The sequence below is a fragment of the Humulus lupulus genome, chromosome 2 (genome assembly GCF_963169125.1).
Source record: "Humulus lupulus chromosome 2, drHumLupu1.1, whole genome shotgun sequence".
NCBI classification, from domain to species: domain Eukaryota; kingdom Viridiplantae; phylum Streptophyta; class Magnoliopsida; order Rosales; family Cannabaceae; genus Humulus; species Humulus lupulus.
In genome coordinates, this window is record NC_084794.1 from 65,354,154 (window position 1) to 65,426,242 (window position 72,089).

General features: G+C 37.5%; 2 protein-coding genes across 5 annotated transcripts; both read right to left on the minus strand.

The window, feature by feature from the left end:
* Window positions 1-1,252: 1,252 nt before the first annotated feature.
* Window positions 1,253-7,251, minus strand: LOC133817949 (uncharacterized). The gene is made up of 3 exons (XM_062250604.1): window positions 3,076-7,251; window positions 1,596-2,980; window positions 1,253-1,508 (listed from the first exon to the last, which is right to left on the minus strand). The coding sequence occupies exons 1-2, from the start codon at window positions 3,811-3,813 to the stop codon at window positions 2,564-2,566; spliced, it is 1,155 nt and encodes a 384-aa protein (XP_062106588.1). The 5' UTR covers window positions 3,814-7,251; the 3' UTR covers window positions 1,253-1,508; window positions 1,596-2,563.
* Window positions 7,252-14,740: 7,489 nt separating this feature from the next.
* Window positions 14,741-30,313, minus strand: LOC133817951 (uncharacterized). Of its 4 annotated transcripts, none has more exons than XR_009885741.1 (2): window positions 29,064-30,288; window positions 14,741-14,959 (listed from the first exon to the last, which is right to left on the minus strand). XR_009885741.1 is itself a non-coding variant. In XM_062250605.1 (2 exons), exon 2 carries the CDS (start codon window positions 20,137-20,139, stop codon window positions 19,579-19,581), a length of 561 nt encoding a protein of 186 aa, XP_062106589.1. In that variant the 5' UTR covers window positions 20,140-21,511; window positions 29,064-30,313; the 3' UTR covers window positions 19,047-19,578. The 4 variants fall into 4 exon arrangements, 1 of the variants encoding a protein (XP_062106589.1); XM_062250605.1 differs by lacking the exon at window positions 14,741-14,959 and adding an exon at window positions 19,047-21,511 and having other exon boundaries at window positions 29,064-30,313; XR_009885742.1 differs by lacking the exon at window positions 14,741-14,959 and adding an exon at window positions 21,293-21,511 and having other exon boundaries at window positions 29,064-30,289.
* Between the last annotated feature and the right edge of the window lie 41,776 nt (window positions 30,314-72,089).

Here is a 72,089-nt window from a genome sequence, read left to right on the forward strand (position 1 = left end):
CCAGTACTGTCGTCCTGTAATTTGTGTGGATGGCACATTCTTGAAGAATAAGTATGGTGGCCACATGCTCTGTACTGTTGCGTTGGATGCAAACAACTAGTTGTTTCCAATTGCATTTGCATTGGTGGACAGTGAGAACCATAACTCTTGGACTTATTTCATGAGAAAATTGAAGGAAGCCATAGGGGACGTTGAGAACCTTGCTTTTGTATCGGACAGGCATAAAAGCATTAATCATGCTTTGGAGCTTGTGTTCCCAGATGCGTATCACGGTGCATGTTACCATCATATCTGTATGAATGTTGTGTCAAAATTCAAAACTGACCACGTGCAAGACATCATGGAGTGTGTAGCGTACGCATTTCGAAGAATGGAATTTCACAAGTTCTTTGACAAGATTAAGGTAATTGATCCACCCATTGCTCAATATCTAGAGGGAATTGGCTTTGAAAGGTGGAGTAGCGCTTATTTTCCTGGTAACCGATACAATATCATGACGAGTAACTACGCATAAAGCTTTAACAATAAAACTAAGGAGGCAAGGAGCTTTCCAGTCGCCACTTTTCTTGAATTCATAAGATTCACTCTTCAGTCTTGGTTTGCAGATAGACATGAAAGAGCTGCAAAAGCAACAACTGTGTTATCAGATGGAAAAGGATTTGAAGCAAATAGGTGATAAAGCAATTTTTTTGGATGTCCAAGTCCTTGGTCATCACGAATTTCTTGTGGTCGATGGTAATGGTGATGGTGAGGTGAACTTGGCCACAAAATCATGCTCTTGTGGCATGTTCCAAACCATTGGGATACCCTGTGTACATGCTTTTGCTGCAGCCAGAAAAAGAAGCATAAATATTTACTCATTGTGTTCCCCTTACTATAGAATCGAGGCATTGAAGGACACTTACAAAGATACTATTTACTCTGTTGGGAACGAGGATGAATGGGTAATCCCTGATCACATCAGAGATACGATTGTCGGCATCCCCATTGAGAAAACCCCTGTAGGAAAGCCCAGGAAGCAGAAAGTGGGTAGGCGAAAGACAAATCGCTATGCTTCACGCGGGGAAAATATTATCAAGCCACGTAAGTGTAGCAGATGTGGTGGTAGTGGGCACAATAGGAAGTCATGTAAGGTTAGGATTTAAAATATTGTTATGTAATTATTTAATTGATTTTGCTGCATTTATTATATGGAGTACTTCTTCTAATACTTCGTTGGTTTGGATGTCGAGGCAGACACATTATGTGAATTTAGTACTTTTTTATTTAATAACTTTTTCAAAAAATATTGTTTGATAAAAAATAATATACAAAACAACTATATGATATACTATACAAGATATGTATGAAGAAAATGTAAAGAGCATCACGGGGACAAATTCTGATAGAATAGGTCCACACACCACTTGGTCTTGAAATGCTGGATGTTCTCATCGATAACGGTATCGAGTTGTAGCATGGCAACCAAATGCTCAATATGTTTGATGGCTTACATACCACAATCCCCACTGCATATAATCGATTTTGTGTCAATAGAAGATAAAAATAACTTTAATTTTCATATTTCAAAATACACTAATTAAATAGGGGAATACCTTGTCTTAGTCTGAGGACACTCCTCCGGAGGAATACGACAATATGAAAAAGGCTTTGCGTTCTGCTCAGGAGATACCTGGAGGTCCTCATGGTTGTCAAACATGCCAGAACACCATAACAACGAAGGCAACAATAAGCACCAAGGCTTGATCGCTTCCTCCATCAGAGTGGGACTGAGCACGCTATGGTTGGAATCATAAATGTTGATGCACCACGTTGGAATGGAGACTTCAATGGTGATCCAATGTGCGGCTTTCTCGACGTGCAAGGAAAAATATACTTCACTCACATTTTTCCATGATACAAGGAATTGATTATCATCGCTCTTCAACATTTTCAGCACATCGTCGTCCTATGTATACTTAGTGCTGGTCTCTATGAAATGATTCCAACGACCTAGGCACGCCTGGGGGAAGGTGGTGTTCATGATCGCAGAATCCTGCCGAAATCCAGCATGATAAAAGTGGCGTCGGTGGCGTAGCATGTGCAAAGCGGCATCAATATGTTGAAAAAACATGAAAATTCGTTATTACCATCAATATATTTTAAGATTGAATTGAAAACATGAATGTAATTTACATACCGAATCCCAAAGCCAAGTCTGGACTGTGTGCAACTGCAAGAACCATGCCACACCGTGCGTCCCAGTATAGACGTTTCAGTCTCTCTTGTTGTCGATCTTCCCGATGATCCACTTATGGAAGCTCTTCTCCTGCTGTGGGTCACACTTCCTCAATGGTTCAGCAACTAGCCCCTGTTTATCTTGTTTGATCTTCTTCGTTGGGTCGGTGAAATCATCAAAATGCTTGGGACTGCGTTTCTTCCTGACAACTTCAAGGCCAGCTGCCTCCTCAGGTTGCAGTACTCGTACACTGGGACTTTCAGCATCACTGGCAACTATAGATGTCTGGGCTTGTGGAGTGGAGGGTTGATCACTGCGCTCGTAGTCTGCAGGCAAGATATCAGATTATGTATCTGATTTTACGTCGGTGGATTGACCTGAGACCACTGAAAGTAGCTGTGCCAACTGAGCCATGATCGTAGTCTGATTCTGTAGTAAGGTTGCCTGGCCCTCCTCAACCCTCTTGAGCCTTTGCATCAATTGCTCATAATCAGGCTGGGCAACCTGACTAGATGAAGCTGCATAGGCCTGTGAAGTGCCCTCCTCAACCCTCGGGACATCCTCGTAAAAAATGGAGGCTTCCTTTGCAACTTTTGCCAGCTTCTCTGCCTCCTTCTCAGGTACTACTACTTCCTCCGCTGCAGTCCCAGCCTCCCCCACAGTTGATTCCAACTCAGGGAATAACCTGGAATCAACTTCTAGGAGGCTATTGTAGTAGACTACCTCACCGGGACGTGGCTTCAGCATGGAAAATACCACTAACTGCATGGTTGAATAACATCTTTCAGGAAAACTTTAATAAAATAAATTGTTAATAAATTAATTTGTGACATTTAACAAGATAAAATGGAACTTACTCGACGGTTGGCGAATATAGGAACCAACTGAGCTGTCGAAATAGTGATATAAGTCTTCGTAGCCCAGCTAAGCATCCTCGGTATCTGGTTCTCACTGTTCTCACTGAATTTACTCCCGAGAGATGGCATGTCCTCAAAGGCCCAATAAAGAGGCACATGTGCATAGCCATAGAAACTATTCTTCGCCTCCTTCTGTTTTTTGCTTGACCCCTCTTTCTTCTTCTCCTCGTAGTGTTTCAATTGCTTCTTCATGTCTTTCTGAACTCCTCTGCTAACCTTCTTAAATGAAAACTTCCCCCATGGATACTTGAAAAAGTAATCAAGATCCTCAACCATCCTCAGGGAATCTCCCCATATCGTCGTTGTCTTCTCTGGGGCATTCAGTACCCCGTCTATCAAATAGCACAAACCCAGCTTAAATGCATCTTCTGGGTTTGTGGAGGCCTTTAAAGCATCTTCCAACTGACCAAAACTAACCTTCAAATCACCATTAAAATATTCATGGATGATCCGATCACTTGAAAGATGCTCTTTCAACTCATCTGGGGATGGTGATTTCCCAAAATTTAGCCTGGTAACTAGGGCAAACTCTGCAATACCAAATCTACATAGAGTGTTGCCCATGTAGAACTGACCCTCTTCAGGCTTCTTGCTTTCTACCTTATGCAACATTACCTGATGCAGCAGAACCCCATAAAAACTAAACGGCTTCACCTTAAAGAACTGTCCCAACGGCATGCTTGTGCCCTTTCAATAAGACCATGCCTCCGAAACTGCTCTATAAAGGTATCCAAGTAGGCACTACCCCTATAATTGACACGGTCAGGAAAGTGCTTCTCCAACAACACAATAAGGTCAGACATCTGAAAAAAAAAACAAAAAAAAATGTTAAAAATGTAAAACAATCTGGTCACTATCGAGGTAATTACTATCGAGGCCTATCAAGTCCCATCGAGGCAGCTACTATCGAGGCCTATCGAAACCTATCGAGACCTATCGAGGTAGGTGCTAAAAATCCCAAAGCATGATATCATCGGGTTACTATCGAGTCCTATCGAGGCCTATCAAGGTGGGTTCTAAAAATCCCAAAGAATCATAGCATCGAGTTACTATCGAGTCTTATTGAGGCCTATCGAGGTAGGTCCTAAAAATCCCAAAGCAAGATATCATCTGGTTACTATCGAGTCCTATCGAGGCCTATCGAGGTAGGTGCTAAAAATCCCCAAGCCCCGTATCATCGAGTCCTATCGAGGCCTACCGAGGTAGGTCCTAAAAATCCCAAAGCCCCGTATCATCGAGTCCTATCGAGGAAAAGGCTGCATAAGCCATTTGGCCAATAGCATCGAGTCCTATCGAGGCCTATCGAGGTATATGCTAAAATTTCTATAAGCCTAAAATTTCATCGAGTCCTATTGAGTCCCATCGAGGCCTATCGAGGCACAGTCAAATCCAGACCCTAGCATATACTATCAAGTCCTATCGATTTCAATCGAGGTGCATAAAAAATCTCAAAAAAAGACCCAGATTTCTTCATTCCCCAGCCCCGATCTATGAACAAAAATCAACAAAAAAAAAACCAAGCACATACACATATTGCAGATTAAAAACGAAATCCCTCACCTTCGCTTTCTTTGGGGTTGTTTCCTAAAACTTTGGTCGGCTTGCTCGACGTTTTCTCCTTCCCCTTCTCCGATCGTCAACTCTGACCCTTTGGGAGCCCTTGTTCGTGGTCGTGGAAGACAATGGTTGGGTTCTACGGATTCAATCGGGTTTAAGTGTTACAAATTTTGCTTGCTTCGGGACTTTGGGAGAGAATACAGAGAGTCTATGAGAAAAAATGCCAGGGTTATTGTAATGCCCCGAATCCTCCGATGTGGTTTAATGGCAGGATTAGTAGGCCGGGAGGGCCATAACTGTTTAATTATGCCATTAAATGAATATATGCATGCTTATATGAATTATATTATAATATGATGTTATATGCATGCATGTGGGTCCACATTTGAGTATTATGATATTTTGATAATTTGGCCCGTTAAGGGTATATTTGTATATTTGGGGTGCATATTGTGATTTGTGAATGAGATTCCATTATTATGGAGATATATTCGAGCTATTCGGCATGTTGAAATTCTGGAAGTTTTGACTATAATGTCCCCGGGGAGGTTTTTGGGACCCCGAGCCCTAGGTTTTATTTGAGGTTACTTACGTTAGAAAACCTCTCGTTCTTTCCCGTTAGTTCATTTTTACTGTTTGAAGCCTTTCTGAAGAAATCTCGAGTTCTAGGAGTCTGAATACAGTGAGGATCGAGGCATAGAGATCCTAGGAAAGATTAGAAGCTTCTTGACCAAAGGATTTGACGAGAAACAACCCAATCGAAGGTAATCTAAGTTTAAGTTTTGAGTTTTTAGAGTTTCTAAGCTTTGAATTGGATTTTGTGAACCGTTGAGTTTTTGGTTTGATTGAACATTGGGTTTTGATGGTTTTGGACCATTGGGAAGCTTGGGAACTTTGATTTGATGGTTTGGTAATGTTTAGGCATCATTTTGGAGGCTTTGGGATGTTGAAGAACGAGTTTGGGCGTGTTCTGGGTTGGGCGCCGCGGCCCTGTTCTTGGGGTGTCGCGGCCCTAGCTCGAAGAAGCAGGTGGGGGAAATTTCCTTTGCTGGGAGCCGCGCCCCTTGATGTTGGGCGCCACGGCCCTTGCTTCAGTGGTGGCTGGGGGCCGCGGCCCAAGGTGCCAGGGCCGCAGCCCTTGAGCAGGGTTGAGCCCGTTTGTGTGTTTTGACCCTGGGAACATAGTTTTAGGCCTCGGGATTGTTCCTACTACTTGGATTAGTTTGGATTGATGTCCCGGAGGCTAGATTTTGGTTTGGGAAACTATGTTGATCATTTTTTTGATGATGTCTCGTGTTTGGTTATGACTAGGTGACCGCTGAAAGACTAAAAGTTGATCGTTCTCAAGGGTCGTTCCTTTATTCATTCTAGCTCGAATCTGAGGTAAGAAAACTGCACCCTATGTATATATGACATGTGTGATTGTTATTGAGGCATGTTGATTGATAAATGTGGACATGGATTGCATATTAAATGCTAGTGAATATTGTTTACTTGTATATGGCACTGACTAGTCAGGGACACTGACCTAAGAGTCAGAAACGGCATAAGCATCCTGAACGCAGGGCCGAATGAAGATTAGATCTAATCAATATCAACATTGAATGGCTCTAAGGCATTAATGCTGGACTGACCCTAAGGTCAATGAAACTTATAAGCGCTTGGCTAGTCTAAGACTAATTACTCAGAGCCAGGGCCTAAGGCCCAGGTGACCGCTTGTCACATGGCTAGGGAACGATGTTCTAGGGTTATGACTCTATGGTCATGAGGAAGGTTATGTTGGTGACCAGTCACCATGCACCTATCCTGTTTAAGCTAATGAAAGGTTCACTTACCTATTAAGCCCCGGTGGCCCTATCGTCACTAGGCTGAAGGGAGCTATTCCCAATTTAGTGACTTTTGTGACTGTCGCCTATCTGTTTTGGACTGATAGTCCTGAATGATTATTATGATCATTGTTGATATTATATTATGCTATATTGTGTTTTCTTGCTAGGCCTCGGCTCATGGGTGCTATGTGGTGCAGGAAAAGGGAAAGAAAAGCTCACCCAACCTTGAGTGGAGAGCTTAGTGGTGATGTGTACATATGCGGCCGCTTGACCACCATGGCCAAGGAGTTTTTAGAGGAACTAGGGGGTTTACCCTATTTTGCCGCTTAGGTCGGCGGGTTGTAAATTTGAAATAGTAGTGACCATTTTGAGTTGTAAATAACTTGTAAATGTTTTGATAAGCTCATGAGCAGTTATATACTTAATAAAATATATCCTTTCCTTTTTTATTTGTTTTCCACCTTAACCTGTTAGTAACACTTAGAGCACGTTTTTAACCAAAGGACTCGGCTAGCGGATCAAATTTCGGGTTCATCGTTCACCGTAACTATTTTGGGGTAACCAGGGCGTTACAATTATTTTGGGTAGTAAGGTCATTAGTAGCACCAAAATGAGAGTCATATAGTGATAGGGTATTTTTTAAATGTAGTGTCACTTAATGCATTAAAAGTCAAATTTCCCTTAGTAAACATAAATATAGATAACAAGATGAAGAAATAGAGATGAAAGAAAATAAATCACTAAAATATATAACCTTTAAGCACATGGTGAATCAAAAATACCAAATAAAGTCATAGTGCATATAGGATCATCCTAACCTTCCTAAGAAGGTTAGCCTATTATGCTAGACATTCTCATGAAATTCTAGAGCGAAAATATGAGAAATGAGACTAAAATTTGGTAGAGTTTTGCTACCTATAAATTACATAGAAATTGTGAAGGAAGAGTCCCTATTTATAGAGGGAGAAAATGACTAAAAAGAAATTAAACAACAAAATGGGGTTTGCAAAATAAATCTGAAATATTAATAATAAAATATGATTTTGAAAAATCAAATCTTATTATAAATATTAACCAAGTTATTTTGGTGTATGGTCAAAATGCTCTTTTTCAAAAACACCAAAAAAGATGAGCTTTAAAGCTCAAAATGGCAATGTGCATGGGCCAAGGTGCATGAAAGGTTGGGCCAAAGGTGGCTGGTTGGGAGCTTGTCCATTGACCCAGCCGACCAATGAGGGCACGCCACGTCAACAGGGGATGCTGAGTAAACTGGGGTCACGGGTCAACTATTGGAGATGGGCCTTTGGGCTGGCAGTGAGGTTGAAAGAGGCTTGGCTGAAGGGAGCTTGGCTGCTGGATTGCTTGGGGGAGCTGGGCCTTCGTTGGGCCTGTTGGAGGGAAGCTAGGTCTGCTGGAGTGTTTGGTGAGGCGTGAGGCTGCTGGGCGTTCAGATTGGAGGGTCACGTTGAAGGAAGCAAGAAGGCTAACGTGGGTCAAAGGCTGGGTAAAAGGTGGGTCAAAGATGGGTCAAAGGCTGCTGGGACGCATGGCAGGCGAGGAGCGCGACAAGTGGCACGCTGGAGAGAAGGGAAAGCTGGGGGCCTAGGGTGCTTTGGGCCGAATTTCTGTGCTTCAATTTTTGCAAAAATGCCAACTTTTCCTCCTTTCTTCAACTTTATTTATTTATTTCTTCTTTCTTTTCTTTATGAAAAAATGCATCTTTAATTCCTACAAAATAATAATAAATTAAATCATAATCAAACATTTTCATTTATAAAATAAATTATATTAATTCAATGAAAATATTAATTAAACTTAATTTATTTTGGCCATTAAAAATCACTAAATATGCATTTTTCACTACTAATCAGTGGCCAGGGTCGGGCTTTGAGCGGCCGAGGCTGGAGGGACCACCTCAGGTCTTTAGAGTACTTTAGAGGGACGCCCTCCTCTCTGAGACGCCCTTTGGCGTTTATTTGCCTTGGCCACCGAGGGACGATTAAGCACGTTGTCAAGGTCGGAGTCCATGTCGCCTGCCAAAACACACAAGTTACAATTTAGTGATCGAGCCTAAGCCACTAAAAGAAGCAAGACTAAGGATAAAAGAAACCTAACTGGTACTCTCTACCAAGCTTGAGCTCGGCGACCAAGAAATTCCCCTACCTTCTGAGGACGTTGGGAGAGTCCCTTCTCTATACGAAGGAGATAGCCTCGAAAGGTCTCTATATATGTTGGTCCCGTATTGAACGACAACCTCATCCCAGACCTCGTTCAAACTATACATAGTTTGATACTGACCTAACCAGCTATCAAACCTATGCACTCTATGATCTACCCATGACCACACATGAAAATTATCCCTAGGATCCATGAAGAGGATCGGTACATCAGGTTTGTGCTTAAGTAAAAAGAAGGACCACATGGAGGAGCTAAGCACTACTTTACCTCTACCACCCGAGCTCGGCGAAGCTTCGTCTTGGGCTTCATTTCCCGAGGCAGGCCGGTAGTGTCGGCGAGCTGCAGGGGACGGGCCCACAAGCTTGAAGACCTCCTAGGGGGAAGTCTGTCAGTGGGAAGTGGCACGTGTTCCCACCTATAATATTTACGATAGGCCGAGTCATCCGTCTGGCCTTCCTCCAGGAGGCCGCAGGCTCAAAGCCGATCTTCGTGGAGAAGATAAGATAGAGACCACCGACCATAATGCAGTTGAAGCAGGGCTACCTTATGTTCCACCATTGATTCAAAGAGGGTGGGATGGTGGTAATTGGCTGTAGAAACAGCTACATATTAGTTCGAGCTTTATTATTTAGTGAAAAGGAAAAGGGGATAAGTGTGAAGGTACTTACTGATGCGCTGGAAGGAGCGAGGCCATCAGTCCAGAAGATGGCAAGCTTAAAGTTCGGAGGATGATTTGGTATGTCCTCAAAAAGTTTCTTCTCCTTTGGATAGCTCGATAAGTAATAAAGCCATCCCTTCCTCGAGCTTGAGAGGGGTTGCTTTTGAGGCAAAAGAGATATAAAATCTCTTGAGGTGAGGGTCCTTCCCACTTCAACTCATGATATAACGACTTGAGGGCAGAGAGAACCCTGTAGGAATTAGTCTGGAGTTGGAAGGGAGCGAGTCCAGCAAAATCCAGAAAATCCTTGAAGTAGGATTTCAGGGGTAGCAGAGCCCCTGCCCTCATGTGCTCGTGACTCCAAGCAGCGAGCTTAATTTTACTGTTTGGATTTCCATCTCCCGGGGCGAAGCAGCTCCGCTCGCTCGGAGTTGTAGGCTGACACATCAAGGTGCCAGAAAGCCTCAGGCCATGATAAGCTAGCGGCTTGGATATCTGGCTTGTGGATGTGGCTGAGCTCCAATAATGCTTGGCCTCAAAGAAACCCTTTGCGAGGTAGGGATGGAAACAACTTGAGAGGTGGAAGGGCGGTTTGAAGGATCCTCCATCAATGAGAATGAAAGGGCACCAGGCTTGAAGGCAATGGTGACTTTGAGTTTAGGATCAAGTAGGACAGGTCTGATCTCGGGGTTCGGATCTGGGTAAATTGCGACCCGGAGTATTTTCCTCTTTCTCTCCTCGACCTTGTCAATCTAGCGTTGAAAATGATCTCGGATGTCTTCTTGTTCGCACCTTTCTCGATGCTCGTGTATCAAGCATTGGTTCTGAGTGCAGGGTGATTCCAGGCTGGGAGTTGATGGGGAATAAGGGATAGCGAGCTCTGACCCCCACCGATTCTCAGAGTTCCGCGACATCTAACAAGAAAGAAAAGGGTGAGGGCCAGGCATGTAGGAAATCACAAAAAATGTAGTTTTGGTTATTCGAGCTCGAAATTTTGAGATCACGAATTTACCTTAATCAAGACTAAAGTCTCGAAAAGGTAAGATGAATTCGAAGTTGAACCCCAAACTATTGTAAATGTCGGGCTTCGAGCGTGTACTCACGCGAGAGAGTGGGGAAGTGGATATCAGTTTTAAGGATCCTGAATTTTCAGGGATAAAGCTAACGGTTACCCAAAAAAGGTGATATTTTTGGGATTTGTGCAGTTAAAACCCTAAATCAAAACCCTTATTTATTGGCTTACACGAAACACTACCCTTAATCTGAAAAATCCTATTTTTGTATTTTTTGCACTAAATCTGGGTTTGAGAACCATGATTTCAAAAACTTTGAATAAAAAATTTGTATAATACCAAATAAACCACTTTGCAAAAGCTAGAAATAGAAACTAGTAAACACATTCATACAGCAGAAAAGCACGTAACGCGTAAATAACAGAGCAAGGATGAAGAACTTGAACTTACACAAAGTTGTTCGTGGGAATAATGAAATCGTCGATTGTAATGATGGTAGCAAGTAGGACTTCACAGAATCAAGTGAGTTGGAGGTATTTTGTTTCCGTGGTTTGGAAAACATACAACGAAAATTCAAGTTTTTTCTCTATTCTTCCTCTGGTGCAAGTTTTTGCTAAAGAGAGTGAAAGTAAAATGAGGAAGACGAAGTGGGCATATTTATAGACCCCAAGGGATGTCAAGGGTCAGACTAATCTGGGTCGTTGGTTTGATTTGGAGTCTGATCCAATTGTTGGGGTATAAATATGGTAATGGCGGCAAAAAGGAGATACGAAAAGACGTGGGCAGATGTAAAAGGTACTCAAGTACTCTGACTGCGCAATCCTTGGCTGACACGTGTCCACACTTGAGTGTCGTATAGGTGGCCCGATTTTCGTAATTAGTAGTTCAAAAGTTTCCTTCTCATAGGATTTGAACTAATACTTTTGAGGGGGAAAATGTTACACCCAAATTTTGAGAATAGAAATTTTGATCTTGAAAGTCAGGCTCGTAAAGTGTAAGCTCGAAATATGCAAACTGGCCATGAGATCAGCAATAATGAGAATAGAGTTTGACAGTCTCATTCAATATTAAAACGACGGCGTTGTAGGTGGTAAGCTCAGAACTACATGATCTTGAAGGTTCGAGCCAAGCTTGAAGTTACAATGACATGGGTTCAACACTTGTTTAAATTTCCTGGTCTGTTTGTATTAGCATCAGTCAAGAAGGTTTGAGCCTGAATATTGCAAGCTCGGAGGAGATGACCTCGATAAAGATACTTAATCAGACCGAGGGAAGCCGAGCTGGTAAGATCGTGATGATTTGCTGATCTCGAAGATATGTAAGTCGAACGTGTGAGGTCGATGGCCAAGTGTGGACGCGGTTACTATTTAAAAATCCCTATATCTAAGGGATTTGTTGTAATCTATTAGTGAATCCCGAATATCATGGGATTTAAACGTGTATTATATATTTATATGCATTTAATTATATTTATTTTGAGATTTGAATCATAACTCCCCGAAATGTGAGGGGAGATATTCTGTAAACCAGTTTATAAATAGATTGGAGAAATTCATTTGTAGACACACTGAAATTGGCACTGGGAATACTCTGCCGAATCGCTCCCTAAAAAAACTTTGAGAGAATTTTCTAGTTGAATAACATCGACCCGTGGACTAGGCAGATTTTAACAGCTGAACCACGTAAAAAATCACATGTTTCCTTTTTTATTTTTCTAATTTTTTGTTTAGTGCTCTTTATTTCTAAGTTGACGAAAAACGGCATCAACAACTACATATATAATAATTGTATTAATATAAATTCAAATTCAAATGTTATAAAATATTATTTTTATAATAATATATAATACAAAACTACTAGATATTTAATAATTATATTAAAATAAATTTAAATGTTATAAATATTATTATGATAATAATATACAATCCGATTTTTTTACTAATTATATTAATATGAATTCAAATATTATAAATTATTATTATAATAATATTTAATACAAGACTTGATATTTAATACTTATATTAATATAAATTTAAATATTATAAATATCATTATAATAATATATAATACATAATCTTAATTTTTATTAAAAAAATTACCATCTATGTTTAAAAAAGTTATCATATTATATATATTTAAAAAAAAATTATAAACAATGGTTTGATTTAATTTTTCATTTAATATATTTATGTTATTCTTTTATATATTACACATATAATATATAATTTTTTATTGTCACTGTCAAATTAAAAAATTAGAACAAACATAAACTTAAACAAAAATTAATAAATTAATTAATTAAAATAGGATATTTTAAAAATATTTTATGATAATTTAATTAATTAAATCATATTTATTTAAAAATAATAAAGACATAAATATCATTTTTTTATCTTATAAATTTGTGTGATAGTTTATTTTTTATCAAGTGATTGAAACTCTTTTTCTTCATCAAATTCATCAAAGGATATTGTGAGATACATTAAAAACTAAAAATAGTTAATGTATGTATACTACTATCTACATTATAAGTTTTCTTATTTTATTTCAATTATTAATTTTTTTAAAATAGTATTGTATTTTATATATATATATGTCATGTAGTCATGTAAATATATATATATATGTTAATGTTGTGTTTAGATGTTATATATATGTATAGATTATTAATATAAATATTTATATATACTATAAAACTATAAATAATTAATCAATTTTATTAAAATTATAGATAATATTTACAACTTTAAAACTAATTACACCAACATTGTTCATATATATATATATATATCCGTGTGGGATGGCATGGAATGACTTGGGCATTTGTGTTGTGTTTTCCGTAGCTTGCTCATGCTTTCAGTATCCCATGCATATTGCATAAACAAATTTGGAGGTTTTACACTACCATGTTACCTTTGACCAATGAAAGAAATAAAAAATAGCCCACACATTTGTTTTCCAAGATCAATAGCCCTTTGATATATATATATATGTATTTATATATATATATTTATATAAATATAATGGTCAGGTCAGGCCACCGTTTAGTTGGGCTTGTCGGTAAAGATGTGTTATGTTGACTTGGCACAGCATTAGGTATATCGTATCGGCGTCAACCCCATTTGTTAAGGTACGAAGCCTTCCCTTCACTACTATTACTATGTCTAAGTAAATATTAATTTATGATACTTCAAGTACACTTGACTCTTTTCCAACTCTCTTAGAAATATTGCTCTCCTTATTTAATACAATAAAGAAAATTAATTTTTTTTTACAATTGTAGTAGCCAAAAATTAAATTCAAGCCCATAGATCAGCTTTTTACCAATACCTCCAAATAGCCCAAAATTGGATTCAAGCTCTTTTATCCAATTTTGGGCCATGGCGCATTAAATGAACTTAAATTAAAGTTGAAAGAAAGTCATATAATATGTTGTTCGTATTTTCTCGATACGACAACATGATCTTAGTTACTGGTGTCGTTTAGTCTTTCTCGGGATGTAAATCACAGGAAGTTGAGGTGTCGTTTCATTACGGCCAGAGAACTTACTCAGGGGTTCATTCATAATCAATTCCCAAGGATCCCCGGAAAGGAAGTAGTCTTGCTATCGAATCTGTCAACCTGGCATAAGTCCTCGAGACGTGGTCTGCCCGTTAATCTTTGAGGACATCCCTTCACGGAACTGCAAGGATCATATTGCCAGTTTCGTATGACTGACAAAGAGGATGTCTCACAACACCGCATAATCATGGGAATACATGCAACTATCCCTTGACACTATCAAGGTGTACCTTTCTAATAAGACCAGGTGTCAGTTAACCTTATAGTGGGCCCTTTGGCAAGTAAATAGGGCCCAAGAGCCTAACTTATGGGAAAATGAGCTTAATTTACATGTAACATAATCCCATTAGTAGAATATTATTGTTGTTATCCCTATTTTTGACCCGCGACACATGGTGTGATCCAATGGGACTGTGGGGCCCTCTTAAGAGGTCTGAGCCCATCTTGAACCGGGTGAACGGGGAAGGAGGAAACCCTAGATAGCCCAAGCACCATCGAGCCCAACAACACTCAATGGGCACGAGCATAACGAAGGAATCGGGACTAAGATGCAGGCCCGACTCATCTTCTCGGCCCTGACCAACCTATATCTTCCGGGATGCCAATTGAGGTAGCAGACTAACTGGTCGATGGAGACGGACCTTATCAAGGATCCATGGGAGATACTCAGTGTAACGCCCCAACTCCGGGGACCGTTACGGTGTGCCTTGTAAACAGTGCTAAACTCGCTAATCGAGTCATTTGGCCGAAACGTGATCTAAGTATGATTAGCGGTTTAGGGTTTTAAACACTTTGGTTATGATGTAACGTTTCATTAGAACGTTTAGTATATACTCTGGGATCCCAAAAATATAAATTTCAGAGTTTATTACAGAAAATATTTACAACAGGCCGTTCTATGCAGCAAAACAGGGTTCAACCCTAGTTCCACTTTAAACCTCGGCCGTGGTGGTCGAGCAGCTGCATATGTACACGTCATCACCTAAGCTCTCCAACTCAAGGGTGGTCCAGCTTCCTCTTGCCTTTACCTGCACCACATAGCACCCGTGAGCCGAAGCCCGGCAAGAAAACATAACACTTTTCATAAACATTATCAAATGATTATCATTATAATCATACTGAACATAAAGCTTTCAAACAAATGAATAACACATAATTTTAGCGGGAGAGTGGCTGTTAAGTAAGCCACTAGCCTCCAAGCTCTCTTTTCTAGCGGGAGAGTGGCTGCTGGGTAAGCCACTAGCCTCCAGGCTCTGTTTTGTAGCGGGAGAGTGGCTGTTAAGTGAGCCACTAGCCTCCAAGCTCTGTTTTCTTTCATCGACCCTCAGGGTCGGTCAGGCATTAATGCTCCTTGAGTCATTCAATGCTAGAAGTCGATTAGATCTAATCTTTGTTGGCTTGCGTGATTCACGCTAAGGCCGTTCTGACAAGTAAGTCAGTGCTTCCTGACCTGTGTCCAGTATCACTGCCGAACCTGACAAGTAAGTCACAGCTTCACAGCTGATACTAACACTTTTGTCGATTCTGTATTCAACCCATGTCCATACACAAGTAAGCAATGCTATCAACATGTATCATATGCCAGTTACTCAGGAATAGGGCATTCAGCATGCTTACTAAACAGTTTCTAGCATAGTCATGATCATGCACAAACTCAGAGACTCAAGCTCTGACCAATCTCATATTCATCATTCATGGCATGCCCTAATCACATGTTTCTCGTGCATCACATGCATCACACTAAATCATCCAGCATGCCTCAATCATAATCATATGCAAATGGGCAAGATCGCCAAGCATTCATTATGCTATCAATGTTTACATTTAAACATCCAACATGCATCAATCATAGCCATGCATGTCACACACGGGGTGCAGTTTTCTTACCTCGGGTTCGAGCGAGAATTAATAAAAGAAACGACCTTTGAGAACGATCAGCTTTTAATCCTTTAGCGGTCACCTAGTCATAACCAAACATATGGGATGCCATTAATAAAATGAATAATAAAATGTTCCCAAACCAAAACCTAACCTCCGGGACCTCAAATACCACTCAACCAGGTGGTAGGTTCAACCCCGAGGCCTAAGGCTTGAATCCCCAAGCTAAAAACCCCATTCTGGCAAAAATGACCTTAAGGGCCGCGACCCTCCTTGGCCATGCCGCGGCCCGCCCCTCAGACAGAGGCGCCCAAACCCAGTTTGCACCAAGGGCCACGGCTCTCCCTAGCCATGCCGCGGTGCAACCCCCAGTTCAGCCAAAACCCCTGTTTTTCTTCCCCTACGATTTCTCTTGGAACCAATCCATCAAACCCAATTTAAACACCACTCAAACCTCTAATTCAATCCTTAAACTTGTTCTATATTACACCCTTAGCAAAACCCATGACAAACCCCAACTTAAACTTCCATCAATTCCAACAACCCTCCATAAAAACACAAGCTGAAAACTAGTATCAAAACAGGGTATGCACCAGAAATTAATGATAGAACCTTACCTCCAACACGATTTGAATCCTTCCCAATGGCTGTACCCAAGCTAAACCTCCCCAAGCTTGACTCCCTAGCTTGCTTCCTCAAAATAGGTTCTCAAAACTCAAAGAAAAGGGTGAAGGAAGACTTGTACGGGAAGGAAGGGAGAAGGATGAAGATAAACTCTGTTTTGGTTCTGTTTTTCCACAGCCTTCTAACTGATACTTATCCCTTGCCAAAAGACCTAAGTGCCCCTAGGTCACTTAAAAGCTTCAAAACACTTCCAAGGGTAAGATCGTCATTTCAAACCAATACTGTTAATTATAATTAACGTTCTCCAACTCCCGCTATTCTCAATATTCCCAAATACCAATAAATCATATCCCATTACCCTTTAATTCTCGGTAATGCTCTAATAATTAAATTCACCCCGAGACTCACCCCGAGCCCCGAACTTAAACCCGTTATGACTAGACCGAACACTTACATCTCACGATCGTCTCATGTCGAAAAGCTCGAACCAATCCACATACAATGTGGTAAAATTATATCTAATCTCAACCATGCACCCAAATTATACAATTACGCCCAAAGTGGCCAAATTTCCAAAATTCCCTTGCATTTAAAATATAAGCCCATATGCATGCATTCACCATCATATAATAATATAATTCACATAAACATGCATATAAGTATTAAATATCATAATAAATCAATTAAGGCCCTCCCGACCTCCTAATCAAGGTCCTTAACCTTATTAGGAAATTTGGGGCATTACAACTATCCCCTCCTTACAGAAATTTCGTCCTCGAAATTTATCTGAACAGCCCGGAATAAGAATTCCGCACAACCAATTCCAGTTTCCCAGGTCATTCTCTTGACCTCACTGTTTCTGCAACATACCTTAAATCAAGGTATACCTGGTTCCTCAGAGCCTCACAACTCAACTCATGAGTTCTTTCAACCCATGTCCACTGCATGGAAGTACACAACACAGTGTACAGCTATCAAAACCAAAACTATAGTCCAACAAACGATAATCTGATCAGTCCTATCTAGGACTCAAACTGTCATACCAATCTAGGCTCAACTTGCCTTTACTCATCACCTCTTTCCATGGTGATTCTTTAGGAAGAACACAACTTCCTACCTGGAATTCCATGTTCCTGCTTTTCAATTTAGTATCACTTTCCATTTAATCTGAGAAATGAGCATTCCTGCTCCAACCTCTAATAACCTCTATGGTCCCCTGAACCATCTCATGATCCAGATGTAACATCTCACCCATCACATCACATTCCAATGTACAGGTGATGAACATGTTCTACCATACCTTATCTCATAAGGTACCCTTTCAACATTGGACAGTTCTCCCTTTGATTATGTTCACCTCGAGAACAATGATCTATACAAAAGTCTATCTAAATATTCATCGCCTTCTATCAACCTTCCATAACCTGGAAGTAACATTGGAGTCTTCATCTGACAAGACAGACCTTGAGTTCACGAAGGCTCTCTATCCTTCTCACAAGGAGACTCAAATATAGATCAGCTGTACTATTCACCTGTCCTTTCTCATATAATAAACTCTCTTGGACTGCTAGTCCACAATGACTTAATGCTAAATCATTTCGATCCGTCAACCTGGGAATCCCACCGCGAAACCCATCGTGATGCTCACATATTCCCACTATGAAATACCCAAAGTCTGAAATGGCCTTGCTGTTCCCTGATACACTGTCTCGACCTGCTAACAGGTAAGGGCTTTACACATGCCTTAATATATGTCCCATCATCTCAGGCCATCACTATAAAATTTCCATATTATGTTACCCTTCCACAATGCCTGAATGAAATGAATTAAAGAATAGCATGAGATTCATCCAGAATCTCTCAGTTAATCTCGATGCCCATCGGATCCCGAGTCCGATCTCTATATTACCATAAAATCATGTCTGTCATTGTACAACCTTTAGCTAATCCAGCTAAAGCTTTCCATTCAATCTTGCCCGTCTGTGGCTCACTTAACCATCTTTCCTTTCTATCTTTCTTGAGATAATAACCTCAACAATGAACTGGCCACTTGGCCCTCCAGAAACTCTACCCAGTCCTGACCAGATTCTTTATTCAACATGTTGCATAGGCAATCATTTTTCTCTATCACTAGGATGTCTTAATTATCCCCTAACTGATCCTGGTCTATGAAGACCCAGCACTTTCCTTCCCAAGGCACCTAAAATATCTTTACTATTCATGGACACTCCTGTCCCCAAGACACTTTTCACTCTTGGCAATTCTCTACAGAGAAAACACCACTATTCCATCGTCCAAGACGATCACAAATCCCATTTCAAACAAATCCTTGAATGCTCCATTCATCTGGTTCACAAACACTTAGTATCAACCCAATTCCCAAGGTATACTCAGCACCCTCAGTGCTCTAATCTGATACTAGCTCAATCCTTTACATAATTTTCTCACCCTGATCTCTAACTGGTCCTAACCAGATCCAAGATCCACCTTAAAGGATTCCATCTTACTCAGCAACTAACTCTTTAATTCTTACAACCCCACTGAGCCACTCGAAACTGTATTTACATCTGATTCCATTTCTGGTACTAAACCAATCACCATTCCATTCCATTCCATTCCATTCCATTCCATTCCATTTCTAATCTTCCTTTAATAAAAAGAAGGCCTGTCAGATCACCTGAAAATACATTTAAAAACCCACAGACTAATCCAGTCTGTACTGATCTCACTAACACAATCTAAGTGGTATCCACCACACTGGCTAAGAGTTCCATGCACCTCCCTGCACAAACTCCAGCCCTCACATCCGATATCATAAACATATCGAATTCATGCGTAATGCCAATTGTCACAAGACTTTTCGCTATCAAGCTCAAGAATTACCATACTTTCCTTGCCATTCAAGACTGTTCTTTAATTACTTAACCAATCCAAACCCTGGATCAAACCAAAGCCTGTCACAACCAGCTTTACCAAAATCCCCGATGAATCCTTTCCAAAACCCAACTCAACTCTTAAGTTACCAATACCGTATTACTTTTCCCATCACAACATAACCATGCGATCAATATACACCATCTATATACCCTTGTCTATACACATACCAACAAAAGAAAAACATGGCGCCAAAGCCAAACAGCATAATTCACATATCAGAACTAGAAAACTGACCTGCCACTCCTGAGGAGCTAGTCTCAGTCCCAGACTCTATCTGCTCTGGAGTAAACATTCGAGCTGGAGTCAAGCTGTCTATCCTCATCTGCTCAAGCTCCTTTAACCTTGAGCAATCCTTCTTGAGATGTCCAACCATGTCACATAGGAAACATGCTTTTGCTCGGCATTCTCCCAGATGCCGCCTCTTGCACCGGTTGCATACTATTTCAGTCTTCCAGCTTTTCTTCTTGCTTGCTCCACTAAGTGGAGGTACCACTATCTGAGCTCCATGCTCTCCAGCACTCTGCTGCCCAACTACCATACTCTCAACAGCAAGAGCCTTCTCTACCACCTGAGCATAGGTAGAGACTTCATACACTGGGGCAACTCTAATGCCCTGAGCTATTCCAGGATTCAATCCCTGAATAAACCTTTTCTTCCGTTCCATATCTGTGGGTACCATGTCTAAGGAAAACTTGGCCAACTCATCAAATTCAGTAGCATATTCAGTCATTGATGCATTGCCCTGAACAAGATTCAGAAACTCATTCATCTTAGCAGTCTTAGCTACATCACAATAATACTTCTCATTAAACAGCTGCCTAAATTCTTTCTAGTCCATCACAGCTGTATCTCGTATCTGGGATACTACCTCCCACCATGTCCGGGCATCATCCCGCAGTACACATGTAGCACAGATCACTCTATCATGACCTACCAGTACCATACTATCAAGAATGGAGCTGATCATGCCCATCCATTTCTCAGCTCTGAACGGATCTAGGCCTCCCTCAAAGATTGGAGGATAAAACCTCATGAATCTTCCACAAAGAAATTCCCATCTATTCTCAACCCTAGGCTGAGCTGAAACTGATGTCACCTCTAGCATAGCAAAGGAAGAGGTACTCCCCAACAGACTCCGTTGTTGTTTCAAGTACCTGATCTCTTCCTCCTGCCTCTGCAATCTTAATTGCAAATCTGTAAGCGTCTGCTGAATATTCAAAGATGCAGACGAAGAACTGATACCCTGGCTGTACCTCCCAGCCCCTATATAACTATCATCAGGCCTCATAATCTGCCTTGAATATAAACCTGTTGATTCAATATGCAGTCAATAACTTGATCCATTAGTCACAATAACCATATCAAGGGCTTTTCCCACGGGATAAATCTTACCACACCACAATCATAAACCACTTGTAGTGCTGCAAACATGCCCATGGCATTCATACATACTCATAACCCCTGCTCTTCCAATACTCAACCATGCCTCAAGCCCCAGCATGTAAATAACATAATTATATATTCATGGAGCAGGCAATCAAATAATCATGTTCATAAACATTTCCATGGAGCATATAATCATATAGTCAAGAGCCAGGCTCTATCAGAATCTCATGCTCCCTAATACAAAGTACAGGTAAAGCATTCACATTTTATTCAAACAGCTATACACATAGCTACAGAAATATTTACCATTCCTTGAGTGAAGCTATCTTCAGTGATGAGTGTACATGCCCAGCTTGTCTTCAGGAACCATAAACCTTGGCTCGCTCTGATACCAAGTTGTAACGCCCCAACTCCTGGGACCGTTACGGTGTGCCTTGTAAACAGTGCTAAACTCGCTAATCGAGTCATTTAGCCAAAACGTGATCTAAGTATGATTAGCGGTTTAGGGTTTTAAACACTTTGGTTATGATGTAACGTTTCATTAGAACGTTTAGTATATACTCTGGGATCCCAAAAATATAAATTTCAGAGTTTATTACAGAAAATATTTACAACAGGCCGTTCTAAGCGGCAAAACAGGGTTCAACCTTAGTTCCACTTTAAACCTCGGCCGTGGCGGTCGAGCAGCTGCATATGTACACGTCATCACCTAAGCTCTCCAACTCAAGGGTGGTCCAACTTCCTCTTGCCTTTACCTGCACCACATAGCACCCGTGAGCCGAAGCCCGGCAAGAAAACATAACACTTTTCATAAACATTATCAAATGATTATCATTATAATCATACTGAACATAAAGCTTTCAAACAAATGAATAACACATAATTTTAGCGGGAGAGTGGCTGTTAAGTAAGCCACTAGCCTCCAAGCTCTCTTTTCTAGCGGGAGAGTGGCTGCTGGGTAAGCCACTAGCCTCCAGGCTCTGTTTTGTAGCGGGAGAGTGGCTGTTAAGTGAGCCACTAGCCTCCAAGCTCTGTTTTCTTTCATCGACCCTCAGGGTCGGTCAGGCATTAATGCTCCTTGAGTCATTCAATGCTAGAAGTCGATTAGATCTAATCTTTGTTGGCTTGCGTGATTCACGCTAAGGCCGTTCTGACAAGTAAGTCAGTGCTTCCTGACCTGTGTCCAGTATCACTGCCGAACCTGACAAGTAAGTCACAGCTTCACAGCTGATACTAACACTTTTGTCGATTCTGTATTCAACCCATGTCCATACACAAGTAAGCAATGCTATCAACATGTATCATATGCCAGTTACTCAGGAATAGGGCATTCAGCATGCTTACTAAACAGTTTCTAGCATAGTCATGATCATGCACAAACTCAGAGACTCAAGCTCTGACCAATCTCATATTCATCATTCATGGCATGCCCTAATCACATGTTTCTCGTGCATCACATGCATCACACTAAATCATCCAGCATGCCTCAATCATAATCATATGCAAATGGGCAAGATCGCCAAGCATTCATTATGCTATCAATGTTTACATTTAAACATCCAACATGCATCAATCATAGCCATGCATGTCACACACGGGGTGCAGTTTTCTTACCTCGGGTTCGAGCGAGAATTAATAAAAGAAACGACCTTTGAGAACGATCAGCTTTTAATCCTTTAGCGGTCACTTAGTCATAACCAAACATATGGGATGCCATTAATAAAATGAATAATAAAATGTTCCCAAACCAAAACCTAACCTCCGGGACCTCAAATACTACTCAACCAGGTGGTAGGTTCAACCCCGAGGCCTAAGGCTTGAATCCCCAAGCTAAAAACCCCATTCTGGCAAAAATGACCTTAAGGGCCGCGACCCTCCTTGGCCATGCCGCGGCCCGCCTCTCAGACAGAGGCGCCCAAACCCAGTTTGCACCAAGGGCCGTGGCTCTCCCTAGCCATGCCGCGGCGCAACCCCCCAGTTCAGCCAAAACCCCTGTTTTTCTTCCCCTACGATTTCTCTTGGAACCAATCCATCAAACCCAATTTAAACACCACTCAAACCTCTAATTCAATCCTTAAACTTGTTCTATATTACACCCTTAGCAAAACCCATGACAAACCCCAACTTAAACTTCCATCAATTCCACAACCCTCCATAAAAACACAAGCTGAAAACTAGTATCAAAACAGGGTATGCACCAGAAATTAATGATAGAACCTTACCTCCAACACGATTTGAATCCTTCCCAATGGCTGTACCCAAGCTAAACCTCCCCAAGCTTGACTCCCTAGCTTGCTTCCTCAAAATAGGCTCTCAAAACTCAAAGAAAAGGGTGAAGGAAGACTTGTACGGGAAGGAAGGGAGAAGGATGAAGATAAACTCTGTTTTGGTTCTGTTTTTCCACAGCCTTCTAACTGATACTTATCCCTTGCCAAAAGACCTAAGTGCCCCTAGGTCACTTAAAAGCTTCAAAACACTTCCAAGGGTAAGATCGTCATTTCAAACCAATACCGTTAATTATAATTAACATTCTCCAACTCCCGCTATTCTCAATATTCCCAAATACCAATAAATCATATCCCATTACCCTTTAATTCCCGGTAATGCTCTAATCATTAAATTCACCCCGAGCTCCGAACTTAAACCCGTTATGACTAGACCGAACATTTACATCTCACGATCGTCTCATGTCGAAAAGCTCGAACCAATCCACATACAATGTGGTAAAATTATATTTAATCTCAACCATGCACCCAAATTATACAATTACGCCCACAGTGGCCAAATTACCAAAATGCCATTGCATTTAAAATATAAGCCCATATGCATGCATTCACAATCATATAATAATATAATTCACATAAACATGCATATAAGCATTAAATATCATAATAAATCAATTAAGGCCCTCCCGGCCTCCTAATCAAGGTCCTTAACCTTATTAGGAAATTTGGGGCATTACACTCAGTGTCACGATGTCCATCTTGGCAAATGAACCCGAGTCCTGGTGAACGAACCAGAACTCCGGTAAGTGAACCGGGACATTAGTAAACGAATCCGGATCAGACTTTCGAATAGGGCAAGCCTAACTTTCCCTGATGTTGACCTGTTCCCATTAAATCTGGCAGTTGTTCTCCTTAACTAACCCGCAGAAGTGGGTACGCATAGAACGTACACTGTTCCTAGGAAACAGTACTACCACTACTCTGATAGATCCTGTCCCCAGGATCCCCTTAGAAACCCACGCGGACCAATCCGTGCTAACGTGCAATGGGCAGCTGTAAGGCTTGGTCATGCCTAATCTGGCCCAATGGGCCCAGATTAACTACATCTTACTATGTAACATTCTTTGTATTATGGCTCCATTAGCGAGCAAAATGTAATTACATCCCTATTGGGCCCGGATTAGTCCGGCCCAAGCTCAATGTGCTTGATTGGCTATAAATAGGGCCAGTTGTGCACTGTAGCAGGGATCCCAACATTTCTCTTGTAAGCAAATACTCTCCTAAAACTTGTAGAAAACTCCATTGTTAAAAACTCTCTACAAGCCTAATACTATTGACTCGTGGACTAAGACTAATTAACACCCCAACCACGTAAAATCTGTGACTGTTCACTATATTTCTTTCTTTTTAGCTCTTACTTCTTGATATATTTCTAGTTTTCAAAAAACTCGGTAAACAATTGTAATTAGCTCTAATTAATGAGCTTAAACCCCCTTAGTTGCTTATAAATAGGGTGTGTGTATCACTTGTAAAGGAATCCCAACTTTAGTACTTGTAAAAATGCTGCCTAAATTCCTGAAGAACTTGAGCTTTGCAAGTTCTCCACCTTCAATACAATTGATTTGTAGACTAGGACTAATTAATAGCCTAAACCACGTAAACACTTGTTGTGATTCTTATTTTCCTTAAGCTTTTATATTTATTTGTGGTTGACGAAAAATCAAATCAAAATAATTTATTGCATTTTAAACAATTAAGATTAAGAATTCACAATTTAATTGCGTGAAAAACTATAGCTTATTTCTTAACTTATATATTTATATGGGAATATTTAAGCTATATATTCAAAAACTTACAAAAAAAAAAAAAAACCATAAAAATATTAACAAATTAAAATTCTCATATAAATAATTAAATGGCGGCCCAGGCAGAGTTGACCCAAAAATTTATGTAGGTCAAATCCCAAGCTGAATGTTTGGGCAATCTTTAGCTATCTACCACAAGAAGCAGTCTTCCTTCAAAAATACCACTTTATTAGCCTCTTTACCAAATATTGGATGACGACACTCTAAAGGCCTATAAATATATTATTCTTAGGCTACTATGTGAGGCATCGAACACAAAGTTCTCACAAGCTAGATCACTTTATTCTATTTGCTCTCTAATTTCATTCTCTCAATACTCACATTCTGACCACCTAAACTAGTCTCTAGCCACCACTCTTCGACAATGATAGGTGGTATTTTATTTATCGTCTTTTGCTTTTTACCTATCTTGAATCACCTTCAGAGTCTCTGAGTTGCTTTGCCTAAATACTTGTCAGAGATGGTCAGAGATGGAGATTGGAAGCTGAGGTGGAGAGGATATTTTAAAAGAAAATTAGCAACGTTGCCTTCATATTTTTTTTTTCCTTCTGTCTTTTGATTGGTTAAGTTTGGCTGATGTGACAATTTAAGCAATCTCCCATTGGAGATGCTCTTATATGATATCTTTTTTCTTTATTCTACAAGTTGTCAATGTCCTCAAACGATCATCTCAATAATGGCAAATTTCGGCATCTATGTGCATGCTTTTCATTTCGAGAGCTACACTTATTATTATTGTCTAATTTAAACATATCATAGTAACCAATTAAATTAGTATTTTATTTTATAATATATATATATTTATATATAGGGAGCCGCAAGCAATGGTATGCTCATTTTTTTTAACACACTAGTATGTTTTTTTTTTTTTTAAATTTTTGGTACATAGATTAGTTGTAATCCAATTTTTTTTTTTATATTGCAGCATATATTGTATTTATTTAAGAAATTATGTAAAATTTTCAAGAAATTCTAGATAATTTAAGATACCAAAAATAAAGTTTCAAATAGTTTATTTTACATATGTATAAAAAAAATCAGGCACGCGTACAAAAGACTATTTGAATATTAATTTTAACATCCTAAATAACTACAATATACACCACCATATATAAAAATTTGGGTTGCAACTGATTTATATATTAAAAATAAAAGAAAACGCAACGGTGCGTAATAAAAAAGCATACCACAGCCACTCATATGTAGACAATTATGTAATTATTTATTATTGATAGAAAACTCTTTAGTAATATTGTAACTAGTAGGCTAAAATATTGTTATTTTGTACATAGTAACAAAAAAAAAAAAAAACTATAGCAATTGCCTCTAGATAGTTATATATCTCTTCTATATATAAAAAAAATGTGTATTTAACAATTTTTCTTAATTTTAACAATTTTTTTTAATCTTAATAAAATATTCTAAATATTTAATATAATATACTTTTAAAATCAATTAAAAATAAATATTTATTAATTATATTATTATAAATTTAAATATTATAAAATATCATTATTATAATAATATTTAATACAAAACTACATATTTAATAATTATATTAATATAAATTAAAATTTAATAAAAATCATTATTATAATAATATATAATACAATATTTAATAATTTTATTAATATAAAGTCAAATATTATAAAATATTATTATAATAATAATATATAATCTTAATTTTTATAAAATTTCCATAGAATATATATTTAATAATTGTATTAATATAAATTTAAATATTATAAAATATCATTATTATAATAATATTTAATACACGCTAAATATTTAAAAATTATATTAATATAAATTTAAATATTATAAAATATCATTATAATAATATATAATACATAATCTTAATTTTTATTAAAAAATTATCATTTATATTTAAAAATAAATAAACATGATAAATATATTATATATAAGTGTTGTGTACAAATAGCATGACTGTGTAACTATACAAGAAATTAAATTAATATTTTTCTTCTATTACGAATAAACAAGCTTCTTCTCCAATTACCAATGTGTAATTTGAATTATGTCATGAATGTTTTGTACCTTAAATATGATAGTTTGTGATTTAAAAAGTTATTATATATTATTTTTTAAAAAACTATAAACAATATTTTGGTTTAATTTTTCTTTTAATATGTTTATATTATTCTTTTATATATAATATTGTTTATTTATATGAAATTTATATAACAATTATAAAAACTTAATAAAAATAATTAATAAATTTCTAAATAAAATAAAGTAAACGTGCATTGCACATTGCTTGCATCTACAATGAACGTATGTCCCTCACATAAAAATTGAATGCAGTATTATTAATAAATTAATATATATTAACCATTAGATTAAGATCAATAGTCTATTTTTATAATTGTTAATTAATATTTATATAAATAAATTTTGATTTTTTCAAATTTTTGGAAGGGTTATGTGATGAAAAACGTTTATTTATTATGAAAATATAATATTGTAAACTTTTCATTTTTCAAATGGATGTCAATTTCTAAATATAGCTAGTGTCTCTCATTGGTTGGAAACAACATTAATTATTGCAAAAAAAAAACTAAATTCGAAATTAATGTAAAAAAAAATATTTAGTGACTTGCTATACCAAGTCACTAAGTGTGGGATTATATAAATTTTAAAAGCTGTTACCAAAAAAATTGTTAAATTTGGATAAATAAAGAAATTTCATTTCATTTATTAAGGAAAATACTATTTTAGTCTTTTGTATTTTAGTTAAAAATAAAAAGAAAAATTGACCATTTATTTTAGAAAATTTCAAAGATAATTAACTTTCTTTATTATAAAATATACCAAAATTAACTATCTACTTAATTTTATTTCTATACTAGTTTAGTTTGACTTGATAATTTTTTGCACTAATAAGTATCATTTTCATAGTTTTTTTTACTGAGTTGGAAATTCTTTAAATATATAGTGTTGCATATAGTTGACTTTAAAGTGAATTTCTAATTTTATATTTTCTTATGTTCTCATTGTTTGGAACAATACTTTTAATTTGATATTTTGAATGAAATAATTTTGGTATAAAACTTACTAATTTTGTAAATGTTTCATTCAAATTTAAAAACTTCTTCAATAGTAATAAAAGTAATAAAATGTTATAGGAGTTGGACTTGTGTAGAGGTGACAAAATGGGTCACACATAGAGCTGTAAATACTGGCTGGACTTTCTATTATGGTACGAAACTGGCACGAGCACGACATGATACAAAAAAATATGAGCTTGGGCCAGGCACAACACGAATTGAAAATTGGCACGGCACGACACAACATGGGCCTGAGCATGGCACGGCACGACCAGCCTGAAGGTACAACATGAAAGCACGAACAAACTAGCCCGAAAGCACGACACGATAAAAAACATGATATTTTGACATTAATAATGATAATAAATTTTTATTTGTCAATTATCTATAAATTAAAATGATAATAAAAGTCTATTATTTTTCTCAGTTTTATATTTTTATAATTATATTAATTTATTTTAAGATTTGTGAGTTAAAATTTTTAGTATTTATTATTAGGTATTCAAATTATAATAATTATCTTTGATATAATTTTGTGCAAAATATTGTTAAAAAATATATAAAAATATCTAAAACTATAATTTAAACAAAGAAATGTTTGGATTTGTGGTAAGTCTATTGATTGTTAAAGAGGAGGTGGAATGTTCAATTCCTTATCTTCACATTTTTTGGCAATAATAAAATAGGCCTAAAAGTGGGCCAAAATAAGAAAAGTGTGCCGGCCCGAGCACGACATGACATGGGTCATAAATGTGTTAAATGTTTCATAAATAAGTTGTAAACGTGTTAAATATGTCATAAACAGATCAATGCGTTAATAAGTTGACCCGAATTAAACACGTTTATTTTATAAATGAGACACGTGACGTGTTGTGTCAACCTATTTATAAACTGATCATGTTTGAGTTTTAGTTTTCAACAAGATTAAGAAATGAAAATGGATCGGGTTAAGATAAAACATTTCCTTGTAATACATCATCCTCGACATAATAAGAACACACCCCATGAACATAAAATGCTACCCCTTGAGATAAAAAGTCATTACTCATCTATACTACCTATTCTCTTGATTACAAAACAGAACAAAAGCAAAATCAATATATATGTATGAGATTGTATATCTATATATATTGAGATAGAGTATCTTACATGTAACTTGGTAGCTCTTTGGTTTATCCAATGTTTGTAGCGAGGAAGAGGTCCTTAAGGGAAGCTCAAACAAGCCCAATCTGATCACAAAACCCATTTGAATGCTCTGTCAACAGATCAAACTCGCAGCTTTTGAGAAAAATACAATAAGTAATTGTGTCAACCACAAGAATGAGTGAATATATATAAGCTATTAAAATTCCCTCAAAAGCCATGGAAAGACTTGTTCTATCTCTATCACTATAAGCTCTCACAAGCCTAAAACAGAACAAGGCGTCTACAGAAGCAAGGCCAAGATTGGTAAACAAAGCCAATACTAGAGCCATGGAATTCCTTCCATTTCTCAGCAACCGATTAGCTTTGTATATGGCTTTGTAACCATGACAGTTCTCCATTCCTGCCACTACCAAAGTGAAGTTGGACTGAATGATTATGTGGGTTAAAAAGGCGTAAAATATAAGCCTACCAACTGTTTGGAAAATTGTCTGAAAGAATCCAAAAGTGGGAAAGGAACAAAAGGCGATCAAGAAGAGGAGAAAGATTCCTGTTATGCTGATTAAGATGATGAGAACCATGTTATAGAGATGGGTTTTCAGTAGAGGCTTGTAAAGGGTCAAGCATGAGGAAAAGGGCGGTGGTTTGTGGTGATTGAGAGTTTGAATTATTGAAGCTTTTGCCATGAGAAGAAATGAAAGAGTAAAGGGTATGATGAAGATCGAGGAAAAGAAGCTTTGAGAGAAATTTTGATTGAGAAACAAAGTGAATCTTGATGATGAGCCAGAATATCTTTGACTTAGATTATGGAGGAGCGATATTGGTATCTGATAAGAGGTGAAAAGGGGTCGTGAGAGAAGAACTATGGCCGAGAAAGGAAGCATGAGGAGCACTGTCGTGGTGCTGAAATACTGAATATGTTTCAGAAAAGTGAAGATTGATATCCTCACGATCTTCACAATCGTTTCCATTAGAGCAGATTGGAGTTCTTCCACCATGTTGGAAATTCTAAGCTGGGAAATATACATAGAGTTTTGTATGGCAATATTGGTATCTTCACCTATAGTTCATCAAGATTTCTTGAATGGACATATTAGATGCCTATTTTCCCTTCTCCGTCCAACTACCAGAAACTAACACAAGTTAACTATATAACTTTTTTTTTAGTTTATCTTGGACAAAATAACACTCTTCGAGAAGAGAATGGATAGAATTTTGTTTTTCTTGGAGTGACGCAATCAATTAAAAAAAATCCGACTTTGATGGCTGTGAATATGCCTCCCCTAATATAATTTAATCCAAGTGAAGTGATGTGTTGTTAAACAAATTTTAATGGGTAATACATGGATATCCATATAGACATTATAAATACATTATCATATATTAGTTGAACCACGTATATGCATTGTAACAATCAAAGTAGTCTACAAAAGAAGTCATAAAAAAATATTAAGTAGGGCCTAGAAAAGGTTAAGAAGATGTATGAAGATCATGCATGTCACCACAAAAGAAGTCATACTTGTATTTGTAGATATTATGAGATAAGGGAAATGTGAAACTCTTCCTCCTACATGATTGTGATCGACTATTCTATCTACTATACATGTTTTATCATTTCAATATTATTATCTAAGATTTTGTAAAATAATCCTCAGTTTAACACTAAGCCATAGCAAAAAACTGTTCATTTCAGTAGAAAATGTATCTGCTTATATGTGTTAGAGCACTTATAATGGTTTACTTATCCTGCCTTTTGAAATTCATCAACAATTAATATACCATACATAATTTTATTTATTATTTCTTCATATTATAGTTTTTAATATTTTTTACAAAAATCTGATGGAGGACTTTCCTTTATCCTCGAAGAAAAAATATTTCAGAATAAGAACACTCTTTTGAAGTGCTCTTAGGCAGTATAATTCTTTTAAATTTTTATAGTCTTATTTGCGTGACAGATCCTCAACTATGTATAATTTGACAAATTAGTCTTTGAATTTTTTTTTAAACTAGTTCCCAAACCTTGATTTTTTTGGCTGCGTTAGTCATTTATCATTAATCACTAATGATTGGGAGACCAATTTACCAAAAAAAAAAAATTTGGGACTAATTTACTAATAAAATTAATTAAACTTTTAGAATAATAATTATGGCCCATTTTTTTTCTTCTTTTTTTTCTTTCTGTTTAAGGGTGTGTCTTTTTTCTTCTAAATAAATAGGGTGCCATATAATTTATTATTTTCATCCATTTTGTTAAAAAGAAATATACATTAAACTAGAATTACTTACTAAAATTAACTATAGTACCATTCGACTTATTTTATTCAAAAGAGAATCACTTTCTAATTGCTCATTAAAAGCTTTGACTAAAATTATAGTGATTCAAAATGTTTCCATATGATGATGATTTTCAATAAATTAATTTTTTAAAATACTTTTTTTAATTTTTAACATAAATATCATTATCATTAATATAAGTATCTTATTTATATTTACTTTATAAAATTGTACATTTTTGTACACCTAGTTTGAATTTTTATCCTTATTGTTAGTTATTAAACAATAAAATTATACTCCTTAACACCCATTCTTAAAATATTTAATAAAGAAAAAAGTAAAATTATTTTTATATTATATTTAAAAAAAAACTTTTGGCAACTATATTTTTGGCCATAAATATTAAATATCTTAACACATAAGTCCATATGAAGATTTTTTTATGTATTATCTTTTTACAACTATATAAATTTTGAACAATATCTCAACACATAAGTCAAAATAATTTTTTTTGGTAAGTTGGTCCTCAAACTTTTATTTTGGCAAATTGGTCCCCTAATTTTGATTTTCTTGGCTATATTAATTCCTCCACCATTAGTGATTAATGGTGGATAACTTTCATTGCCGAGAAATTTAAGTTAGGAGACCAATTTGCCACTAAAAATGTTTGAGGACCAACTTGTCAAACTGTGTAACACACAAATAAGTCTTAATTATATATTTATATATATATATATATGTATATATTTTTCTTACTTGAACAATATTAATTTGATGTTATTGTTACTTGTTACAAGAATTTTGCTAATAGAGAAACTTGTTATATCATATTTACCTCGTGAGAACTTGTCCGCCTGTCTTAAATAAAAACCGTACTCAATACAAGGATCATTCTCCAGTGAAAATATTGCGAGCATGCCAACATATAACAGTCTGAAATGGTTGAGCACTCAAGCACAATTAATATAGACGTTTCATTAGTCTTTGTAATTATAAAAGGCTCTGATACCATATAAGAATATATCAAATAAGAGAAAAACAAAGAACTAAAGCAATGAAATTATGATTGAAATGAAAAATGAACAGCTCAACCTAAAAGTGTTGAGACCTCAGTCTTATATAGCAATCAAGATAGATGAAGCTCAAAGAGCTGTTACTACCGAATCAGTTACAATACTCTTAATACAGCTAACTTAGTAACAAAATTCTATTAGACAACATATAAAACAGATCACTACCTATCGTGACTATCATGATGTCTAATAGTAACCACTGTAATTAAGAATTTCTAACTGTCATCATAATGACCAACAATTTGTACTGTACACCTACATGCAAATCATACATGTAGGTGAACTTAAACATTGCATGGGAGCTAAAATAGTAATAAAACAAAGAGAGTACTCTTTTTAAAGTAAAGGTAAACTTAAATCTCGAATTGAACCGATATACATTTTTCTATTAATTTTCTATGTTTGACTTACTTTTTATAATTCTTACAATATTCACACGAGTTGTTGGTTGACCAAAAGTCGTTGACAACATCCATTAAAAGTGCTCGTAAGCAGTGTTAATACATTTAAAAAAACTGTAATGGTTATATTAATTATATAAGTACTAGTATTTTTAACTTGAACAATATTATTTTGGTATTGTTACTAATATAATAATTTTGATGCATTTTCAAAAACATTAATAACATTTTATTGAAAAAAAAATAAATAATAAAATAAACGAGACAAAATTAAAAATATTATTAAAGTTCATCCAATATATATATATATATACTAAGTAAAAATAATATACAATGCACATTTGTTATTTGTTTATTTTATATGTGTAATTTATTTTTATAATATTATGTGATACCTACATTTAACTAATAATTAATACTGATATATGATTCTATTGTAGCACATGATTAAAGAGGAAACATGTTCTCCGACATTCTCTTTATTGGGCACTCTCTCCGGCACCGAGATGGCAAAGATCGTAGCACATGATTAAAGAGCTAAATGGGTGCCAACTTAGTTGAGATGCATTTACAACTCTTATGATTCTCTCTTTGCTCTTGGCTCTTTGCTATTTATGTTCAGCGATAGACTTTGTTTGAGTATTCCTGTGAGTTATTGCTAGTTATATTGCATTTAGTTGTTCATCTAGTTACTTTTGTGCTCTTTAGGAGCTTCTGAGAACGATGTTCTGGTGAGACTATAGGTCTCTGAGTTGAGATGGCCAATATGACCAATGAAGCAATGAAAGCCCTGAAACTTGCCGAATGGTTTGAGGGCGTGCTGCACATTGACATGGATGACCTTGAAATGAATCTAGTCCCCAGAGCAGACAACCATTTCTATGGACATGTTCTCCTTGGAAAAAAAATTTCAAGGACGACAATATCTGGGAAAATCGCGAGAGCCTCCTTGAACTTAGCATGGGGACGATTCCAAGGATGGAAATGGAGAAAACTTGAAAACGAATTCCACGAATTCAGATTTCAGAATGTTGAAGAAGCTCAAAGGGGCCTCGATAGAAGACCTTGGATCGTGGGAGATAGGGGTGTGCACGGTGTGGTTTGGGCGGTTTGAACACTTTTTAATACACCACGCCACAAGTGCGGTGTAGTAGCTAGAACACACCATGCGGTGTGATTTTGTTGCACCAAACCGACCAAACCAAGCCATTTTTTGCGGTGTGGTTTGGGCGGTCTTCCACGGTGTAAGTGTGTTAAAAAAATATGTGTGAGATAGAGAGGTGATAGGGAGGAGACGCAAATGAGATGAGAGAGGAAGGAATTGTTATCGTGTATGATGTGTTAGAGAATAAAGTTATTCCCTAATTTAAGTGGACTCCTAATTTAAGTGGGCTCCTAGTTTTAGATTGAGTTACTAAAAAATAGTATATATGTAAAGTTTAATATTTTTTTAACATATTTGTAAGTATACAGTGCGGTGTGGTGCAAACCAAAATTTCACACCGCCAAACCGCGCACCGCACCGCACTGCACTGCGCGGTTTAGCTAAGATACAAACCATACCGAACCATTCCACTTTTGACACCGCGGTTTGCGGTGTAGTGTGGTGCGGTGCGGACGGTCGCCGTGGTTTGCCGGTTTAGATCCCCACCCCTAGTGGGAGATGCTCTACTAGCATTAGAACCATGGGTAGTTGAGTTAAGATACATGGAAGTGGAATTTGTCACGACACCAATCTGGATCCATGTTCCTCATATTCTGATTGGTTTTTGGAGTACATCCAACTTACACAAATTGGCAGCTAGGGCAACTAATTCTTACCATATTCTGGATAAAGCTTTTACCTACAATGGAGGTACACTTAGATTCCGAGCTGATGGGGTGATTGATAAACCTCTATTTTCTGGGTTCCCCTTATGATGAGACACGATGCCTCCAATTTGGTTGTAGTATAAATATCTAAACCTACCAAGAATATGCTATAAGTGTAGCATCTTAGGTCATGAGCATCACCACTGCTTTCGTCCTCCTATGCTTATCCACAACAAAAATGGTGTGTCATTTCCATTGTGTGGAGATTGGATCAAGGCAGAAAATCAGGAGCAATCTCCCTTCCATGTTAAGAGAAAAAATGGTTCCTTGATTGGGTAGCATTAATGAATGGAGACCAGTAGTCGGCAGCTGTTAACAAGACTACGACAAAACCACAAGAAGAGGCGGTCGAGGCCATTGTCAGGTCACTGCCGTTGAAGTAGAGAAGCACGGGGGCCACCGGGAAACCAAATGATGCCGGGAGGAAGGTCACAGGTCCTTACTCGAAGGTTACAAAGAAAGCCAATTGCATGGGTCGTTCGAACATCATGGATGTCAGAGTGTACGACAATCAAATGGGGAAATCAAGTTGTCCCACTACAACCAAATGTATTGTTTCAGACAACACAATTGTGGAGTTGGATGAAAATGGATCTGCATGCACAAAGGAAATAAATCAAAACCAAACTCTAACTCAAAATAGGAGTGACATGCTTTCGATATACATGCAGAAGGTACGTCTTACTCAGAAAGCTAATGAGACAAATTATTGGAATAGGCCGTGCAATTCAAAAGAGGGAATGAATAGGCCTGTTAATTTGGATACCCAGGAGTCCCAGTAAGCTACTGCCTTAAGGAACTATTTTGGGCCAGACACTATCACCATTCCATGGCCCACTAATGACTGTTGGACACAAGCTTTTAAGCTATACTTGGGCCAAGAAACTATTAATAAATACCGGCCCAATCCATCCTTACTCAATCCACCATTGGAGTTTAAGGATTTGGTGGATCATTTGAAGGACCAATGCAAGAAAAGAAAAGTGGGAGCTGATATCGTCCACATTCCACGGCCGAGGCTATCCTTTTCGTCTACCCCCAATGATTCAACGACCCAAACACTAACCCAGGAGCAAGTGACCCCGATGAAGGGGATCCTGTCCCATACCAAAGTTCTTTTGGTATTAATGCCTTTCTGGGCAACACACTCACGTTTATGGAAGGAGAAAAGGGAGGAAATGGCCCTTCGAAAGCAATTACTAGTTCAACGAAGGGGAAGGCTCATATTCAAATGGTCCAGCAATCAAAGCCTAAGAGGAAACTACAGGCATCTTCAAGTGGGAAGCAACGGGGTAGACCCCAAAAAATAAGGATGGAAGGTCCTGCAACACCAATCAAGTTCAGTCATGATACTGTTGACTCAATTAAAGAATGCCTATTCGAGGAGTTCATGATTGAACTTACAAAACTAGATCCACATACTGAGGAAGATAAAGAAATCAGAAGTGAGGGGGTCTAGGTGACCAAGAAGAACAACAACCAATTGATTGTGGAAATGTTATGGCAACAAATACACCAATTTTTTGGTTTGGGGCTTCATAGACTAGCCCAAAAAAGTCTCCAAAGTCATCACGAGGGAAATCGTATGGAACTTCCAAGGTCTCAACCGTGGGCCAGCAATTCGCGAACTAGCAGATCTAATAAGAACTCATCAGCCTGAGGTTCTTATTCTACCAGAAACACAAATGCAAAAGAAAAGGTATGATAATATCATGAAAATATTCCACTATTACAACACTATATATGCCCCACTAGTTGGATTATCCGGAGGTTTTGGTGTTAGCTAGAAACATGGTGTGAAGGTACAGTTACTATTAAAGGATAAGAATGTGATTGTTGCTTCAATATCTTCAGACTCGACATGCCTGACATGGAATCTGTACACAATATATGGCCATCCCTCTATGGTGGGCTGGGAAGAATTTTGGAACAGAATGGGAAGAGAGCTTAACACAAGCTTGATTCCAAGTTCATTAATGGGTGATTTGAATGGAACACTCAAAGACTCGGAATGTGTAAACTATGATAGACGAGGCAACACGTCCAGCTATTCATTCAATCTCATGAGGATGGTATCCAATGTTGGGTTAATAGATCTTGGAGCAAGCGGCACCCCTTTCACCTGGAGGAGGAAATGTTAAGAGATGGGAGGGTTAGGCTCTCTAAAAAGGGAAAAGCTTGATCGATTCCTGGGCAATTCAGATTGGAGATTAAAGTTCCCAAAGGCAACGGTCCTAAACATCCCCAATACTAATTCGTACCATAATCTGGTTATGTTGGATACTTATGGGGATCAGGATTTCAGAGCTTGACCATTCCGCTGTGAAGACATGTGGATTGGAGATCCTAGATGCATTTGGGTGATTCGTAAGGCATGGAACACTGTTAATATAGAAGACCTAATCGTGAAATTCAAGGAAAAATTGAAGAGAACTAGCTTAGACTTAGCCAAATGGAACATGCTTCAATTTTGCCCTCTAAGAAACCAAGTCTTGACTGCAAAGAAGAACCTGAGGGAGGCTGATTCCTCTAGGGTCATAGCTAAGGAAGACGAGGCTAGAGTTGAGCTATTTGGAGCCTTAAGAAGGGAGGAGATACATTGGAGGCAAAATTCTAGAATTGGTTGGTTGAAGGAGGGTGAGCAAAGCACTAAATTCTTCCACACTTCGTCCTTGGTCAAAAGAAGAAGAAATGTAATTCATGCTATCAAGGGATAGAATGGCTTGTGGCTTCACAACAGAAGACATAGGTGACTGCTTCATAATGAAGTTCAAGGAAACCTTCACAGACACCCCAGCCTCCTTCCCTAGCAATTTGGAGGGTCTGAACTAGAGCAAAATAACGCCTTTGCAAAGTACCATTCTTAAGGCAATTCAGGATGATACATATATTTTTGAAGTGCTAACCCAGATTGACCTAGATGAAGCACCAGGCCCAGATGGGATGCCTGATTCTTTCTACAGACACCAATAGGACACCATTCAAAAAGAAGTTTGAAGATGCTCTAGGAATTCTTTCTAACAACGACAATGCCTCAGTTCCTCAATGAAGCAAACTTAATTCTCATCCCAAAGAAGGATAATCCTAGTATGGTAAATGACTTCAGACCCATAGCATTGTGTAATGTAGCCTATAAGGTCATCTCCAAAGTCTTGGCTAACAGGTTGTGTCCAATCCTTTATGGAAATATCTCGCCTATGAAATCGACTTTTATCAAAGGTCGAGTCATTCAAGAAAACACTATGCTAGCTCATGAGCTATTACACTCTATGAATCAGATAAGAGGGAAAGATGGACACATGCTTGTAAAGCTATATATGGAGAAGGCCTACGATAAATTGGATTGGAACTTCATTGAAGCAGTCCTCCGATGGAGTGGCTTCCCTCAGAGATTTGTTGAATGAATCATGCAATGCATCACCACATCCAATTTCTCAATGTTATTGAATGGGAGAACTTTTGGCAAGTTCACCCAACGAGAGGGTTTTAACAAGGATCCATTATCCCCGGCATTGTTTATTATAGTCGTTGATGTTATGTCCCTCATCCTCACTCGGGCAGAAGTGGCCAAGGAAATTGAAGGAATACAAATTGCTCAAGGAGCAAATGTCACTAGTCATCTTATGTTTGCAAATGACATCATCCTCTTTGGAAAACCAACCAAGAAAAAGGCTAAAAACCTCATGAAATGCTTGAACAAGTATTGCAGTTGGTCAGGGGAGAAGGTGAACACAGAAAAATCCTCAATTTGTTTCTCCAACAAAGTCCCCCCAGGGATGGAAATAGAGATTTCAGATCTAATCGGGATGGCCCGTATTAGACATGAGGAAAAACATTTAGGCATGCCTCTCATCCTGTTTAGAAAGAGAACTTTAGATCTCTCATTCATTTTGGATAGAGTTAATGTTATGGTCCAAGGTTGAAAAGTTCGGCTGTTCTCTGAGGCAGGTCACACAACACTTGTGCAAGTTATTGGAAACTCGCTAGTATCCTATGTTGCTTCCTCAACTCCTTTGCCCAAAAAAAAAAAAAACAGCAGAAAGTATAGACAAACGACTACGTTCTTTCTGGTGGGGGATAGTGATGACAAGTAAAGCATACATACAACTTCCTGGGGAAAATTATGCAGGCCAAAATTGTTGGGAGGCCTTGGGTTCAGAACAACTATGTCATTAAATAAGGCCTTCATGGCCAAGAGAGGATGGGAATTGGTGGCTGGCCACAAAGGCATTTCGCACGACCAAATGCATGCCAAAAGCATTAAAGGTCCAGGATTTTTGAACTGTGAAGCGAAAAGCACAGATTCTAGAACTTGGAAAGAAATTCTAAGGATTAGAGAAGAACTTCTTCAAGGCCTTTGCAGAAGAATTGGTAACGGTAACTCCACTTCAATTTGGTTTTATAGCTGGGTCCCCGACAACAATCGTAAGCCCGGACCACTTAGAGACACCACCTTGGGAGTCCATTGGGTAAGAGAATTCATCACCAATGGAGAATGGAATACTACTAAACTAAGATAGTGGTTTGCCCCACAGGACGCGACAACCATCGCAAACATACCACTGCCTAAAGGTAACTGTGAAGATACATGGATGTGGTATTTGGATAACTCAGGGGATTGTTGGTATTAAATATGAAAATCAGGATACGCAGCGGAATGAGATATTTTAAAAATTATTATTACCAGCCAGGATCATACATATATAGATATATTAAATCACTTACAAATAGATAAAAGATTACCTCTTGAAGCCTATCAAGTTTCTTTGAATCTTTTTGTATAAATCAATGATCTTCCTATCCTTATTCTAAAAGCTCACACCTTAGCCTTCCAAGCCAATCCTCAAACACACAAGGGCGTGTATGGGCACGAAGGATTCAAATGTTGATTTAAACTCTCTAGATGTACTCAACACATGAGATCTAGAGATGATTGAGAAGAGAGGGGATATAGAAATTTCTAAAATTTCAGGTTCAAGAAATTTTATCGTTTCTTTTCTTGAGAGAGAGTCTTACAGTCAAAACAACTTATGAAAAACTTCTACTGAAAGTATCGCTTCTTTTAGGTTTATAAAGATAATTAACTAATTTAATTAATCCCTATTTTATTTAAAATAAAACTGATTTGTTACATATATTTTAATTATTTAATTTTAAATCATATCTAAAAATAATAATTAAATAAACATACAAATTTGAAATTCAAAATTCAAACCTCAGGGACAGAAAATATCCATGTGTGGCGTCACTCACTGTACAATACACCGTGAGTGGCTTGAGCCACATTAGGGATTTCCCTAATTATCTCATTTGTTTGTTTAATTAATATTTAAGACAATATATTTATACCAAAATAAATATTAGTTAATTCAAAATTAACTTTATCTTAAAATATCAATTTTAAATAAATAAATAAATATCTTATAATAAAATAATTATTAACCTCTCTATATATTAATCCAAACATGATTAATATTTATTTTAACATATAGTTTTTCAAAATAAAAACTATATAGTTAAATAATTCATTAATTCACAATTGATCAATTGCGCATAACTATCACATCATTATTTCCTTGCCCCAAAAAATTAATTCATTTGCAATTAAGTCCTTCTCTCTAAAAATCTTCCTTATGACATCTTTACTCTTGACAGTATAGGACATATGTGACCTGGTGACCATGAACCTATAATACGAAGCTCCAATAAATCAGATTATTAATTAAACTATTTAATATAATAATATTATTTATTAATTCCATGAGTACTCCACTATAAATATGGAATTTCATTCTAAGTATTTATAAATTTTATTTACAGAGTTTTCTTTGTAGTCCATAAATATAATTAATAAATGTAGTTCTGTCCTCCAATTATTGGTTCGTTGATTAGAGCTGGCCAAATTATTATTTTACTCTTCTAATTACCTCTTGTTCCTTAAGTACCATTATTCACTAGCGAATAATTAAGCTATAATCAAATTATAGGTTTGAGCTCAATAACTATTCAGTTCCACAATTAACCCTTAAGAGAACCAATATTTGATCTGTTTGGAAAGTGTGGATTCCATTATTGTAAATCATGTTCCCAGCCATTCATGATATTGAATCTCCAAAACAAATTCATTAGTCTCATTATACTAAGAAACCTTAACGAGTGAATTAAAAGATCCAATAAGCATAAACATGAGTTCATGACTACTCAGGATTTAGACTGATCTTCAAATAATCATCTCTTATGATAAGAATTAAGTCTTTATGACAAACGCTAAGTTTGTAAAGATATTTAATTCATATCGATCCTGTCATATATAATCTCTATTATATACAGTAGATTTACTAAGATATCTATCCACATCAGTAATCTAAATCTAGACTACTTGCATTATGTATGCTTAGTAAGTCGTACTGGTAACCATTCATTAAAGATTCCTTACTTTAATATGTTACTGACTATTTTATTCATTGTATATGATCTGAATTCTCTCGTACTAATATAAGATCATATCCTCATAAATGAATATAGAATTTTCTTGATATTCATATAAATTATTCAAATAATAATTATAGCATTCAAATATAATAAAATTGCACTTTTATTTAAATCAATAAAATTTCTTTACATGCTTTTAGGACATAAATCCTAACAAGAATTGCACCATTCGATCTGTAAATTCCAACTCTTACAAGCACCTTCAGCAAGATGAAATATGGGATTGGATCTGGAAAAGCAAACTACATATGAGGTACAAATTGTTGTGGTGGCAGATTTTTGGGGACGTTTTGGTGACAAGAGAGAAGTTGGGTTCAATCATGAGAATTGAGGATATTTCATGTGTGTTATGCTTAATTGAATCATCCTTCCATGCTTTTTGGTCTTGCGATTTAGCTTCCTGCCTTTGGTTTGTTAACACGTCGAGAATTAGGATAGATTTAGTAATGGCGTTGAACTGGCAGCAATGGTTCCAATATTTCAGAAATCAAAGCCGAAGAATTGAAGAATTTGATTTTGAAGAGTTTCTTCTAAACGCTTATATACTAGTGGATTTGTTAGGGAAGGAAAGGAACTCTATTCTGCATGGATCCTCACCATGTCATTCCAATCTCTCTGTAATAAGTTCATCTAAGCTAGGCAATAGTGGAGTTTTGCGCGTAGCAAGGATACATGAACTCCGGCAATTGGGCAGTCGCCTCCACCAGGTTGGTTATGCTTCACAACAGATGTGCCCATCTCGAGTACAAGTGCCACCCTTAATACGGTTTGTAGGGTGTAACACCCTAATTTCTCATAAATTATTGAGAACACAACAGTGGATCATAAACATAAACATTGCTATTTTATTGAATGAAAATTAAAATAAGTAAATAGATCCATGGTTTTACAAAAATAAATTAATTGTCTTTAACATACTAAAATGAGTAACATTAAATAAAACTTTAATAGAAACATGTTTTAATAAAAAATAGGCCCACTTGATCTTCCTCAACCATATGGTCCCCATGAGTACATCACAAAGCTCCTAGGTCCCACTCGCCACCAACCTTTCTATCTTTAATTTCCTGAATCAACATCATAATAAAGGGTGAGCTTCTAAGCCCAGTAAGGAAAATACAAACAACAGTCATATAATCATATAATCAAACATATCATAAATTTCACAAGAGTCATAACAGAACTTATTTATACTAATCATACAACATCATAAAAACCTAGGTCATAACATAGCCAAAGTCATAATCATAAATCATAATCTAAATCATAGTTCATAGTCATAAGTCATAATCATCACCATAGGTAATAGGTCATAAGTCATAATAAGAGGTCATAGGTCATAATAACAAGACAAATATAATAAAAAGATAAGTGCTTATACAGGGATGGCAATTAAGCCCCGTAAATAAGTCTGTCATACAAGTTTGGCAACTGAGCCTACCGGACATAAATCTGTCATACATCATTGGACACCTTAGGTCTAGCCACCCTTACCCCTTTATTGTACCTAAAATGTTAGATCATACAAAACATAAACTATGTCATAAACTAAACTACCTAATTTTCCTTACCATGAGTGTGGAGAGAAAAAGAAAGAGAAGAGATTGCTTGATATAGAAAAAGTCCAATCAACCTTAAATACAACATAAAATATTTATATTAGAGCCTTATAATAAAACTATACTTTCAAGAATTTTCTAAACCTCATAAAGTCATACCTTCAACCTAGAACCAAAATGATAAAATCCCGAGTCTTCTCTCTAATGTCTATCTCCAACAACAACACCAAGAATTTGGATACTTGGGTAGATTTTGGCTATATATTGGTTTGATGGGGTTCAATATTTTGGCTATAATAGGGTTTAGAAAGGCAGTAGTGTTTAAGGAAAAATAAAGAAAATAGAAGAAAAAGATCTCGAGCACTATAAGGACTAGTGTTTTTGCTATAGCTATGTAGAGTGTTTATGGAGAAATGGAGAGAGCTTTTGGGATTATGGATTTCAAAATTATGAGAGGTTTTTGAGAGCTTTTGAGTGTGACAAAAATGGTGAAGGGTAAGTCTCTATTTATAGGCTTCAAACCCCAACTCCCTTCCTTGATTTTCTCCACACTATTCAACATAAATTTAAAAAAATCAAACCTTCCCTCCACTAAATAGTTTTGGATAGCCTAGTCTTACTCTCTTCTTGTTGCTACATTATCTCCAAGTATGCCACATAGTCTCCATTTGGTTCAAACTTTAGTTAAAGTCTAAACTACTATCCTATATCTCATAACTCTAGACCCACCTATAGTAAAATTAACGTAACGGAAGCTGTAAGAGTTCTATTTAGGCTATTTTTATACCGTTGGAAAGCTAATTCAATTATCTACAACTTTATAGAAATACTAATTTTCCAAAATGATAATATAACTGGGTCGAACTTACAACACTCTAAAGTTACGAAAACTTCATTTACTTATCTAACTCTTAGTTCAAACATCACATTACTATCTCTACTTAGATATTTGACTACTTCAGTTAAATATTTTAAATTCTCATTTATCTAACTCTTCTTGACACATAGTCACTTAATTCAAATAGATTTAATCTTGCCTATCTTTAAATTTTAAAAAGAGTCAAATCCTTCCTATTTTTGTGCCAAACTTAAGACTAAGCTATTTTGCTTTTCATTTTAATTCTAATACTTGGACTTAGTTTAATGCCAATGTTCACCTCTTAATCCATCAAACAACATGTGAATTTAATACTTAATAATATTATACACTAATTTAATCATATGCTAAAATAATTATAATTACCCAAACTATAATTATTTCCAAGTCATAAAATCATAACTTAAATAATTTAAACTTAAAGCAATCTTTATTCCACAACTCAAGTCATAACTAAATCTAACCTAAGATCATATTTAAGGATTTTATAAGAAAATAATAACCTTGGTTATTACAATCTTGCCTCCTTAAAGAAATTTTGTCCTCAAAATTTTACTTACCAAATACCTCGGGATACCGCTCCCTTATATCTTCTTCCAATTCCCACGTGGCTTCTCTTTCAGTGCTATTACTCCACAAGATTTTAACTATAGGGATACTTTTGGACCTTAATTCCCTAGTTTCCCATTCTAGAACTCATACTGTGTAGAGTCCAAGAACTTTACTTTGCTAGTTAGATAGTAGTATAATAGTAATAGTAGTATTATTGTTATGACTGTGGATTTATTGGTTCAGACCGGGATTTATTTGGACACTCATAGTAACACTTGTAGATTTTCTAAGTTTAACCTATAGTCTAGGAATATTAATTTTAACCTAAGGTTTGATTAATATGACTGATATTGAGGGTAATATTTATTATATTATAAGGTTTAGATAAGACCCAATAAGATAATAGCACATGTCATGTGTATGTTTAATAATGATTGAGTATTTTGAGGATTAAATTTATTAAGGTTAAAATTTGAATATCCTAGGACCAGTCAGCAGCTTTGAAAACGTTAGAGGGCCTAGTCAAGGCTGTTTACTCAATTCAAATTAAGCTAAAAATGTGTAATTTCGTGTTTAAATATTCAGCGTATGCCGATATATCGCAACACGAAAAAAAAAAACGTCTCACGATTGCCTCGGGCATACTAGCCCAGGCGATATATTGCCTACAAGGGGCGATATATCGCCTCCTTCAGGGCATTTTGAAACTTTTTGAAAATGTTCTCCATTCAAATCTTCAACCTCTTGATAAGTCCAGCATCTTTCTGAACGAGTCTTCAGCCTCTGCTGAACGATAATTCAAATATTTTTCACTTAAAAAGCCATTATTTTTATTCAAGTTAAATGAGGATCTTTTCATTCCTAAACTCTATAAATAGGACCTAGTACCCAACCATTTATTCATCTATTAAACTAAGTTCAGAGGCTGCAAGTTGTTAGGTTAGTGTGAGAGTGTAAACACTTGGATTGGGAATTATAAGCTTGATCATTATAAGCTTACCAAACACTTGGGAAATAAGGTTTTATAGCATTTTGGTTCAAGGTTTAGATTGGCTATAGAAGCATTCAAGGTATTCCACACTCTAGTTCATTTGGTATTATTTTCTTTATGTTCTTGTAGACTTCTACTCAGTATTCTAACCTTATTCCTTATTCTTGGTTAGGAAATCTAAGAACTTGCACATAAGTTTTTGGTAAGTATATTCTTAATGGTATAAGTTCTTCCATTCTTTTCATCTCATTCTCTTTAGTATACTCACTCTCCCATTTATGGTTTTTAGGAGTGTTCCAAAGTCCAAAAATCTGTTCTCATATCCCGGTAATTTGGTAAGGAAAATAGGATAGGATTTATGTGTTATATGATTTTATATGTTATCTTATGATTTTATGTTATGTAATATGCTATGCTAAGTATGTTTGTAGACTTGGGCATATGACCTATACAACTAACAAGCCCCAAATAGATTATGGGCATATGACTTGCTTAGCTAGCAAGCCCCACTAATCTAATGGGCATATGACTTGTTTAGTTTATGGGACCCCAAGTAATAATGGCCATTATAGTATGTATGTGACATAAGTGTTATGATATGTTTTATGTTTATTTATGAAATTTATGTATATGGTTTATGTGTTAGATTTTCCTTGCTGGGCATTAGGCTCACTCCTTTTTGTTTATATGTGCAGGAAAATAGCTTTAGTGGCGGGAAAGGTTCTTGGTAGTTTTGGGCATGTGTATTGAGGCGGAATGGATTCAAAGAGCCGAGAGTTTCGATTCGAGGATGAAGTCTTTTCTTATGTTTTTATGTGTATTTTTCCGCACTTATTTATGTAATCTCTTTTAATTACAATTATGTTATGTTTTGATTTTAAAACAATGGGATCCCATAACCTAACTTAAATTTTATGTAAGTTTAACCTTTATTTTTACAAGTTTTTAATAAAGTTATGATCTTTTCACTTGTAAGTTTTATTAAGGATTAGGTTTTATGTGTAGTTTTCATTAATGGTCCAAAGTCTAGAGTAGTTGGGTCATTACATACTGGTTGTTCTTCATAACTGAAATCTTGCTTCAACTCTAGAGCCTTGTAATCGAGCACATGGGATGGATCTGATACGTATTTTCTCAACATCGATACATGAAAAACATTATGCGTTTCAGCTAGTGATGGCGGTAAGGCCAACCAATATGCTACTTGCCCTACTTTGTCCAATATCTCAAACAGACTTATAAACCTCAGGCTTAACTTTCCTTTCTTTCTGAAACGCATAATTCCCTTCATTGGAGATACTCTAAGAAAAACTTGATCGCCTATTACAAACTCAACGTCTCGTCTTTTAGCATCGGCGTAACTTTTCTAGCGACTTTGAGCAACGACCCTTCTATGTCTTATCTTTTCTACCGCTTCTGTTTCTTCTCTTACAGCTTTCAGTCTTAAATATTGTTTTTCGTCGACATCGTCCCAATGATGTGGTGATTGACACTTCCACCCATATAACACCTCATAAGTTGCCATGCCCATTGTAGCCTGATAACTGTTGTTGTAAGAGAACTCTATTAAGGGTAGATACTTGCTCCACGATCTTGAGAAGTCTAATGTACACACCCTCAACATATCTTCTAAATATTTAATGGCGCATTTTGACTAACCATCAGTTTGAGGGTGAAATGTCGTACTTAGCTTTAACTTAGTGGCCATGGCATGCTGTAAGCTTTCCCAGAACTTCGAGGTAAAAACTGATCCTCTATAAGAGACTATTGTCTTTGGGACTCCATGTAATCTTACTTTCTCCGCTACATAAAGCTCTGCATATTGGTCAGAGTTATAAACTATTCTTACTGGCAAGAAGTGAGCAGATTTTGTGAGTCTATCTACTATCACCCAAACAGAGTCATGCTACTTGGTGGCCTTGGTAATCCCATTACGAAGTCCATCGCTATATCTTCCAATTTCCATCCGGGAATCTCTAATGGTTGTAATGTTCCAATGGGTCTCTGATGTTTGGCCTTAACTTGTTGGAATGTAAGACATTTTGCTACAAACTCTGCTATGTCTTTCTTCATTCCTGGCTACCAGTACATTGTCTTAACATCGTTGTACATCTTGGTCAATCCCGGATGAAGTTAATACGGAGTGGTGTGCGCTTCTCACATGATACTTTCTCTTAATCCGTCCTGATTCAACACTCACACTCGGTTTCTATATCGTAGCATACCTTCATTTGTTATCGAAAAATCAACATTTTCCAAGCTTTGTAGTGCTATCTTTTTCTTAAAAATAAACTCTTCCTCTTGTTGTTTCTCCTTAATTTCCTCCATAAGTGTTGACTTGATTGTGAGATCAGCTAATTGTCTCGTTATCAACTCGATTTTGGATATCTTAATATCATCTTGTAAGGGTTGTGCAATGCCCTTAAGCGTCGCTATGCTACCATGACTCCGTCTACTAAGCGCGTCTGCCACGACATTAACCTTTCCCGGATGATACAAAATCTCACAATTGTAGTCCTTAACTTGCTCCAGCCACCTTCGTTACCTCATGTTGAGCTTCTTTTGTGTAAAGAAGTACTTTAAACTCTTGTGCTCCGTATAGATCTCCCACTTCTCTCCGTACAGATAATGCCTCCAAATCTTTAAAGTGAAGACCACTGCTGCCAACTCCAAGTCATGGGTTGGGTACCTTTGTTCGTACCCCTTTAGTTGTCTCAAGGTGCGACCACCGTTCCGTCTTGCATCAAAACACATCCAAGTCCTTGTTTTGACGCGTCGCAATATACTACATACTTGCCCTTGTCATTTGGGATGCATAGAACTGAGGCTGTTATGAACTTGTCCTTTAGTGTTTGGAAGCTTTCTTCGCACTTTTCCGTCCATAAAAATCTCTGTTGCTTCCTTGTCAAATTTGTTAAGAGCGTAGCTATTTCGGAGAACCCTTCAACAAATCATCTGTAGTATCCTGCGAAGCCCAAAAAAATTCTTTCTTTGGTGGCGCTCTTAGGCTTGGGCCAGTCTTTCACAAATTTTATCTTGGTTGGGTCTACTTCTACGCCATTTTTGGATACAATGTGTCCTAAAAAGGCCACCTTCTCTAGCAGAATTCGCATTTCTTAAACTTGGCATAGAATTGATGTTTCTTGAGCCTTTCTAACGTCAGTCGTTGGTGCCCTTCATGTTCGGCTTCTGTCTTTGAGTAGATTAGTATGTCGTCAATGAATACCACCATGAAGTTATCCAAGTAATCCTTAAATACTCGGTTAATAAGGTCCATGAACGTGGCTGGTGTGTTTTTCAATCCAAATGACATTATTAAGAACTCGTAATGTCCATATCGAGTCCTGAAGCTATCTTTGGGATATCCTCCTCTCGTAATCTTAGTTGGTGATATTTTGACTGTAGATCTATCTTTGAGAACATCGTGGATCCTTGAAATTGATCAAAAAGATCGTCTATTTGAGGCAAAGGATACTTGTTCTTAATTGTCACTTTGTTTTTCTCTTGATAATCTATTCACATCCTCATGCTTCCGTCATTCTTCTTGACAAAAAGCAGTGGTGCACCCCAAGGTGAAAAGCTTGGTCTAATGAAACCCTTTTCTAAAAGCTCTTGCAGTTGTATCTTTAATGCCTTAAACTCCAACGACGCCATCCTATGTGGAGTTTTTGATATTGGTGTCATTTCTGGTGCCAACTCTATTTCAAACTCGATCTCCCTACTCGGAGGTAATCCCGGTAGATCTTTTGGAAATACCTCGGGAAATTCTCATACACTATGTACGTCTTTTGGTTCGAGCTGCGTCTCTTGCAAGTTGTCCACCACGCTGGCTAGAAATGCCTAGAAATCGCTATTGATTAACCGTTGAGCTTTGAGAGCTGAGACTGTTGGTATGCGAGTTCAGGAAACTTCTCCTTTGAAGGTGAATTCTTATTCGCCATTTGTTTGAAAGTTGAATGTCTTACCCTTACAGTCAATTATTGCCCCATATTTCACTAATTATTCCATTCCTAATATTATATCATAGTCCTTATGTTCTAACTTGATCAAATCTACTGGTAATTCTCTTCCTTCAATTCTAACTACAACGCTACACACCTCTCTACTAGAAAGCATTCTTTCCTTCGAGGGTAATTCCGTGACAAACTTATCTCTAAAAAGTTTGCATGGCTTATCTAAGCTATCAATCATATTCATAGAGACAAAGGAATGTGTCACTCTTGAATTGAACACAACATTGAATTGCTTGTCAGATATTGTGATCTGACCCGGTACTACTGTATTGCTAGTTTCTGCCTCACTGTATGTAAGAGTGAAAACTGTGGTTGGTATTAGCTTTTCGTCCTTCTTTTGGTCTCTCAATTTTGGGCAGTCTTTCTTGAGATGGCCTTTGTCTCCACAATTGGAGCAACCTCTAGTCTTATATCAACATTCTCCTGAATGTTTTCTCTATAGATTGAGCATTGAGGATATTCTATGCAAGGCTTCTTATTCCTAATGCCTTCCGATGTAGTTTTCCCTTTCATGTCCGCTTTTTGGTTATGACCACCATCGTGTTTCCTTTTGTGGTTGTTTTGTTCGTGATTTCTTTTCTTGGCATCCTTTCTGGCCGCTCATTCTTTCCAGATTTTATCCTTCACCTGCTCGGCTTCCCGAGCTATTTCCAACGTTTTCGCGTATGTGGTTACTCCCTAAACCAACTTTATGTCTCAGGATATCATTGACTTCAGCCCTTTTATGAATCTTTGAATTCGTAACATCTCAGTGGGTACCATGTCCGCTGTGAACTTGGCCAGACGGTCGAATTTTCTGGCGTATTTTGTCACAGTCGAATTTCCCTGAGTTAAAGCAATGAATTCGTCCACCCTTATGGCTAGAATCGTAGGGTTGTAGTATTTCTTATGGAATACTTGTATAAAATCTTCCCGAGTCATGACATTGACATCTCGGGTCTGCTTCACTATATCCCACCAGATGCGGGCGTCTTTTTTGAGTAAGCTTGAGGCGTATGAGATTAGGTCCTCGTTTTCCAAGCGCATATGTTCCAATATGGATTCTATCGAACGAAGACATTCTTCAGTGTAACGCCCTGGTTAGCCAAGACAGTTACCTTGTGTATTTTAAATAATAATTAACCCGCTAAACGAGTTATTAAGCCATAAATGTGCATCTAAATGTGATTACTGGTCCATGGTTAAAAATTTTGGTTAAAAGGAATGAATGTTTCATTAAAACATTAAACTGTACATGGGATCCCATAATAAACGTTTAAAAAGTTTTTTACAGTTCCAAAATGGTCATTACAACTCAAAAGTTACAATCCGCCGACCTAAGCGGCAAAAATAGGATTTAACCCTAGTTCCTCTGAGAAACCTTGGCCATGGTGGTCAAGCGGTCGCATATGTACATGTCGCCACCTAAGCTCTCCAAGTCATGGGTGGTCCAGTTTTGTCTTCCCTTTACCTTTACCTTTACCACATAGCACCGTGAGCCAAGGCCCAACAAGAAAACTTAAACATGCTCATAAGCAGTGATTAACACATTTCAAAATCATAATAAACATGCCCAGTAGTAATAACCCTACTCATGCATGCATACCATTCATATAAATGACCACAACGTCATATGGGATAAAATGCCCTAAATAAATGATTAACTGATTCATATCAGGGTCTACTGCCCAAGTACATGATTAATGAATCATACTGGGGCTCAACACCCTAGGATCTGGGACTAATAAGTCACTCTGGGGCCCATTGCCCTATCCTTTGTATAACTAGCCTTGGAGCTGGCCTAGCGTACCTGACGCTTCAGTTTTCTACGACCATTAGGTTGGACAAGCGTATAATGCACTCCTGATTAGGTCTAATCATATCGACCAGTGCTCAGCGCGCTATTGCCGCCCTTGACTAATAAGTCAATGCATTTAGACGAGCGCTCATCGCTATTTCCATTCTTGACTGATAAGTCAAGCCTTTCTCAATTATATAATGCTAACATGCATTCATCATATAAAAAATATCAATATATAGAGCACTCAACATGCTTAATCAATCATTCACTGACATAATCATAATTATGGACATTTACAGGGACCAATGCTCAATCAAGACTATATTCAGCATTCGAGCCAAGCCCTAATCATGTACATCACATAATGGGTGCAGTTTTCTTACCTCAATTCTGAGTATATAGTTAAATAAGAATGACCCTCAAGCACGATCCTGATCTTGAGCCCCTAGCGATAACCTAGTCATAACCAAATATATAATCCCATCAATAACGAGCAAATAAAGGCTTCTAGACCAATACCTAGCCTCCGGGACCTCGAATTCTACCAAACTGGGTAGTAGATTTGATCTCGAGCCTTTATGTTTGAAATCCCGTCATTAAAACCTAATGTCACCAAAAATGGCCAAGCGGGCCCCGACTTGCCCCTAAGGGCTGCGATGCGCCTCCCAGACAGAAAACCCCCTGTTTGGCATTAGGGCACTAGCCGCGGCATGCCCCTGAGGGCCGCGACACGCCTTCACGACAGAGCCCCTCACAAGCCCTGGGGTTCACATGGGCTGCGATGCCCAAGAACAGAGCCGCGATGCGTCCCCGCAAACCCAAAATCTCTATTTTTCCTTAGCCCAAAACTCATCAAAAATCATTACCAAACAATCCCAAAATCACACCCCAATCCCAGCACAACATCAGCACTAATCCAGTTGCAAGAACCCAAGCTTTAACACACTCAAAACACCACCAAAAACTCAATCCACAACCTTGAACTTTCAAGCTCAAGAACAACTAAAACCACAGCAAAAATATAATTAAAAACAGGGTTACAATCCATAACTCAACTGTGATTTCAATTCTGTTTAGCTTCAGTAATTCAATCCTAAAGCTCAAACTTTGAATTCCCAAACCTAAGCCTCAATAATTCTTTAGTTTTGCCCCAAAACCAAGCCAAGAGAGAGAATGATCGAGAGAGAAAGAGAGCTGAAGGTTCTGAGTGTTTCATTCCACTATGTTCTGAATATATCCCCCCTTAGGCTAGGAAATGACCATTATACCCCTTAGTTAAACCTATGTCCTTTAATGCCTTGAAGGGCATAGTGGTCATTTGTCTCACACCCTGCTAATCATAATTAACGCCTTACAATTCCCGTTACTCCCAATATCCTCAAATAATTACCAAATAATTTTCCATTACTCGCTCAATCCCGGTAATGTACTAAGTACCAAATTACCCTTAGGCTCACCCCGAGCCCGGTAATTAATCCTGTTATGACCAAGCTGCTACTTTGTTCGCTAGGATAGTCTCATAACGAATAATCCAAAGATATCCAGATAATAATGTGGTATCATCATATATCACAAATATATAATCATATGTGACAGTCAGAATCCCGTGATCCGTAAGGGGAAAGACCGGGTAAGCTGTGCAATCCCACACCGCCTGAGGAAGGTCAAGTGTGATGATTCTAAGACTGTGTAGGTATGGGACTACACAGTTGAAGAGGGCTTAAATAGATTGATGGGTACTACCTATATCAACAAGATGCATCTTCTTTTCGGTAGCCCATCACTTGAGAACTCCAAAGTTAAGCGTGCTTGACCTGGGGTAATCTAGGGACGGGTGATCTCCTGGGAAGTTTTCCTAGGAAGCATGTGAGTGAGGACAAAGCACGTTGAAAAGACTCGTGTTGGTTTGTAGGGCCAGTCGTCATTCCAGAAAGCATCCATAGTGACGTGGGGCATCACACCATATATTCACATATACCCTTAACGGGTCAAAATTACAAAAAATGCCATTCTAATAAGAAATGGGCCCACATGCATGCAAATACAACCATATAATAATACAACTCACATAATCATGCATATAATAACATAATAACACTATAAACCAATTGTTGCCTTCCTAGCCCCCTAATCAAGGCACGAAGCCATATTAGAGAATTTGGGACATTACAACTATCCCTTCCTTACATAAATTTCGTCCTCAAAATTTTACTTGAACAACTCAAGATACTGATTCTGCATATCTGACTCCAGCTCTCCCAGGTCACTTCCTTGACCTTGTTGTTCCTCCATAATACCTTAACTAAAGGTATAGTCTTGTTTCTCAGGACCTTGTCCTTTCTGTCTAGTATCTGGACTGGCTATTCCTCATAAGAGAGATCTGTCTCAAGCTACAGATCCTCGTAACTCAATACATGAGTCACGTGTGACACATATTTCTGAAGGGCCAAAATATGAAATACATTGTGTACGACCGATAGTGCCGGAGGTAAGACCAACCTATAGGCCACCTGACCAATCCTTTTCAGGATCTCAAATGGTCCCAAAAATCTAGGGCTTAGCTTGCCCTTCTTCCCAAATCTTCTCACCCCTTTCCGTGGTGAGACTCTAAGGAAGACATAGTATCCCACTTGGAATTCCACGTTCCTACATTTGGGATCAGCATAAATTTTCTGCTTGCTTTGAGAAGCGAGCATCCAAGTTGTGATCTTCTCAAAAGCCTCATTGGTCCTCTGAACTGCCTTAGGACCCAAGTATCTCCTTTCTCTTGTCTCATCCCAATGAATGGAAGACTTGCATTTCCTACCATACAATATCTCATAAGGAGCCACCCCAATGGTCGAATGATAGCGGTTATTGTAGGAAAACTCTATCAGAGGCAGATACTGTAATGCCCCAAAATCCCTAATAAGGTTTAGGACCTTGATTAGGAGGCCGGGAGGGCCATAACTGCTTTATTATGTTATTAAATGATTATATGCATGTTTATGTGAATTATATTATGATATGATGATAAATGCATGCATATGGGTTTATTTTTAGTTATAAGGGCATTTTGGTAATTTGGCCCGTTGAGGGCGTAATTGTGTATTTTCGTGCATGTGGGTGAGTTATGAATGGTACCACATTATATGTGGATTTTTTCGAGCCTTTCGGCATGAGACGATCATGAAATGCAAGTGTTCAGTTTGGTCATAACGGGATTAAGTTCGGGGCTTGGGGTGATTTTAATTATTAGAACATTACCGGGAATTAAAGGGTAATGGGATATGATTTATTGGTATTTGAGAATATTGAGAATAATGGGAATTGGAGGGTGTTAATTATGATTAACGAAATAGGTGCGAAAGGACGATTTTTCCCTTGGGGGCTGTTAAGGTTTATTTTAGACTTGAGGGAATTTAGGTCTTTTCACCCTTAAGGATTTACATAAGCCATTAAGGTTGTAGAACCTTACCAAAAATAGAGCAAAGGTTACTCTTCTCCCGTACCTCTTTTTCCCTTCCATTTCTCTTTTAATTTTCAAGCTCTTTTTGAGAAATTAAGCCAAGGAACCAAGTTGTGATAAGCTAGGGTTTTGATCTACCATTGAAGAGGGTGTGTTGCTGAGATTGAGGTGAGTTTTTAGCCATTAAAACTCTTGTTCTTGCTCTGTTTTCTTAGTTGAGTTTCAGCTGGTTTTTGAGTTGGAAAGTTGGGAAATTGGAGTTTTGGCTAGGGGGGTAGCGCTATAGCACTACCCTGTTTCTTCAGAACCCCGTTTTAAGTGTTTTAAAGGGCTTTTGGCTTAGGATTTTAATCCTTAAGGCCCGGGATCAAATCTACTCACCGTGTGGGTACATTTCGGGGTCTCGAGAGTGAGGTTTAGATCAAGACCCTATTTTTGATGATTTTCATTAATCGGAGATTGTATTGGTTATGACTAGGTGACCGCTAAAGGATTAAAAGGGGGTTGATCGTTCTCAAGGGTCGTTCAATTGTTGTTTCTCGCTCGAACCAGAGGTAAGAGAACTACACCCCATATGTGACATGCATGGTTATTCATGAGGCATGTTGAATGTTTAAATGTGGACATGAATGGATTAATGAATGCTTAGCAAATCTTGCTCACTTGTGCATGGTACTGACCGAATAGTCAGAATTGGCAAAGGTGTCAGTATCATTTGTGAAGCTGTGACTCATTAGTCAAGTTCGGCAGTGGTACTGGGCACTGGTCACACAGTGTTGACTCATAAGTCAATTACGGCCTTAGCATGTTAACGCAAGCTGATAAAAGATTAGATCTAATTGACATCTGCGTTGAATGACTCAAATGAGCATTAATGCCGGACCGTCCTCAAGTTCGATGAAAATTAAAAGCGCTTGTCTAGTCTAAGGGCTAGTTATTTAGAGCCAGAGCTAGAAAGGCTTGGGTGACCTACATGTCGCATGGCTAGGAGGGTATGGGACCTCAAGAATGTGACTCATTAGTCACCTATACAGGGTATGACTCATTAGTCATCCACATAGAGATTGAGTCATTAGTCATCTATACAGAATGTGGTTCATTAGTCACGTAGACAGAGATAGACTCATTAGTCTTCTATACAGAGTTTGACTCATTAGTCACTTGGACAGAGACACACTCATTAATCTTCCATACAGAGTGTGACTCATTAGTCACCTATGCAGGGTGTGACTCATTAGTCACTCACTCTGAGATTGACTTACTAGTCATTTATTCAAAAAGCAGGTCCCCAGAGATTGACTCATTAATCATCTATTCAGATGCAGGACCCCATAATCATTTATTTGAACTTATTTGCATGCGTGATGAAAGCTATTATTGCTAGGCATGCACATTATGATTCGATGACATGTTATTACTGTTCATGAGCATATTGAGTTTTCTTGCTGGGCTTCGGATCACGGGTGCTTTGTGGTACAGGTAAAGGCAAAAGAAAGCTGGACCATCCTTGAGTTGGAGAGCTTAGGTGACGATGTGTACATATGCGGCTGCTTGACTGCTACAGCCGAGGGTTGAAAGAGGAACTAGGGTCATTATGATATTATTATTATTATTATATTACTATTATTATTAGGAATAGTAAGGTAATATAAATCTATATATATATATATGATATAGAAGAAGAAAAAATACACACATACACAACAATACAACACAATACACAATTCAGAATAGTTCTTAGAGTTTTCGTCAAGCAAAACTTTTTCTTCTTCTTCTTCTTCTTCTTCTTCTTCTTCTTCTTCTTCTTCTTTATTCTAGTCATTCTCATACCATAATCCAAGTCCTCATGTGTTGAGAGATACTTGTGATTCCTAAAATTGCAAACTCATGTTCTCTATGTACCCACACACATCTTGAGGTGTAGAGAACACTCCGGAAGATCGTGGTTTAAGTGCTTAAAGTTTTGGATAGGAAGATCGATAAATATCTGAAAAGACTCAAGGATACTTGATAGGCTTCAAGAGGTAAAAGTTCATGTTTTTGTATGTTTATATGTTATATATAAATATATTGTATATTTATATATATGTTGCATGATTAATAATATTGTATGTTAATGTTTTTGGATTGTTTTCTATTTCATATAAATTATTTATATGAGTGATGAATTTTTTTTATTGTTGTTGTTTCTCTAAACAATGGGCCCACCATGCCAATTTCGCTGAGTGCTCTGAATATTTTTCCAACAGCTGGGGCATTAGTCAACCCAAAGGACATGATTAAGAACTCATAATGCTCATACCTGTTGCGAAAGGCAGTCTTCGGTATATCTCCCTCCTTGATCCTCAGCTGGTGATAACCAGATCGAAGATCTATCTTTGAGAATACCATTTTACCTTGCAACTGATCAAATAGACCATCTATCATTGGCAGAGGATACTTGTTCTTAATTGTTAACTTGTTCAGTTCTCTGTAATCAATATACATCCTCAAAGAACCATCCTTCTTCTTTACAAACAGGACTGGTGCACCCCATGCTGAGAAGCTAGGTCTAATAAAACCCAAGTCTAACAGCTCCTGCAGCGATACTTTTAGTTCTTTTAACTCTGTTATGGCCATCCTGTAAGGTGCCCTAGATGCTGGCTTTGTCCTTGGTGCCAGTTCAATAACAAATTCAATTTCTTTGTGTGGCGGCAACCCTGCTAAATCCTCTGGAAACACATCCAGAAACTCGCAGACTAATCTGGTCTCCTCTGGTCTCATTGGCACGACCTGAGTGGTATCCACCACACTGGCTAAGAATCTTATGCAACCACCTCGCAATAGATCTCTAGCCCTCAACACAGATATCATAGGTACACAGGGTCCATGCACAGTGCTAAAAAATACAAAAGGATCCTCATCTGCAGGCTCAAAGGTTACCATTTCCCTTCTGCAATCTATGGTTGCCCCATACTTTACAAACCAGTCCATACCCAGAATCATGTCAAAGTCGGTCATAACAAACTCTATCAAATCAACTAAGAACTCTCTGCCCTCCACTTTCACTGGAAATGATCTGACCCTTCTTTTGGATACTACTAACTCCCCAATGGGTAATAAGGTCCAGAACCCCACAACATAATAATCACATGGCCTACACAATCTATCAATAATTCTACTAGCAATAAAAGAATGTGTAGCACCAAAATGAATCAAAACAATATAAGGGGTTCCAACACTAAAAAGCTGACATGTGACTACTGAGGGATAGCCTTAGCTTTTGCCTGTGTCAACCTGAACACTCGAGTTGGGGTCAAGCTGTCTGCCTTTCTTGGTTCTTCCTTTCTTGCCTTTGGGCAGTCTTTCTTTTAAGTGTCCCACTATCCCGCATAAAAAGCAGGCCTTTGCCCAACATTCCCCAATATGGCACATCTTAAATCTGGCGCACTCAGGAAAAGTCCTCCAACCCTCATTGTCGCCCTGGTGACCTATTGTAATACCACGTGGTCTCATGTCAAGGCCTGGAGGTGGAATGGCATCAAAAGCCTTCCTTTTCTGATCACTGGGGGCCCCGCCCCTACCTGAACTCACAAATGGAGGTACTGTCCTCCTAATATCTCTCTTGGTCACATTCTTGTAACGCCCTGGTTACCCCAGAACCGTTACGGTGAACCGAAAATTTGACCCACTACCCGAGTACTTTGGTTAAAAACGTGTTCTAAGTGTTATTAACATGCTAAGGTGAAAAGTCAATAAAAAGGATATGATATGTTTTATTTAATACATAAAACTGTTCATGGGCCCACAAGAACATTTACAAGTTATTTACAACTCAGAAAGGTCATTACTGTTTCAAAATTACAAACCCACCGACCTAAGCGGCAAAAATAGGGTAAACCCCCTAGTTCCTCTGAGAACTCCTTGGCCGTGGTGGTCAAGCGGCTGCATATGTACACATCACCACCTAAGCTCTCCACTCAAGGCTGGGTGAGCTTTTCTTTCCCTTTACCTGCACCACATAGCACCCATGAGCCAAAACTCAGCAAGAAACACAGTATTAAATGTAAACATTATCAAATGATTATCATTATAATCACATAGAGCTTCTAGCTCTTAAAAAGATAAGTGAATATCACTTGAGGTTCTAGAAAAAAACCATACTGGGTGATTGAAAAGCAAGTCACTAATTTAAACAGAAGAGTGGCTGCTACGTAAGCCCCTAGCCTTAAACAAACAAGAGACTGATAGGTAAGTCTCTAACTTAACAGATGGGTGACTGATAGGTAAGTCAGGCAAGTGCTTATAATATTCATCGAACTTGAGGTCGGTCCGACATTAATGCTCTTTGAGTCATCCAATGCAGATATCGATTAGATCTAATCTTTATTGGCTTGTGTTGAACACGCTAAGGCCGTCCTGACTTATGAGTCAGCACCGTGTGACCAGTGCCCAGTACCACTGCCGAACCTGACTAATGAGTCACAGCTTCACAATTGATACTGACATCTTTGCCACTTCCGACTAATGAGTCAATACCATGCACAATTGAGAAAGATTTGCTAAGCATTCAATAATCAATCCATGTCCACATTTACACAATCAACATGCCTCAAGAATAATCATGCATGTCACATATGGGGTGTAGTTTTCTTACCTCTGATTCGAGCTAGAATAAATAGAAGAACAACCCTTGAGAACGGTCTAACTTTTAGTCCTTTAGCGATCACCTAATCATAACACATTATAGGATACCATCAATAAAATGATAATCAAGGGTTCCCAAGCCAAGATCTAGCCTTCGAGACATCAATCCCCACTAAGCCGGGTAGTAGGAGAGATCCGGAGGCCTAAAACCATGTTCCCGGGGCCAAAACACTCAAACGGGCTCAATCCTGCTCAAGGGATGCGGCCCTAGCATCAAGGGCCGCGGCCCCCAGCCATCTCTGAAACAAGGGCCGTGGCGCCCAGCAAGAGCAATTTCCCCCACTTGCTTCTTCGAGCTAGGGCTGCGGCTCTCCAAGAACAGGGTCGCGACGCCCAACCCAGAACATGCCCAAACTCGTTCTCCAACATCCCAAAGCCTCCAAAATCATGCCTAAACATTACCAAATCATCAAATCAAAGTTCCCAAGCTTCCCAATGCTTCAAAACCATCAAAACCCAAGGCTCAATCGAGCCAAAAACTCAACGATTCACAAAAGCCAATTATAAGCTTAGAAACTCTAAAAACTCAAAGTTTTAAACTTAGATTACCTTCGATTGGGTTGTTTCTCGTCAAATCCTTTGGTCAAGAAGCTTTTCATCTTTCCTAGGATCGCTATGCCTCGATCCTCACTTGATTCAGACTCCTAGAACTCAAGATACCTTCGAAAACTCTTCGAACGGTGAAAATGAGCTAACGGGAAAGAACGAGAGGTTTTCTAACGTACGTTCTATCTGACAAGCTACTTCAAGGTTAAGTAACCTCAAATAAAACCTAGTGCTCGAGGTCCCAAAAACCTCCCCGAGAACATTATAGTCAAAACTTCCAGAATTTCACCCTGATCTCAATAACTCCCAATTTATCATCAAATAAACATTCTTATTACCCAATAATTGACCCCGTTATGACAAAACCGCTAATCCACTATATAGGACCGTCTCATGCTGAATAGCTCGAATATATCTCCATAATAATGGAATCTCATTCACAAATCACATTATGCACCAAAACACACAAATTTACCCTCAATGGCCAAATTATCAAAATATCATAATATTCAAATGTGGACCCACATGCATGCATATAACATCATATTATAATATAATTCACATAAACATGTATATATTCATTTAATGGCATAATTAAACAGTTATGGCTCTCCCGGCCTACTAAATCGCCATTGTACCACATTGGGGAATTCGGGGCATTACAATTCTCGTGCCAAGTTTTATTCTTTACGCTCTCAGCTGTGAACGCCTTCTCAACAACCTGTGCATCGGTAGTCATCCCCGACACAGTGGTAATCCAAACATCTTGGGCTATCATAGGCTGTAGCCCTAGAGAAACCTCTCCCTTTTGGTCCCATCAGTGGGCACCAATTCCCCAAAAAACTTTTTCAATCTGTCAAATTTTAGGGCATATTCAACCACTGATGAGTTTCCTTTAAGTAATTTGTTGAACTTTTCAGCCTTTGCCGCCCTGATGGCATCATTATAATACTTTTCATTGAACAGAGTTTGAAACTCTTCCCAATCCAGGGCATTAATATTTCTTGCCTGGGATATCGCTTCCCACAGAATTTGGGCATCCTCTCGAAACATATATGTGGCACAAGCCACCCTCTCATTACCAACCACCCTCATAAAGTCTAGGATGGTGGTAACCATGCTCATCCAATGTTCTGCCTTAGCCGGATTTTCACTACCCTTAAAGACTGGAGGGTGTTGCTTCCTGAACCTTTCATAAAGAGGTTCCCATTTTTTCCAGCCTCTAGCGGTTGCTCAACTATTGGCACCATCATAGGTGGTGCCTCTGGTAAAATGTTCCCTACAGGAACCTGTTGCTGTCTCAAGAGGCGTATCTCTTCTTCCTGCCTCAATACCCTGGCTTGCAAATTAGCAATCACCTGCTGCCAGTTCTAAGGAGCTGGCGGAGAGGTCTGACCCTGGTCATTATCCTGACCCTATCTGTCATTCTGGCCCTGACCTTCCTGGCCAGCTAATGACTCAATCTGCCTTGGAAGCATACTTCCAAGCTTATACCTTGCTGCAACAATCAATTCGGCCAGTTAGGTAGTGATAAATAAACCTCTTGCCGCCTCATGGTCCAAGATCAAGCATATAATCATTCACATTCGAAAATCATGATAATAAACATGTCGATTCATGTTCATATCCAAGTATGGTGCTAATAAGCATGTTCTGATATTCATAACAATTAACAATGCTAATAAGCATTTTCTGGCATACATGATCTATGACAGCGCTAATGAGCGTGTCCTGACCTACATGTCCATATACCAATGCTAATAAGCATTTCTTTTGCACTCACAAGCAATGTAAGTGCTAATAAGCACATCCTTTTATATCATGCAACAGTTAAGGGCCAAGCCCTATCAGTATATCTTATGCTACCTAATATGGCATGCAGATAAGGCATTTATATCCTATTTAAACAGTTAAACACATAAACGCATAAATAGTTACCGAACCCTAAGTCGAGCTTGTCTTTAGTGGCAAGTGTACATGTCCAGCTTGTTTTCAGAAACCCTTAACCTTGGCACGCTCTGATACTAAGTAGTAACGCCCTAGTTAGCCAAGACCGTTACACTGTGTATTTTAAAGTGTTTAACCCGATAAACGAGTTATTAGGCCATAAACATGCATCTAAATCTGATTACTGGTCCAAGGTTAAAAATTTCGGTTAAAAGGAATAGATGTTTCATTAAAATGTTAAACTGTACACGGGATCCCATAATAAACATTTACAAAGTTGTTTACAGTTCCAAAATGGTCATTACACCTCAAATGTTACAATCCGCTGACTTAAGCGACAAATATAGGGTTTAAACCTAGTTCATCTGAGAAACCTTGGTAGTGGTGGTCAAGCGGCCGCATATGTACACGTCGCCACCTAAGCTCTCCAACTCATGGCTGGTCCAACTTTTCCTTCCCTTTACTTGCACAACATAGCACCCGTGATCCAAGGCCCAACAATAAAACTTAAACATGCTTATAAGTAGCGATTAGCACATTTCTAAATCATAATAAACATGTCCAACAGTAATAACCCTACTCATGCATGCATACCATTCATATAAATGACTACAACATCATATGGGACCAAATGCCCTAAATAAATGATTAATTGATTCATATCGGGGCTTGCTTCCCAAGTACATGATTAATAAATCATATTGGAGCCCAGCGCCCTAGGATTTGGGACTAATAAGTCACCCTAGGGCCCATTGCCCTATCCTTTGTATAACCAGCCTTGGATTTGGCCTAGCGTACCAGGTGCTTTAGTTTTCTATGAACATTAAGTTAGAAAAGCGTATAATGTGCTCCTGATTAGGTCTAATCATATCGACCAGCGCTCAACGCGCTATTGCCGCCCTTGACTGATAAGTCAATGCCTTTTGACCAACGCTTAGCGCTATTGCCGTTCTCGACTGATAAGTCAAGCCTTTCTCAATTATATAATGCTAACATGTATTCATCATATAGAAAATATCAATATATAGAGCACTCAACATGCTTAATCAATCATTCACCACATAATCATAATTATGCACATTTACAGGGACCAAAGCCCAATCAAGACTATATTCAGCATTTGGGCCAAGGCCTATGGGTGCAATTTTCGTACCTCTGGTCTGAGTATATAGTAAAATAAGAATGACCCTCAAGCATGATCCTGATCTTGAGCCCCTAGTGGTAACCTAGTCATAACCAAATATATAATCCCTTCAATAACGAGAAAATAAAGGCTTCTAGACCAAGTCCTAGCCTTCGAGACCTCAAAATCTACCAAACCGGGTAGTAGATTTGATCCCGAGCCTTTAGGTTTGTAATCCCATCATTAAAACCTAAGGTCGCAAAAAATGGCCAGGCGGGCCGCGACTTTCCCTTGAGGGCCGCGGCGCACCTCCCAAACAAAAAGCCCCCCTGTCTGGCATTAAGGCACGGGCCGCGACATGCCCTTGAGGTTCGCGACGCGACCCCACAAACCCAAAATCTCAGTTTTTCCTCAGCCTAAATGTAATGACCCAACTACTCTAGAGTATGGACCATTAATGAAAACTTAAGCATAGACATTAATCCCTAATAATACTTACAAGTGAAATAATCATACTTTATTAAAAACTTGTAAAAACAAATGTTAAACTTACATAAACTCAAAGCAGGATATGGGATCCCATTGTTTTAAAAAGTAAAAACATAACTTAATTGTAATAAAAAGGAGATTACAGAAATAGGTGCTGAAAATACACATAAACCATAAAACAAAGACTTCATCCTCGAAAATCGAAACTCTCGACTCCTTGAATCCATTCTGCCTCAATACACATTCCCTAAGCATCCACGAACCTTTCCCGCCACTATAGCTATTTTCCTGCACATATAAACATAAAAGGAATGAGCCTAATGCCTAGCAAGGAAAATCTAACATATAGCCATATACATAAAAATTCATAATGCAACATAAAAACATACTATAACACTTATGTCACATATATACTATAATGGCCATTATTACTTGGGGTCCCATAAACTAAGCAAGTCATATGCCCATTAGATTAGTGGGGTCTTGCTAGCTAAGCAAGTCATATGCCCATAATCTATTTGGGGCTTGTTAGTTGTATAGGTCATATGCCCAAGTCTACAATCATACTTAACATAACATATTACATAACATAAAATCATAAGATAACATATAAAAGCATATAACACATAAGTCCTATCTTATTTTCCTTACCAAAATAACCGAGATATGAGAACTGATTTAGGACCTTGGAACACTCCTAAAAACCATTTATAATATGGTGAGTATATTGAAGAAAAGGGATGAAAGTGAAAAAGGAACTATGCTATCAAAATATACTTACCAAAAACCTTGTGCTTAAGAACTTGGATTTCCTAACCAAGAATAAGAATAAGGTTAGAATGAGTAGAAGACTATGAGAATTTTTAAAGAACATAATACAGAAATGGACTAGAGTTTGGAAATACCTTGAAGACTTATATGACCAATCTAAACCTTGAACCGAAATGTGAATAAACCTTACTTCCCCAAGTGTTTGATAAGCTTATAATGATAAAGCTTATAATTCCCAACCCAAGTGTTTACACTCTCACACTCACCTAGCAACTTGCAGCCTCTGAACTTAGACTAATAGATGAATAAATGGTTGGGTACTAGGTCCTATTTATAGAGTTTAGGAATGAAAAGATCTTCATTTAACTTGAATAAAAATAATGGCTTTTAAGTGAAAAGAATTTGAATTATCGTTCAGCAGAGGCTGAAGACTCGTTCAGAAAGGTGCTGGACTTATCAAGAGGTTGAAGGTTTGAATGGAGAACGTTTTTGAAAACTTTCACAAATATGCTGAAGGAGGCGATATATCGCCCCCTATAGGCGATATATCGCCTGGGCCATTATGCCCGAGGCAATCGTGTAACATTTCGTGTTTTCCGTATCTTCGTACTGCGATATATCGCCCCCTATAGCTGCGATATATCGGCATACGCTGAATATTTAAACCCAAAATTACACATTTTTAGCTTAATTTGAATTGAGTAAACAGCCTTGACTAAGCCCTCTAACGTTTTCAAAGCTGCTGACTGACCTTAGAGTATTCAAATTTTAACCTTAATAAATTTAATCCTCAAAATACTTAATCATTAATAAACCTATACATAACATGTGCTATTATCTAATTGGTTCTTATCTAAACCTTATAGTATAATAAATATTATCCTCAATATCAGTCATATTAATCAAACCTTAGGTTAAAATTAATATTCCTAAACTATAGGTTAAACTTAGAAAATCTACAAGTACTACTATGAGTGTCCAAATAAATCCCGGTCTGAACCAAAAATCCACAGTCATAAGGATAATACTATTATCACTATTATACTACTATCTAACTTAGCTAAGTAAAGTTCTTTGGACTCTACACTAAAATTATCAAAAAATCAGCACCAAACGATCCCAAAATCACATCCTAATCCCAACACAACATTAGAATTAATCCAGCTGCAGAACCCAAGCTTTAACACACTCAAAACACCACCAAAAACTCAATCCACAACCTTGAACTTTCAAGCTCAAGAACAACTAAAACCATAACAAAAATATAATTAAAAATAGGGTTACAATCCATACGTCAACTGTGATTTCAATCATGATTAGCTGCAGCAATTCAATCCTAAAGCTCAAACTTTGAATTCCCAAACCTAAGCCTCAATAATTCTTTAGTTTTGCCCCAAAACCAAGCCGAGAGAGAGAGAGACAGAGACAGAGAGCTGAAGGTTCTGGGTGTTTCATTCCACTATTTCTGAATATATCCCCCCTTAGGCTAGGAAATGACCATTATGCCCCTTATTCAAACTTAAGTCCTTTAATGCCCTCAAGGGCATAGTGGTCATTTGTCTCACACCCTGCTAATCAAAATTAATGCCTTACGATTCCCGTTACTCCCAATATCCTAAAATTATTACCAAATTATTTCCCATTACTCGCTCAATTCTGGTAATTTACTAAGTACCAAATTACCGCTAGGCTCACCCTGAGCACGGTAATTAATCCCGTTATGACCAAATCTCTACTTTGCTCGCTAGGATCGTCTCATTCTGAATAATCCAAATATATCCACATAATAATGTGGTCTCATCATATATCACAAATATATAATCATATATTCACATATACCCCTAACGGGTCAAATTTATGAAAATGACCATCTAATAAGAAACGGGCCCACATGCATGCAAATACAACCATATAATAATAAAACTCACATAATCATGCATATAATCACATAATAACACAATAAACCAATTATTGCCCTCCTGGCCCCCTAATCAAGGTACTAAGCCATATTAGGGAACTCGGGACGTTACACTCGGCTTCTTCCTTGTCCTCTTTCCTGTTTGATTTCTTGTTCGTTCAGTCTTCCGGATCTTCTTAGTTCCTGCTCCATTTTCTTTTCTGTTTCCCCCGAAAGAGAAAATTGTAAAAACTAAAACAAACAAAAATTATAACCTAGCATATTATACTACTGTCTATTAGGTCCATCTATCTATTAAAACTATCATATTACAATTAAGTCCAACTTGGGTAAACAGGCCTTAACAATTGAATCTTCCATGGAGGAGAGTTGAGTTCAATATATCGTACCCACTACTAAGGTCCCCTAACTTCCACTTGGACCCAAAAGACAGGAATTTCAACCCTTTGTCTTACTAATTGTTATTCATTTTAATTAGATCCAATCTAATAATGCAAAGAAAATGGGCCTTCACAAATGGGCTAACCATAAGAGAGGAATTCAGACCTTACACTTTCAATTGAATCCAAAATTCTTAACATTTACTAACAATATAAATAAAAGGAAAAAAATAACATGCTTTATTCAAATAAGAAAAAATGTACAACCTAATGATAAATTCATAAAATTTTAATGATGTGTTCTTGTAGCGCCCTGGTTACTCCAAGACCGTTATTGTGGACTTTAAACAGTGCTTAAATCGCTAAACGAGTCATTTGGTTATAAACGTGCATCTAGGTGTTATTAATAGGCTAAGGTGAAAATCCTAATAAAAAGGAACATATATATTTTATTTAAAACATAAAACTGTACATGGGCCCATAAAAGTGTTTACAAAGTTATTTACAATCCAAAATGGTTATTACAGTGTAAAATTACAACCTGCCTACCTAACCGGCAAAAATAGGGTTAACCCCTAGTTCCTATGAGAAACACCTTGGCCGTGGTGGTCAAGCAGCCGCATATGTACACATCGCCACCTAAGCTCTCCACTCAAGGTTCGGTGAGCTTTTCTTTCCCTTTACCTGCACCACATAGCTCCCATGAGACAAGGCTCAGCAAGAAAACTTATTACTGCATGTATGTAATATCAATAAATGATTATGGTAATCATTATGGGGCTTGCAGCCCTAATCAGATAGTGAGTCACACTTTGGGCTCTGCACCCTAATCAAATAAGTGACTATTAAGTCATACTCTGAATAGATGACTAATAAGTCTATCTCTGGATAGATGACTAATAAGTCTATCTCTAGGCTCTGCACCCTAAGCCAAGTGACATTTAGTCACCTGACCCTTCTGGCTCTGGCTCTATGTAACAAGTCTTTAGACTAGATAAGCGCTTTTAGATTTCATCAAACTTAGGGTCAGTCAAGCATTTCATGCTCATGGTGATTAGATCTAATCATTTCGGCTTGTGTTAAACACATTAATATTGTTCCTGACTCTTAAGCCAATACCATACAACCAGTGCTCATATCACCGCTGAACTTGACTGATAAGTCATAGCTTCAGGATCAATACTAAACACCATTGTCGTTCTCTAGCTAATAAGTCATTTCCATACATAGATAAGCAAAGTTGTTATGCATTTACTATGCAATCAATATCAATATATAGAGCACTAAACATGCTTCATCTATAACCATGCATGTCACATACCTGGTGCAGTTTTCTTACCTCTGGTTCGAGCGAGAAATAATAAAAGAACGACCTTTGAGAACGATCAATTCTTAAGTTCCTTATCAGTCACCTAGTCATAACCAAATATAAAATCCCATCAATAAAATAAATAATAAAAGGTTTTATAATCTTCCCGGGGCCTCGAATCGTACTAAAACGATTACTAGATTCGATCCCGAGCCTTAGGAAATGAAACCTCGAGCCTAAGCCCTTGAAAAATCCTCTCTGGCACAAAAGGAAGGGGCGGGTTGCGACTTGGCCTAGTGAGTCGTGGCACGCCCCCAAGACAGAGAGCAATCTGTCTGGGGTACCTGCAGGGGCGGGTTGCGGCTTGGCCTAGCAAGTCGCGGCGCACTTGCTTCACAGAGCCCAAGCGAGGCTCTGACTTGGGTCCAAGTCGCGAATTGCATGAACTCAGTTGTGACTTGACCCCACGAACCCAGCTCCCCTGCCATTTTCTCAATTCAAACCTCCATCAAACCATCCCAAAATCAAAACCAATCATCAACACATCATATCCACTAGTTTAACCACAAAACCCAAGCTTTTAATCATTTAAAACCACTCCAAATAACCACTTCTAAGATCCAAAAATCATGCTCAAAAACTAACTTAAAAATAGACCGAAACTAGAAAAACATGGCTGAAACCTTACCTAAATCACAGGTTTGAATCCCCTTCAGCTACTGATCACAACCCTAAACCCTCAAGCTTTAATCTTCTAGCTTGAAACCTCAATCTTGCTTCAAAAATTCAAAGGAAAAGAGAGGAAGAAATGATTGGGAGGGAGAAGGAAAAGAACTCTGTTTTTGCTGCCTAAAGCGTCTACAATCAGCCATTTAGTTTAAATATAACCCTTGGTCAAAAGACCAAAATGCCCCTCAGCCCATTTAACTCCTAAACAGCCACCTAAGGGAAAAAGTGTCATTTCCCACTTATCCCGCTAATTATAATTAACGTCCTCAAATTCCCATTATTCCCAATATTCTCAAATAATAATGAAATCATATCCCATTACCCGTTCATTCCCGGTAATGTGCTAAACATCAAATTACCACTAGGCTCACCTCGAGCCCGAAAATTAATCCTGTTATGACCAAACCGCTAATTTACATTCTAAGATCGTCTCATGCCGAATAGCTCAAACAAATCCACATTATAATGTGCTCTCATCCATAAATCATCAACATGCATAAAAATATACAAATATGCCCTCAATGGGCCAAATTACAAAAAATGCTCTTCAAATAATAAGTGAACCCACATGCATGCAATTATCATCATATAATCATGCATTTAATCACATAATTGCATAATAAATCAATTATGGCCCTCCTGGCCTCCTAATCCAACTATTAAACCTCATTAGGGATTTTGGGACATTACAGTTCTTATTTATATAATCCTCCACATCGGATCCTTTTCCTAACATGTCCTGAGTGGGATCTTCGTAATCATCCTGAGAGTATATGACTCGTGAGGTGAAGGGTACATGATGGAGAAATCCCATCCTAAGGTTATCAAAAAACTGATGAACACGTTCTCCCATCTCTCTATTTGGTAGGATTATATCTTCAAATATTATAAAATTGTGTGCAAACCTATCCATAAATGTATCATACTTATCTTCAATAGGTACGCTATGATCAAACAAAACCTCATTCCATGCTATCTACAAGCTTGGCTCCGCTAATGGTAATTTAAGTGCATAAGGACTAAAAAAATTTCATGCGATTTATTCTTAAAAATACTCTTTCAAACTCTGATACGTCTTCAGGGTCTTTGATTCTCCTTATCGCCTTAACCTTCCTAATAATGTTAGGGTTCATGGTGCTAAGTTCTAGAAATGAGTCATAAAGAAAACCATTATTTCACATAACAACATATTTCGTAAATCATACTTACTTGGTAGCGAGTTGGTCTTTTGTAGCTGTCGTGTGTATTTCGTGGAAACCTTCAGGACCAATATAGTCGTGTCTCTAATACCACTTGTAACACCCTAATTTATCATAAATTATCGATAACACAACATTGGATCACAAACATAAACATTGCTCTTTCATTGAATGAAAATTAAAATAAGTAAATGGATCCATGGTTTTACAAAAATAAAATAATTGTCTTTAACATAATAAAGTGAGCAACATTAAAATAGAACTTTAAAAGAAACATGCTTTAATAAAAAAATAGGTCCGCTTGATCTTCCTCGACTATATGGTCCCCATGAGTACAACACGAAGCTCCTAGGTCCCACTCGCCACCGACCTTTCTATCTTTAATTGCTTGAATCAACAACATCATAAGGGGTGAGCTTCTAAGCCCAGTAAGGAAAATACAAACAAGAGTCAGTCATATAATCAAACATATCATAAATTTCACAAGAGCCATAACATAGCCTAAGTCATAATTATAAATCATAATCTAAATCATAGTTCATAGTCATAAGTCATAATCATCACCATAGGTCATAAGTCATAATCATAGATCATAAGTCATAAGTCATAATAATAGGTCATAAATCATAATAACAAGATAGATATAATAAAAAGATAAGTGATTATACATGGGTGACAATTAAGTCTCGAACATAAGTCTGTCATACAAGTTTGGCAATCGAGTCTACCAGACATCAACTTAGGCCTGTCATACAAGTTTGGCAACAGAACCTATCAGACATAAGTCTGTCATACACCATTAGACACCTTAGGTCCAGCCACACTTACCCCTTTTTTGTATCTGAAATGTTAGGTCATACAAAACATAAACTAGGTCATAAACTAAACTACTTAATTTTCCTTACCTTGAGTGTGGAGAGAAAAAGAAAGAGAAGAGATTGCTTGCTATAGAAAACATCCAATCAACCTTAAATACAACATAAGATATTAATATTAGAGCCTTATAATAAAACTAGACTTTCAAGAATTTTCTAAACCTCATAAAGTCATTCCTTTAACCTAGAACCAAAATGATGAAATCTAGAGTCTTCTCTCTAATGCCTATCTCCAAAAACACCAAGAGTTTGCATACTTGGGTAGATTTTGGCTATATATTGGCTTAATGGGGTTCAATATTTTGGCAATAATAGGGTTTAGAAAGGCAATAGTGTTTAAGGCAACATAGAAGAAAAAGATCTCGAGCACTATAAGGACTAGTGTTTTGGCTATGTCTATGTAAAGTGTTTATGAAAAAATGGGAGAGCTTTTGGGACTATGGATTTCAAAATTATGAGAGGTTTTTGAGAGCTTTTGAGTGTGACAAAAATGGTGAAGGGTAAGTCTCTATTTATAGGCTTCAAACCCCAACTCTCTTCCTTGATTTTCTCCACAATATTCAAATTAAATTTTAAAAAATCAAACCTTCCCTCCACTAAATAGTTTTGGACAGCCTAGTCTTACTCTCTTCTTATTGCTACACTATCTCCAAGTATGCCACATAGTCTCCATTTGGTTCAAACTTTAGTTAAAGTCTAAACTACTATCCTATATCGCGTAACTCTAGACCCACCTGTAGTAAAATTAACGTAACGGAAGTTGTAAGAGTTCTATTTAGGCTATTTTTATACCGCTGGAAAGCTAATTCAATTACCTACAACTTTATAGAAATACTACTTTTCCAAAATGATAATATAACTGGGTCGAACTTACAACACTCTAAAGTTACGAAAACTTCATTTACTTATCTAACTCTTAGTTCAACCATCACATTAATATCTCTACTTAGATATTTGACTACTTCAGTTAAATATTTTAAATTCTCATTTATCTAACTCTTCTTGACACATAGTCACTTAATTCAAATAGATTTAATCTTGCCTATCTTTAAATTTTAAAAAGAGTCAAATCCTTCCTATTTTTGTGCCAAACTTAAGACGAAGCTATTTTGGTTTTCATTTTAATTCTAATACTTTGACTTAGTTTAATGCCACATGTTCACTTCTTAATCCATCAAACAACATGTGAATTTAATACTTAATAATATTATACACTAATTTAATCATATACTAAAATAATTATAATTACACAAACTATAATTATTTCAAAGTCATAAAATTATAACTTAAATAATTTAAACTTACAGCAATCTTTATTCCACAACTCAAGGCATAACTAAATCTAACCTAAGATCATATTTAAGGAGTTTATAAGAAAACAATAACATCGGTTATTACATAGAGACTATCGGGGAATAGTGGTGAAGGTGATAACATCGCATATTCCCCAAACAAACCCAATGAAAGCGGAGGCAAGAGCCTTAGTGATGGCGGCTCAATCCTTGGACATCCTTCACCAATACCACTGTATATTTCAGTGTGATAACACTTGGGTGGTCGATACTTTCAACAAAAATGGTAGATTCCAATCCAATTTTGTAACATGCCAAAATTCCTAATAAGGCTGAGTGCCTTGATTAGGGGCCCGGGAGAGCAATATTTGAATATTACGTGAATTAATTGGATATTGATGTGATTATGTGAATTGCATGTGTTATATTACTG

Bases quoted from the DNA above. Each gene is read 5' to 3' on its own strand.
- LOC133817949 (XM_062250604.1), bottom strand. From the start codon at position 3,813: ATGCCGTTGGGACAGTTCTTTAAGGTGAAGCCGTTTAGTTTTTATGGG. The intron at 2,981-3,075 runs GTAAGTTCCATT...TCAACCATGCAG, and splicing joins CTATATTCGCCAACCGTCGA to TTAGTGGTATTTTCCATGCT.
- LOC133817951 (XM_062250605.1), bottom strand. From the start codon at position 20,139: ATGAATGAGTTTCTGAATCTTGTTCAGGGCAATGCATCAATGACTGAA.